The sequence below is a fragment of the Tetrao urogallus genome, assembly GCF_951394365.1.
Source record: "Tetrao urogallus genome assembly, chromosome: 1".
Classification (NCBI taxonomy): Eukaryota; Metazoa; Chordata; class Aves; order Galliformes; family Phasianidae; genus Tetrao; species Tetrao urogallus.
Window position 1 is genome coordinate 21,330,569 of NC_136813.1, and position 72,089 is coordinate 21,402,657.

A 72,089-nucleotide genomic window follows, 5' to 3' on the forward strand; every position below is an offset into this window, starting at 1 on the left:
TTTCTCACCTATCTAGTAATCTAGTGTAGTTCCATTGTAAATACTGGTGAGCTAACTAGCAAAATCTAAATTAACAATTAACCCTTTTCTCAATTTTTCCTTACATGTTTTTTTTATTTCCACATTTGCCTTTACTGCAGAAATGTTTCAATTCTATCTGTTTTATAATTCTTCATTCAACATGTCCTGAGGCTTCCTTTAATAGAACTTGAGATTTTCATAGTTGTTTTCCTTTCCTCCTCTTTTTGCATAATGAATCAGCATTACAATAATGTCAGGTTAGAGCAGCTCTGGAAAATCTGTACATTAAGAAGCAAAGAAAAATGGGAGATTTAGCATTTCATGTTTTTCCTGATTAAAATGTTGTAAGTGGAAAATGTGATGCTACGAAAAAGATAAAAACCTTGTTCCCCTTGCATAATGAACACGTGTGACCCTCTAGCTGGCCAGTTATGGGATGCAGAGCTGCAGCTGGTACTGTCAGCTGGCAGCTACAGGGGAAATCACTGGATCTTGGATTCACTGGATCCTGTAACTTCTAAGAAAATCTCAAAACCAGGATCTATGTGTATTTATGAGAGCTTACTATGCATTCCAACTTCTCATCAATTTGATGTTGAAACAACAAACGTAAATTCAGAAAGCTTCTGTAAGAGAAGACTGTGTTGAATGACACTTTACGTCATTTAAGGTGCTGGTCTACAGCAGGTCATATGCTACAATTATGTATTTAAGCATATTATACTGAGATTAGTTTTCAAATACTAATTAGATAAGTACAATTTTGAACAGAATATCTTGACGTTTGCCTATATGTAACATCAGTTTGGAGTCTCTAGATGAGGAAAAACAAAATTTTTATTGTAGTTTCATGTAGCTTTCAACATCCCAGGAAAGCTGGAAGCTAAGTAAATGCTTGCAAAATTACATATTCTCTTTGTAACACATTGTCAGACTTGGATGCTCTGAATTCCCCAAGACCTCCAGCAACATTTTCCTGCAATGCTCAAAGTCACTTGCAAAGCCTTTGTAAATCCGAAGCATTCAGCTGCTCGAAGTGCCAGCTAGAGAGGAATGAATTCATCTTTTCTTCTGTTTTTTGTTTTTTTGAGATAAACTGATTGAATTCACAGATACAGCAGACGCATACACTGCACACAGAATCAGGGCACTGAGTTTACGAAATGGCTGCTGTCCTCCCCTGATAAAAAACTGTTATTATCTCTATTTGCCAGGACTTTTTTACCATTTTGAGGTGAAAATTACTTTCAGTTTCCTGACAGTTTTACATATCATTTTGTCTTTGAGTCTTTTGACATCTGAAGTTGTTTTTAAAAGCACATGGAAGACATTCATTGCTTCCTTTAACACACCTCACTGAAATTTTTGTCAATAAGAGGGGACCTGCTATTTGCACTGTGACCCTGTCTTGTTTGCAGTTATGTCATCTTACCATCTAAGAATGTAACTGCCCTAATTTTAGCTTTGTGTTTGAGTAATATTAATACTTTCGAGACTTTAAGGTAAAAACTGAAGAATTGCATAGATTTTGGTTTGATTGCCATTACTTTGAAACATCATCTTAGCAATATTAGTACTTGCTGGAACAGGCTGTTCAGGGAGGTGATGGAGTCGCTGTTCCTGGGGGTGTTCAAGAAATGTGGAGTTTAGGCTCTGAAGGACATGGCTTAGTGAGCACAGTGGGGATGGGCTGACAGTTGGACTTGGTGATTTTAGGAATCTTCCCTACCTTAATGATTCTATGGTTCTATGAATTATCAGCACTTCCTCAAGTGTGGTGGTGTTGCAGTGCTCAAAGCCACAGGCGCGCATCTGGTCCTGGTTCTGATACTCCCCAGCCACCTATTGAAGAGATCTGTTGTAGATTTGTTAATGTTTGGGAAATTATCACTAACTGTTGAAGGGGGCGGAATCCCCTGCTGGTAGAACACCAGCTGTTGTATGAATGACATCAGAAATACAGGGAATGTGTTGGAAACAACTATATACTCAGATTGGAACTTTGGCAAATACCTGAGTATACCATGAAAATAAAACAAGCACATGCAGTATTTCTTCCTAAAATACTCCCAGCTTCCAACTATTTTCAGATCCAAAAACCTCCTTACATTGCTCTTGTTTCTGTGGTTATCAATCCTCCAGCTTTGCCTCCGTGGAATTGTTCTTTCTTTGAATCCACATGACCTGCTGTTTTCCTCAGCAACCTGAAGCAAAGAGTTTAGAGATGTTTGATAAAAAATTCCCTGCACAACTCTCACCTAATGATGGCAGAGAAACAGACAGCATTTCCAGTTACTGTCATCCATAACAGCTACAGAACCTTTTAGAACTGGAGTATTGTACATGATTTCAAGTACTGCCATCCCATTGGTGATTGTGCACTAAAAATGATGCTGCTTCTACAAGGCATCACACATTTGATGCTTCACCAGCATTTCAAAAAAGTAGAGGATTTTACAGATAGTTTTCTACTTCTTTTTTCACTATACATCATCTTCCATTGCTCTGGCAGGCTTCCCTTCACTACATGCTTCCTCTCTGCAAAAAGGAATGTGTGAAGTGCATATTTAATTTGAAAAAGCCAAAATACACGACACATCCAGCTCAAGTGTGTTGCCACTTCAATTTGTCGTTTCTCTGTGTTTCTATGTTTTTTTGTAGCATCCGTAAATTTGATGTGAGGCACAGATGTGCTAAATCTGACTTTTCCTTGCCAGCCAAAGCATCACTACAATATTTGTGCCTTAAATTTCATCCTTTACACAATCTATTTCTTCTGTTTCTACCAAGCTGCAAATTCTTTATGCAGCTTTTGCCTTTTCCAGACTCAGTCACAAACAAGCAGTGCCCTTCACTGCCAGCCATATTGTCATAGAATATCTCCATTTGGAAGGGATCTGTAAGGATCACTGAATCCAACTCCTGGCTCCACAGCACCACCCCAAATCCAATCCCAATGCCTGAGAGCGCCGTCCAAACGCTCCCCGAGCTCCAGCACTGGGGCCGTGCCCACAGCCCTGGGCAGCTGTTCCATGCCCACCGCCCTCTGGCGCAGACCCTTTCCCTCACCCCCCGCCGCCCTCCCCTGACGCAGCTCCATGCCGTTCCCTGTCGCTGTCACACAGAGCAGAGCTCAGCGCTGCCTCTCAGCCTTCTCTACTCTGAGCTGAACAAACCAGGGGCCTCCGCTGTTCTTCATGCATCTTCCATTTTGTCCCCATCCTTGATGGGACCCTGTCTCCTCCTAACTGATTTCAGAGCAGAAGTTCTTGAGATAACCAACACGCTTCAGAAAATAATTGTTTAAGACAGAACACAAACCAAACAACTGCATGTGCTTGTGGCCAGGCTTCTCTGTAAGAATTGTATGGCTATTTTGTAAGTCCTATGAACTGTCCCAAAGTCAGAGAACTCACAGCTTCAAAGCCCCTGGTCATCTTTCCAGAACATGGCCAACCCAGTGTTCAGCTGACCTGGACACCTCAGAGCACAATGATCCTCAGCCAGACAGGATCAGCCTCACATGACCACATGTGCAAGACATAGATGGAGGTCCTGACTTGGCTCACTCACTCCCTGATATTCAGCACAAGCAGAAACATAATGGTTTAATGGTGATAGGAGAGAGGGGAATGGCTTTAAACTAAAAGAGGGGAGATTTATGTTGGATATCAGGGGAAAATTCTTTACTCAGAGGGCAGTGAGGCACTGGCGCAAGCTGCCCAGAGAGGTTGTGGGTGCCCCATCTCTGGAGGTACCCAAGACCAGGCTGGATGGGGCCCTGGGCAGCCTGAGCTGGTGGGTGGAATCCTGCTGATGTCAGGGGGCTGGAACTCAATGATCATTAATATTCCTTCAATCTAAGCCACCCTATGCTTCTATAATTCTACGATATATGAAAACAACAGTAAAGTCAAATTTAATCTGTGCTTTCCAGAAGTCTTTGCAGGTATATTTTGTCTCAAAAGACCTATAACTTGTTATTTCCAGGAAAATATGCTAAGCCATCTCATCAAAAACATTCTTTTATGAAATTTTTGGGAAAAAGATGTGAGGATTAGTCACAAGTCAGAATATGACTCCAAAAACATTTGGAAACTGCTGTAAGCTAACAGAAGTTAACATTCCATAGACAGCTATGTCATTTGTGTGACTTCAGTTGTCTACAGTACTGCCATGCATTATATCTAAGTCACTAGCCTGTACAGCCTACAGTGGAAAATAAGCACTTCTGTCATATTTTGGCTTTGTAGTAGATGCTCCCATAAGGACAAGAACTGTCTTCTTGGATGTGCCTGTTTCTTTTCACCAACCATGAAAGGATTGAGGGATGCTCAGCTTAAATACAGTTGTGCACATTTAACTAGATGAATTCCACCATTATTTTTCAGCTTCAGTTCATGACGTGACATTAATCTCTTGTGGCAGTCATTCCCAAACAAAAGGGCCATGACAGTGCATCTTGATCTGACTGATAGCTTTGCCACACATGTACAGCAGGAGCAGCAAGGTATGCTGCCACAGATGAGGCAGCATCTGGTTATTCTTCTTGTTTGAAGAATAACCAGAAAGTATTTCTTTTACATTTACACAGCATCTTTTTTCTTAGTTATCTACATTACCATAAATAAATCTATAGAAGGCTCTTTATAGAACAACAAAGAGCAAGGACAATAAATGTTATCTAAAATAGCATAGCAAAGTGCAGCAGTTGGAATAAAGCATAGATGAGTGTATAAAACTGATGCTGCACTGATGTAAAATTTGCAGGGCACCTTGAGCTAAAGAGGGCATCTGAGAGCCCAAATACTGACCTCCCTTCTCCAGCCATGGCTCCAGCTCCCTTCTATCCCATCAATACTGCATCCCAAGAACTCCCAGCCTCCCTGTGCTCGCTGCCAGCGACATATAATGATGATCTCCATGCAACTTTGGAGAGATTCATTTTTCTTCCAGCAAAGGCATGTAACAGAGAACAGCCAGGACACTACTGCAATGGAATCACATTATTGAAGTGATGGTAACACTAGGATGATTAAATGTTTGAAAAGTACATGACACATTGCAAAATGTGCCAATTCGATAGTAATAGATCTTCAGTGTGTATTAAAAATGAAGTACTTCTGAGGGTCATAGTACACGTTTAAAGGTTTTAAAAGTGTTGCTTAAAAGGCTTTTATATTGGTGTTTTAATGATAAGCTTTTTTATTTAATTTAGATTTGGGCTTAGACCAAAAACCCCGCATCCAATGTTGCATGCCTTAAATTTGAATCTATTTGATACTGGAGCTCAGTGGCTCTCTGGCCATCTATATCCAGGAGTCCAAGCTAATGAAAGATAGCTTTGGCTGTACTGTAGTGGTCTATTTATGTTTAATAACTCCTAAGATGATATTAATAGTGTTCTTTTACTGTGTAACCAAGTACTTCTAAGCAGAGACCAATTGTCTGAGCTATCCTACCTGGAGTGCATATTCACCAGAGAACCATGTCAGTGCAAAAGTTTCTTTAAGTTCATCAAAATTTGTAAGTCTGGATTGCTCCAGATTGTACCAAAGATGACATTCAGGCTGCCCAGAGAGGTTGTGGATGCCCTGTCCCTAGAAGTGTTCAAGGCCAATTGGTTGGGGCCCTGGGCAGCCTGGTCTAGTATTAAATGTGGAGGTTGGTGGCCTTGCATGTGGCAGGGGGCTTGGAGATTCATGATCCTTGAGGGCCCTTCCAACCCAGGCCATTCTGTGATTCTGTGACATTCTTGTGCTTTATATTCATTCAACCTTCAATCTCAGACAACTGAGTGCTAACAAAGCTTCTGTTGATGTTAATGGGAGTCTGCATTGTATTATGGCTATTTTTGAAATCCTGGCTCTCAAAATATCATAAAACAAGTAGAGATGGCAAAACTAGAGCTTGCTAACCACACAAACTGAGGAAATAGGCCTTATGTTCTTCACTTGGGAATGGATTGGGTTAAATCACAACACTGTTCTGGGCCCATGATGTGAGTTGGCACCATCAGTGCCTGATATGAATGGTGGAGGTGAGGCTGCAGCAGGACTGAAGATCAGCAGGGAAGGAGGAGAACAAGGCTCATGCCTTGCTGAGATACGATTCCCATAGGTCAAGATGCTGGGTCTGCAGGATGCAAAGATACTTTCTAAAATAGAGTATGTTAAAATGTAACTGCCTTGATGTTTAGCATTTGAATGTAATTACATAATTATATTTTCACCCCATTAAACGTTTCTGTATTTTGATATTAGTCCTTGTGACAGAAAATCAAATACAAACATGTTGATCTGCCTCATAAAAGGGTTATCTGCAAAGGGCTAATCATCTGCAGTGGTATCTGCTAGAATATTGAGGATATTTGTTAGGTATATGAATCTAAGACCTAGCAAAAAAATCAGGAAAGACTTCATGAAATACAAACTTGCTCTTTTCTGTCTTTTTCCACATATTTCTTCAAATTTGAGTGTGGTTAAGCTGTAGCATATCTTAAACCAATGTGCCAAGAGTTGACAGTGGCACTTGGGCCCACTGCTTCTGTTGTCAAAGACAGCAAGCAAATACTGAGCGTAATGGCAAAGTAATAAAGCCCATGCTATGGGAAGCACTGTGACAATTAAAGGAAATCTGCTGTAGGTGACTATACACATTCGTTTAGGATGTCCTTTAGGATAGAGCTAGAGTCAGCTGCACTGTGGAAAGGAAAAGCACCAGAGACAACGCTGCAATGGCACAATCACTTCTGGTGAAGTGATTCACAACTGTAGTGAAGGGAGGAATGAGATCCAGTCCCTTTTCTGTAAATAATTACAAAATTTCATTGTATTTGGCATATACACCATTTCTCAATACATGTAGCCGTATGGAAAGTTTGCTGAATCTGTGATGTTTCGTTACTTAGTTCATCTGTGGGCAGGAGTACAGTTTGACACAAATGCTGAATTTCTTAGAAGGTTCCATTTTCATTAATTTTCATTCTTCAACCATCTAGCAGTTTGGGTTGTAACATGGCAGAAAACTCATTCAAATTGCAGAAGACTACTAATACTGTAGGAGAAGATAGGTTTTATTTCTCACATGTAAAGGAGAGAATGAATTTCTATTGTAAGCAAGAAGAATGATTATACTGGTATAAATCTGGTATAAATCTGTAGAACTTATCAACAGATTTCTGGCATCAACAGACTGTGGTATACACAGTGATCTGAGGGTGGTGGCAAGCAACTGAGATTTGCTCTTGGAAGAAGTTTAGTAGAAAGTTCAAATTTCTCTGCTAAACAAGTCAGAGCCATTTTCCTCTATATGATCCACTCATAAACAGTCTCATTTTATTTTACTTTCTTTTTTTTCCCCCACTTTGTACTCTCAATAGCACCTGGTAAACACTGCATAATATGACTGCAGAAACTTCTCCACAAGTCTAAGCATAGGACCATTGCTTAGTACCATCCCCCCATCCTTTCCTCTGAATACCAGACCAAGAATGGAACATAAAATTGTTCCAATGCTTTTGATTATGTTCTCTATTTCCTTTTTTTAAAAAAAAACTTTTTTTTTTCCAATGTAAAAGCTGGAAATTGCTGGTTATTATATTGCAGACTGTTTTCTGCATGTACTTTATCTGCTACCAATGGAAGAAAATAAAAACAAATAACAGAAGAAAAGACTCAGAGTCATTTCAAGTGATGAGCCTTGTTTAAACAACACATTTTGTGTTGCAACCATTTCTTTGTCCCTTGTGGAAAAATGCAATTTTTTTTCTTCAAGGTGGTGCGTCCAATGTGTTGCAGGGAAGATAGAGTTTAAGCTGGAAAGGAACAGCAAATCCCAGGTTAAGAGTACAGCATTTCCTTCTGCTAGCCAGCAGGTCAGGAGTTGTTCAGGTAGGTGGAAGAACTCAAGAGGCTCACATCTGCTGCAAGATCCAAGTCTCAGTTCTTACACCACGTTGAATACAGTGCAACTTATTTAATTGAGTTTAGTCTATCTACTGAAGGAGTTTAACACTAAAGTAACATCTGGCCAATTTTATATGTTTTATGGCTCTCAAAACGCAGCTCAGACAGCGCCAACTACAACTTCAAAGCCTTCTCACCTTATGCTGAGCCTGAACTCATGTTTTGCCATTAGTCAACTTCTTTAAACTGAGAATTTATCTGAAGACCACAAATTTATGCTTTCTTTACAATGAGCAAAAGTCACATTCCTCTGCACCTAACCAGCAAAACAAACAAAAACTCACAGAATAAATTGCATTTGGAGGAAAGCCAGGCAGAGAAAAAAAACTACGAAAACTGGTTGATGTCACAGTCAGTGCTCCCTTCACAGATTTGTGCTGTCAGCCATCATGCTCCACAGCTGCAGCCTGGGAGTCTGTGTAATTCTCATCAGTTTGGGGAGTGCTCTCCCCTTGATGTCCCTGCTGTATAGGCAAGAGTTTAGCCACAGTGGCCATTGCTTTGCACGTAAAGGAAGACCTCTCAGTTTACCATCTTAATGTTATCAGAAGACCATCTGACTTTCAGTTTCATTTTAGATTTGCAAAGGATAAACCAAAACCAAGAAGGGCTATCGCTGGCGTACCAGTGAGCTGGCATTTGGATCAGTGCATACTAATATAGATCAAGCAGTTGAGCATCTGGGTTTTTATTGAGTCAACTCTTGGCAACAAATGCTTCCCAATCTCAGCAGGACATGCTGTCTCACCACACTCAGATTCCACTGCAGTCCTCTTCTACCCAAAAATTGAAGCAGCTGTCTTAGCATAGGCTGAAACCTCAACACTGTAATGGTAAAAAAGGTTTTATGGACATACAGAGAGCGAGAGCAGTTTGCCTCCTTAACAGACTTAATGACATGTCAATTTGATGCCTGTGAGTCTCTAACTGAGTCTCAGTGGTGAAGAAAGGGAGTCAAGCAAGTTAGAAAGTAATGGAAATGGGGCAGTACCAAACTGGTGGGAGATTTAAAGAGAGCTGGTGTGGTTTGTTCAATTAATCTGCAGTAATTTATTGCAGTAGTCCTGTTGAGGGGAAGTTATAAAGACTACTGAAATTGGCAAAAGATTTGCTGTCAGGGTAATTTTTGTCAGGATCTGGTCCATGGCAAACAGAAAGAGATCAGCAAATAATGATAGCAAAAAGAAATATTGTGTACATACTGGTATTGACCTCCACCACAGCTTATCATGCTTGCTGTGCCTCTGGCATTTGCTCATCAATGCTCTCTGTTGGCAAAAACAGAGTATTGATCACTCATTACCATGGAACTTTGCAGAAAATCTAATTGGTACAAAGTGCAGCACATCACTGTGTTTGAAACTGTGGAAAACAGTGAGAGAACAAAAGGAATAAAAAGATTTTTGTCGTTCATACCTAGAATAAGAAGTTTCTCTGCAGTGTTCTTATAGTCATAAAAACATAAAACTCACCCAACTGTAAAAACAAACAGAAAATAAGTAAGAAAAAAGAAAAAGAGAAGTGAGAAGGAGAGAGGCTGCAACAGTCACTGCTCCCTTGTCCCTGTTAAGCAAAAAAAGGCTCACTGGCAGGTGTGTATTCAAGAAACACGTTACTGTTTTTATTTCAGTAGAATGGTGAATTGTCATAACCCTAAAGGTAGGAAACAATTGCTATTTGGACAATGCTGAGCCAAAAGCTTCCTGTAGAGCTGCACACTGTGAAAGTACCACAAGCCCAAAACAAAAATAATCAAGATCTCATTATGGTTAACCTATAGTTATTTTGCATACTGCACTGCCCTGAGAGTATGAAGACTTCCAGAATAGCTTACAGCTGTGCTGATTGAAGATCTTTCTATCCATCTTCGACGGAGTGATTTTTCTGGATGTTCAAAATCCGATGAACTGAAAATCTATGTTAAATATCATCTCTCTCTCTCTTTTTTTTTTTTCTTTTTTTTTTTTTCATTTAGAAGCAGGCTTGTGTGTGCAGCTTGTGAATGTAGTGCTGATGGATTTCTCTGCATCAAATCCCAGCAGAGCACTCTCAGGGTCTCCTGAATGCATCTGAAAGGAATCCGAACAGAAGCATGGAAAATCCCACTGCATTCTTCCTGATGTGGGAGAGAGATCCTCCCAGACAAGATCACTGGCAAAAGTGATCAGTAGCTCAATGTCTGGATGGAGATCAGCGATGAGTGGTGTCCCTCAGGAGTCAGTACTGAAGCAGGTGCTCTTCAGGATCTTCATCAGTGACACCGACTGTGGGATTGAGTGCACCCTCAGCAAGTCTGTGGATGACACCAAGTTGTAGGGTGCAGTCAACACACCCGAGGGATGGGCTGCCATCCTGAAGGACCTGACCAGGCTGAGCAGTGGGCCCAGGTGAACCTCATGAGGTTCAACAAATCCAAGAATTTGGATTTGGAAAAATGCAAGATTTCACACCTGGGTGAAGGCAACATCCACTACCAATGAAAGCAGGGGGATGAAAGGACTGAGAGCAGCCCTGCCAAAAGGGAATAGTAGGGCAGTGATGATTTGCTAAGACAGCAAAGACATCTCTGGCATGCTCTGCATGCTTTTTGTAAAACTCCAGTCAAGGAGTTGCCTATCAGTGGGGGCTTTCTTGGTTTTCTTATTTTTGCTTTAAAAGAACAACAAGAAATCTGCAGTCTGACTCTTGTGTCCCTTAAGTCTTCCCTGTTTTGTTTTTTTTTTTTATAATTGTCTCTAATAGCTATTGCTTTTTATGATATTTTCTACTTCTTCATATACTCACAAATCATAGAATGGCTTAAGACTGGAAGGGATCTTAAAGCCCACCCTGCCCAACCTCCTGCCATGGGCTGGCTGCTACACACCAGCTCAGGCTGCCCATGGCTCCATCCAACTTGGCTTTGTGCACCTCTGGAGGTGGGGCATCCACAGCTTCTCTGCAACCTGCATCTTTGAAAACAACAGGAAAGCAAGGCTTCATTTTTCTTTTTCTCAAAGTTTTGAGTGGTCAACTCCTCCTTTCTGCAGTCAGACAGACTGCTCAGGCTGTTTGTATTAAGTTCTGTGGAGCTCACACTGCTCATAAGGTTTGAGCACGCTTGCAGCTCACCTCCCCCTTCCCATCTCACACCATTTTTTTCATGGGATGCTCCACTGATGGACTGCCACACAAACAGATGAAAAATGCCCTGGGCAAAACATTTTCCTCTGCCTTGCTTTGTAAAATGCACAGAGTGTTGCTGAATGATTAGGAGAAGCAGTAAGTATTACTGCTGGAGTGCAACTTTAGGACACAGACTATGGTCACTGCCATTCAGTCCATGTATATTACTTATCTGATAGGTGAACAGGATTTGTCCATCAAACCGTTGAGATTTGGTCTTACTCCCACTGAAATAAATTCTGGTATTGATGTCAAACAGTGCAGGATCAGGTTCTTCAGGCTGGAAAGCATTGAATAGCACTGTGTTTGAGCTGAATGATCTACTCATTTATGAAACTCAGTAAGCAAATACTCTATAAAAATAAAAAGTATGAGAGCTCAGTCCTACAAAGATTTAAGTGTCTTGGTTTTGAACCAACAAAGTGTACTTAGCTTTAAGCAGGTGCTTATTCCCCAGGGTATTCCTATGTACTTTAAGTTAAATAAATGCTGAAGTGCTTTACTGGATCAAGGCCATATTGTTTTCAGCATCTTTTAGAGCTCAGTTCTTATGTAACACTTCTTCTCTGAGTTCACAAAGTTCTTTACAAAGTAAAGTGTTAAAATCAGCTCCTCAAAATAATATGAAGTCCTGTCATGGTGTAGAAAACGATACTCCTCCCCTGGGTGGGTACAAAGTTCCTACCTGCCATTAAAGCTCCTCACCTCTTAAATAAGTGACAGAAAGAAAGACCTATTTTTGTTCCATATACTAAAAGATGCCCTTCCTCAGTAAACAGAAATGAAGGGGTCAGGTGAGAAGGGCAGGCTTCAAAGTTAGCTCCAGTGATGGAAGTCTCTAGCTATATGGGCTTTGTTGTGTGTTTTGTTTGCATGCAGAGGAATGTGAATTATTTCTTTAAATGAGAAGAATTAAAACTGCTACTGAGATTAACTATAGATCACTTATAATAGAGGCAGTAAATTATCTCAAGAAAAATAGCAAGCAAATGCATGAAAGAAGAGCTCCTTTCCTGATTCTGCACTAACAGCAATAATGTGTGCTTATACTACACATATATCACACACTAAAGAATGTTGCATCTCACACTAAATAGTGACACTGCAGCAACATTAAAGCTCTTTTTGCAAGCAGTGCACATATACATTAAGAATTTGGATATATTTTAGAAGGTTCTACAGCACATAGGTGCAAGAAATACAAAAAAGAAAATAAATGTTTATCACTGCTCTTTCAGGGAGGGAATCAAATATTTACTCTGGTAGGCAGTGATAGAACAAGGGGGAATGGTTTTAAGCTCAAGGAGGGAGGGTTTAGATTGAATATGAGGGGGAATTTCTTTCCAGAGAGAGTGGTGAGGTGCTGGAACAGGCTGCCCGGGGAGGTTGTGGATGCCCTGTTCCTGAAGATGTTCAAAACCAGTTTGGATGGAGCACAATCTGGTCTAGTAGCAGATGTGGATGTTGGCAGCCCTGCCTGTGGCAGGGGGTTGGAACCTGACAACCCTTGGGGTCCCTTCCAACACAAGCTACTCTATGATTCTATGATTCCTAAGCCCATCCATCACTTCAGTTTCTGGGCTTCTGAAGTTTTGGGTCCACCCGAACAGTCCATTTTGACACTTTTTGAGCCTTCACGATTTTAAGAACTAGTGTCAATACTTACCCAAAGGAACACGCATGCTAAATCTCACTCCTTCAGTTAAGCATCGTTGGAAGGAGCTCCATTACATCAGACGTGGCTCTGTGAATGGGATTAATTACGGACATCTGTTTTGTTGTTAGCTACAGCTAAGCTCATTGTTAACCTTCTTAATGGACAGAACTGAGAGAAACAGAACCTTTTGGGATGGCAGATCTCCCTCTTCCTCAAGCATCTGATGTCTCAGAACAGAGTCACTGACAGCACCAAGTGACCACAAAATCCCTGTGCTCTTCCTCTGCCTGGAGCATGGCTGAGGCTGATACTGTCTCTGAAAATTGTCTATGTTGAATCTGAGTGTATCTCTACTGAGCATGAGAAAGAGCCCTTCCCCCTCTCAAAATTTTTTTGCTCTACTTTTGCAGTTCAGCGGGGTTTTTCTCACTGCCCTGATTCACTTTGCAGAGCAGTTCAGGTGTACTGTAAATTGATTCATTTGATGGGACATAAATCTCTTCACACTCCATGCACACCTACCATTGAGAGACACACAGAGGTCTTTGAGGCAGTGACTGCCCCTTCTGTCATCTTGCAAGCACATGTGCACTGGGAATGATTAATCCAGGGAGCTAAACTAACACTTGTCCAGAATAAACCCATACACTGCATTCCATAGGGATGATGGGCCTCTGACCCAACTCTTCAACCTCTTGACAGCCTGAATTCGTAAGTAATGTAGAGAGAAGGGATGTAATGTAGAGGGGAGGGATGATCATTCAGGATTTTACTGGTGTCTCACCACAGTTCTGCACTGTGTGATCAGCCTCAACCAGAGGTACCTGGGGGTATTTCCCAGCTCTCATGTCCTACCCATCACTCACTTTGACTCCAAGTGGTTACTTGATGTATATATTCGTTTTGGCAGCTCACTTCAGTCTGTTGTCAGTCCTGGATCTCGTTCAGATAGATTTCAATCTTATCTGGACCAGTACAGTACACTCCTATGCCTCCCACAGGATTTGAGAAACTAAGACACACTGTAATCAGCACCGTCATCAGTAGTAATCGTTCATCAATATCCTAACTTAGTGAAAGAACAGTGAACACCTATCTCAATTAGTTGGAGAGTGCTCTGAAATCAAGAAGTCCTACAATGAGGATGAAAAGTACCAAATGTAGAAATGCTAAATTGAGAATAACTGGCAAAGTTTGTATACTGCAGGAGAATAAATTAGTTTATATATGTAGATGTTTCAGTGGATCACAATGACTTAACAGACTTAATGTGCTGCTGGGGACTGAGGGGGAAATGAAGTTCTGGGTTTCCAGAATGCCTTCACTGTATGTATTGTATGGAATTGGTCCCATGTCAGCTGTAAAGTGCTGCTCAGTTCAGGTCACCACACCTGGGGTAGGTATGGAGTATTTGGAGAACACCCAAAAGATGCTGAGGAGTCCAAAGCCTAGAAATTATGGAATAAGAAATACATAATATTAAAATATATATTCCATATTAGAAAAATAGAAAAAATAAAAGCAAAATCCAAAGAGGTGGGATTGTGTAGCCTATTAAGGAATGGATTAAGCAAGTTTTTGTAGAGGTTGCAGTAAAAAACAGTGTATCTGGTTATTTACTGCATCTATCAAAGCCAGAAGAAAAAAAATGAACTTAATTTTCAGGAATAGAGGTGTTAGGCAGATATCAGAAAAGCCTTTCTTTTTTGAAGACTAGCAGAGAAGGAAAGGGTATAAGGCTTTAATAGGCATCAAATAAGGTAATAAAATCCCAAGCCTGGGTAGTTTTGGCTTTTCTCTTTTTAGCCAACTGTTTTCTCGCAGAAGAGATGCAAGATTGCCTGAATATCTGAACATACAAAATGTTCGTTTTAGTTCTTCCACTGCACATTTCTGAGTTTTCTGTGATTGATAAAGCAATGGTAATTAAAGAACTAGCTCTGTGCTACAGTCTGCCAGATGGATCGAGTGCTAAATCTCATTCCCTCTGGTGTTCTTTTCTCAGCAATGCAGAACTTCAGCAAGAACTGACCCAGTTTACACGGTGTGCTTTTGACCATTAGAAGGTGAATACATCTTTAATCATTCACTATTAAATTCTACCAACATAATTCCAACTGCTCAATTTAAGTAAGACAGCATTTTTAGTTTGTCTTTTTAACATCTCTGATGTTAATTTCAAAAACAGGACCATTTTTGTGATGCCTCTGGTGTCAGTAAAATGAGCTCCCTTCGACATTACATTACTGCTTTGCAGTGGCTGCTGATGTTTCTCTTCTCTCCTCTCTCTTTGCCATCTGCTGTCACTCATCTCCACTATGAGGGATTTGTGCCTCCTCAGCTGCCAGGTGGTTTATTACCATACCTCTGGAAGTTGTCTGATAAAAATTGATCATTTTTAATATTGGAGTTAGAGCACAGCTACACAAAGCAATCAGAGCAGCCAGCAGAGAGTTTTGGTGGGAAAGGATTTATTTGCACTGCAAGTGCAGATCTCACAGCCATTGCTTTAGCCTCTGGTAAAAGAGAGTGGCAGCTATCAGTGACAATTTTTTCCTTAGCATTCATTTTTTCCACAAAATGTGCATTGTTCAGGTTCTCTTTTCTCAACTGCCAGATAATTTTAACTCTAGTTCAGTATATCAGTTGCTGGTAAAATAATTCATTGCAAGCAATTACACGTTAAGATTTACATTCACATTTCACTGACAGGATGGGGATCTACAGACACAGCGCAGTGCATGGTGACTGATGTGCAAAACGACAACCAATGCCATTAGCCCCGTGTTGGCCTTCTCTCCTGCATTTAGACTTAAGTACATTTCAGAAAAGAATGTCATTGCCTGTCGCATACTTTATGAATGTGTCATACTGCTTCAACACAGCACCATTCGGGATGGAAGATGACTTTATGCTGGGAAATGAGTCAATTTTGGGGGGGATCATGAAATGTAGACATGGATTACTTGACAGAACGTCTGTGCTGACATCACATCTACAGAATGTGACATATTTTGATGTCTCTGATAAATCATGGAGTACTCATCTTTTTTTCCTTGCTCTTTTATGGGAATACTCATTGAGCAGTGCAGCTTTGGGATCTGAAGGTGAACTGTAGTGAGCAGAACTGAACTGAGAGTCATCTCAAGTATATGAGAAAAGAGAAGGAGGGACAGAAGTCTAGAATATGCTTTTATGGGAAGGGGTGAAAACATCCTGACTGTGCTGGCTCTGACAATGTCACTGCTCCTCTTCCTCCTTCAGCAGGATATTAAAAAAGAAAGCCTTGCTCAGTTCAGTGTGGGATAGGTTCTAGTTCTCTCTCTACAGGGTATCAGAAGTCTGGTAAACAGAGATGACTCCATGCATGTCAAAAAAGATTCACACACTGGAAGGGGTTGAAAAGTTTCTCTGCATATCTTTTGGAATATACATTCTAATCACTTTCGCTTTGAGTGTGAATTAATGAGCTCCGTGTATTAGGATCTGGAAATCCTCCCCAAGAGGAGCCCACATTTCCACAAAACATGTATAAATATTAAGTATAGGTGTTTGTATTTCACTGTGGAAGAGCGAAAATTAAATGTTATGTGTTTCCCAAACCTTTGCTTCCTTGAGAAGAACCAGAGAAATTTCTTCAACAAGTGTCTAATAGATTCTGTATATAGATTCTAATATAAATTCTGTGAAGTTTTATATCCAGAAGGAACCAATATCCCTCAGCAGAGATATCACTGCAATATGTCAGCTGAAGCTCTGGGTAGACATGCAGGCTGAAGAAACCGAAAACTCCTTAAAGCAAAATAATACAATTCTCACTTGAATCATTCACAAACTTTGTGTCAATTACCTGCTGTGTTAATTTGGTAATGAATTCAACCTATTCATTAAATCTTAATTGCAAACTCAATTTAGCCCTTGCAGTGTTGTGTCTTTAATTTGTCTTCTTCAGTAGCTTATTTGTTTACTCAGGCTTTTTATTAAAGTCTGGGGAAAATGAAGTCAACCCCGCTTATGTTGATTTAGTCAAGTCACGATGAGGATCATAAACACTGAAGGTGCAGTTAGAAACATCCTGCTCATTAGGTTCTGCTTTCAAAATGAAATGCAAGTTCCTGAGAGCTTCTTTGTAATTCTTAAAAATAAAGCAACTCTCATTACCACAGACAGTGTAAAATATTTTTGTCAATGTTTGCCCAGGAGCTGGCAGGGCTCATTAAGAGGATTTTAAACAAGGTATGCAGGGGGAAGGGATAAAACCAAGCCTGCTGGAGATGAGCCAAGGGGATTGACAACAGGACTGGGGGCAGAGGGCTCAGCTGAAGTGCACCTACACCAATGCACTGTCGATCTGCCTGAGGGTAGCATGGCTGTACAGAGGGATCTGGACAGGCTGGATAGCTGAGCTGAAGCCAGTGAGGTGAAATTCAACAAGACCAAGTGCCGGGTCCTGCACTTCCATCATGACAATCCTAGGCAGCACTACAGGCTTGGGTCAGAGTGGGTGGAAGTCTGCATAGAGGAAACAGACCCAGGAGTATTGGTCAACGCTGGGCTGAACATGAGCCAGCACTGTGTCCAGGTGTCCAAGAAGGCCAATGGCATTTTGGCTTCTGTCAGAAATAGTGTTGCCAGCAGGAGCACGGAAGTGATTGGAGTGATGGCACTGGTGGACAAAGGGAAAGTGACTGATGTCATTCACCTGAACTTGAGCAAGGCCTTTAACATGGTCCTCCACAACATCCTTATCTCCAAATTGGAGACGTGGATTTGATGAGTGAACCATCCAGAGGATAAGGAATCTGTTGGAAGGCCACAGGCAGAGGGTGGTGATTAATGATTCTATATCTAGATGGAGATCAGTAATGAATGGCATCCTCCAGAGATCTGTCTTGGGACTGGTGCTCTTTAACATCTTTATCAATGACATTGAAGACGGAATTGAGTGCATCCTCAGCAAGTTTGCTGATGACACCAAGCTGACTGGTGTGGTTGACACAATGGAAAGAAGAGATACCATTCAGAGGGACATCAAAAGACTTGAAAGGTTGGCCCTGGGTGAACCTGATGAGGTTCAACACAGCAAAGTGCAAGATTTTGCACTTGGCCAGAGGAATCCCAGGCATCCATACAGACTGGGAAGAGCAGTCCTTGAGAGCAGCCTTGCAGAGAGGTACCTGGTGGTCCTGGTGGATGAAAAACTTAATATGAGCCAGCAGCATGTTCTTGCAACTCAGAAAGCAAATCCTGGGCTCCATCAGAAGAGGGGTGGCCAGCAGGGACAGGGAGGTGATTGTCCCCCTCTACTCTGCTCTTGTGAGGCCCCATCTGGAGTGCTGTGTTCAGGTCTGGAGCCCCCAGTACAAGAAAGACAGAGAGCTGTTGGAGAGGGTCCAGAGGAGGGCCACGAAGATGATCAGGGGACTGGAGCACCTCCCCTATGAAGACAGGCTGAGGGAGCTGGGCTTGTTCAGCCTGGAGAAAAGAAGGCTGTGGGGTGACCTCATTGCAGCCTTTCAATACCTAAAGGGAGCCTACAAACAGGAGGGGAATCAACTCTTTGAGAGGTAGATAATAGCAGGACAAGGAAAAATGGTTTTAAGCTGAAGGAGGGAAGATTTAGGTTGGATATCAGGGGGAAGTTCTTTACTATGAGAGTGGTGAGGTGCTGGAACAGGCGGCCCAGAGAGGTTGTGGATGCCCTGTCCCTGGAGGTGCTCAAGGCCAGATTGGATGGGGCCCTGGGCAGCCTGATCTAGTATTAAACATGGAGGTTGGTGGCCCTGCCTTTGGTGGGGGAGGGAGGCAGTTGGAGCTTGATGATGTTCAGTCTGGAGAAGAGGAGGCTCGGGGGAGACCTTATCAATCTCTACAACTGCCTGAAGTGAGGGAGTGGTGGGGTGGGGGTTGGCCTCTTGTCCCATGTAACTATTGGGGGGTTGGACTCGATGATCTCTGGAGGTCCCTTACAACCCCTACAATTCTGTGATTCTGTGATTCAATAAGACTAGAGGGAACGGCCTCAAATTGTACCAGGGGAGATTCAGGTTGGACATTAGGAAAAACTTCTCTGAGAGAATGGCCAGGTGCTGGACCAGGCTGCCCAGGGAGGTGGTGGAGTCACCATCCCTGGAGCTGTTCAGTAAATGTTTAGATGTTGTACTAAGGGAAATGATTTAGTGGGAAATATTGCTAATAGGTGGACAGTTGGACTGGATGATCTTAGATGCCTTTTCTAACCATGGTGGTTCTATGATTCTATGATTCATTTTCATTTTGTAGTGCCAGGGGGCTTTGTGAGTTACGCAGTTTCTCACCAGCTTCAGCTGTTTTCAGATAAACATATTTTTAAAACATTTAAGAGGACACCTTTATAGATGATCACATTTTAAATCTAAGAACGTGGCTCTATTGTGTGAAATCCCTCAGTAATTCTTTGAATATTCCTTTGAGATGATGTCACCAGTGTTCAGACTTATTACCATATTTTATAAAAATATTCTCTCATCTGTTATTTCAATTGTATTTCACTTCTTTAACTCACAAAATCTGTTTTTAATTTTTCATGTCTCCGTCTATTTCAATGAATGTTAGCAGTAATGCATGCAGATTTCTTTACTACTTTAATAACATCCTTATTTTTAACTTTCATCAATACCATTTCAGCAGCTAATCAGGTATCTTACACAATACTTGGAGGGGAAATACTCTGATTCATATAATATTAAACCAAACACAGCAATTGGAAAATAAAAAAGGAAGTTTCATTGTAGCAATTCAGCCAGGCAATAAAAGATCGCTTTTCCATGTGCAGTGAACACTACTTTCCTTATATTTGGAATGCACTTTACCTTGGCACAGTAATGTAAAGCGTCTTTTAATTTACTGTAAGCACTATTCTCTGACTCTCTGAGTTGTTCTTTTCTGGCTTCTTTTATGACATTTGCACAGCATAATGCACTGAGCATGGCACAAACCTTTAGAGGCAACTGCTCAGAGCAGGAGATACATGGCATACATAACATTTTCCTTCCTTAACAATCAGAGTGGTGTCCAAACAGGTCTATCAGAGCACAAGCACATCTTTCTGCATCACCTGCAAGTACCCATTGGTGTTACCCAGCAAGTAACTGGGCTTCAGATCTGATAGCTCTCTGGCTGTCAGTACGCCTACATATATCGAAGCATCCACTACTTTACAGGCTTTGTCAAACAAAGCAGGTTGACAAGCAGATCCCCAAACAAGAGCTACATCTATGGCAGGCCAGGAAACCCACTCACAGGCACCTCTGGCTCAGCACAGCAAAGTATGTTTGCTGTGTGGCAAGGCAACCTCATTCTTAAGTGAGCACAGGAGACGCTCACAGTGGCTTTTATAAGAAGACTTTTACAAGACAGTGCTCTCAGATATAGGATTTGGATTTTGGGTGGTTCTGTGGGGAGCAAGGACTTGGACTCGATGATCCTTGTTGGTCCTTTCCAACTTGGGATATTCCATGGCTCTATGATTCTACGATTCTACCTTCCCTGGTGAAAGCTCACCTTCAGGTCAGCTTGGCATTCAGGAGAAACCTCATCTTCCTGGAACAGACTGCTAACACAGCAATTAATTAAAAAACAGAGGATCTAGTGGGGCCTGTGAATATTCATAATTAATTAACAGCTTTGCTACCTGCCTTAGTGTCTCCAGAGAAACCAAGTTAGCACTGCATACACTGCATACACCACATACACTGCAGCCCAGGCAGCCAGAGGGGCAGGACAGTGGGAAAATGTGGGCACAGAGAGGGTCTCCCCAACTGCTCCACCCCTGAATCTGGCCATGGCCATGGCCTGACTGAGTGCTCCAGGCCCCATGCACACAGCAATGATCTCCCCACACTAAGAAAATAAGAGAAATTAAAGATGAGGGAATAGAATGCTTTTCCCTAGCATATTGTGTGCAGGTGCTGGAGCAGCCACATTTCATACACGGTGCTATTACAGTACAGTTCTTGGCTGTTCCTTTCCAGTAACAAATTGTCTCTGAGCATCACTGCATGATCATTCCAGAAGGAACCAAACAGATGGGTTACACCAGGGCTTTTTCTCAGAGTTTGGCTTTTGGCTGAAGTGTGATGAAGCTGGCATCTTATCTCAACATTTTTTTGTGTGATCAATGTACATACTAATGCCTGTGAAAGAAAAGGCATCACATAATGCCATGGAAAAATTAGCAGACCCCCCTTTCAATTCTCCAGCATCCCAGAATCACTTCTTGGAAAAACGATGCTGAAGGAATATGCAGCTGTATTCTGTTGGCTGTATCATGTTCAAGAAGATTTTATAGCACTCAGTGTTATACTTGAGTAAATTTCATGTCTCTTAAAAAAAAAAAAAAGAAAAAAAGGAAAAAGAAGAAACCATCGAACTCAGGACTTCCATTTATATTCATTTTCTTTTGATAATAACCCATACAAAGTCACTTGAGATGTCATTCTTTAATGGACCCTGTCTTTACCCAAATGAAACCTCAATTTTCCTGAAATCCCAGTTCTCCTTGGAATTTATAGAATCATGGAATGCTTTCGGTTGGAAGGGACATTTAAGATCACCTAGTTCCAACCACCATGCTATAGGCAGGGATACCTTCCTCTAGACCAGATTGCTCTGGCCTTGAGTGCTTTACTGGATGTGAATGCTTGGGGAGTTCCTAGATTCACTCAATAGAAATTGAATCAAGAACTAAATAACTCAAGTCTAAATATTTCGTGTCGCGTATCTGTGAACAGCAGGAGGTCCTGGTGCCCTGCTCACCCCGGCCTTGGCTACTTTGCCTGCCTGCACTTGAACATGCTGACCCCAGTTGGCTGAAATGGGCAGTTTCAAACCATGCTGTCTCTAAAGACAACCACGCCAGCAACATCCATAGCTGGCTGTCCTTCTCCTGCTGAGCTGAAGTCTTGAGATGTTTACTAATGGAGCTAAGGGAAGGCTGACAACAGCCATTTGAATCGTTCACAGTGGAAAGCACAGTGTTTCTATTTCTCCTTTTTTTTTTTTAACCAGATGACAGCTCTAATTCCTCAAGCTCTAGCTTTCCACAATCCTGGTGAATATTTATGCATCTGCCTGTTACAAACACTGCTGAAAAGATCTCCATTTGATACTGAATACTCAGGTCAGGATTATCACAAAAATCATGGAGGATTCATTATCTCTCTCTCAGCAGGAGCAGCATCATTACTTTATACATTTATGGGCATGCAGATGCACTGATACCAGACAAATAATCTTTTTAATAAACCAGTGTTCAACACTTGATATTACTCAGAAGCTTAAAGGAGCTCACTGCAGCCAAAGGCACAGGTGTGGCACAGGCGGTGGCAGCAGCCTGGCCATCACCTCTCACTTGGCAGGGCTGTCCCACCATCCCCTGTCTGCTGCATGCAACAGCCCCCCACATTTGCTATCCCATTAAACAGGAAAACAATGCAGTGAAAACACAGAGAAGAGAAGCAGGTTTTCAAACATGCCACCATCATCACCACCTACAAGATAAGAGAGATAGATGATGGCCTTTCCCATGGCATATCACAGGTCTCTCTTGTTGGATGGGACAGTGTAGGTGGCAACTGAAAATCAGACCTTCTTCTGTCACCAGTGGCAGAAGACACAATGGCATGAAAGCCGTAGTATCCTTCTCATTCCTTATATACCAATGCTGTGGAACAACAGGAAGCTTCACTGCTGAAAATTAGAGGCAGCTGATGATCTATCAAAGCATTTCCACAGAGCAGAAGTCTTCAAGTTAGTCTTCCATGAGATACTCACCATGTCCTCAGAAACACACATACACACACTGATTATAAACACGTACACCAGGCCTGCTGAGAACCCCAGGCTTACAATACATCTTAGAAAATATTGGACTTTTTACTGGATGAGTTGAGTTACAGTTGGCAAGAGAGCAGTTGAAAGCCATGAAACAAATTTGCATCTCCTTTCAATTATGGTTTTCAGACACAGAAGTGGCAAGAACCAGTACATTATTTTCAGTCAAATATAAAGAAGAAGCTGGCAGCAACATAGCACTGAACTGTAGATCAAATCAACAGCTTGATGAAATGTTGATATACTGCTGTAAGCAGTGGTCTTGCTATTAGCAATATCTCTGAACTCCAAATAATTCCTTTTGCACTGGGTACATGCCACCCTGTTCATCATCTGGAAGATCCAAGTGTGCTTTGTGAGGTGCTGGAGCCTACCAGTGCCTCATGGACTTGCCAATCTGGCCTACTGGTGATCAGTTATTTGAGCACATTCCTCACATCTCAGAAAAAATGCTGCTCCCTATACGATTCTCCTGAAAATGATGAATGGGAATTAAAATATTCTCTCTCAGAAATATCTGAGATATTTCTGAAATATCTGATACAAATGCACCATTCTCATCAATGTTTTATTCTTCTTTTCCATTTACTTAAAGCAGAGCTATACCTTGGGTTATAAACAACTTATGTTGCAAAAACACAGCTACAATTGGACAGAGCAAACAAATAGAATTAAGGGGACATTATTCAGGCTACTGTAAAGCATCAAAATGAAACACTGACTCTACCTACAAGTTGAAAGGGTTATTAAAATGGTAAACCATGACAATTATCATCTCACAGCCTGCCATGAGCCAGTCTTATATGACGTAAGCAAGAAAAGCACCTTATGACACCACCCTGTAATGTCTCTTATTCTAGAAGACTGAGCTGATGGTGCATTCATCAGCTCATAAAGCTCCATGGGATTAATCTTGCTGGGTAGGATTTTAACTACAAGTAAAACATGTTTTCTTCTAAAATTTTACAATCACCTGGGACAAAAATCATGAGGCTTTGCCTGCAAGTCTACTACCATATTGAAAGTACTGAGGGGGAAAAAACACTGGTGAAATGAGCCTGGTGAAACTGGAGAAAAATGTCAGATAAATCATAGGTGTCAAAAATTGCTTGAAGTGAACTGTAGAAAAGAGTATTGAATATCTGGTGCTAAAACCCATTTATTTGTTTCATCCAAAGAGAAGAGCTGCGTAACCAAATGGCAAAAAAAAATCTTCAGTAGGGTCAGAAAAAAAGACTGAAGGAAATATGGCAATTATTGGTATTTTCCAATAGAAGGAGAAGGAGTGGATGTCACATCAGTTCAGTTCTCTCCAATAGGTGATGATGCTGGAACCTGAAGGCACTGCAGGACCATTCCAAGGCTCCATTCCAAGTAAAAAATTTTCTCCTGGAGCCAGATATATCAGTTAAATGTACTGCAAAGGTATACAAAATTATGTATTAATGTTAGAGAAATGTGCCAATCTTACATCATTTTAAATGCAGTATACTATAGGTACAGGAGAAGATCTTCCACACATCCATGGTATCTCTTCCAGGAAGAAAAAGTTTCCATTAAGAAACTCATAAATGTATAACATGGGGCAGAAAAACATTAACTTTCCAGAGTAATTAGAGTAAAGGGTAATGATCTCTGGGAAAATGCCATTTTAGAATCGTGAACTGGGAACTGGGAGTGGCCTCTAAAGGCCACCTGCTCCATCCCCCCTGCAGAGAGCAGAGACACCTACAGCTCCATCAGGTGCTCAGAGCCCCATCCAGCCTGACCTTGAGTGTCTCCAGGGATGGGGCATCCACCTCTTGGGCAACCTGTGCCAGTGCCTCACCACCCTGATTCTAAAAAACTTATATACATTCTAAATCTCCCCTCTTTCAGTTTGAAACCATTTCCCCTTATGTTATCACAACACATCTCACTAAAGATTCTGTCCCCTTCTTTCTTACAGCCCCCTCTAGGTATACTGAAAGGCTGCTGGTCTCCCTAGCTGAAGATCTCCCTGGTGCCTTCAGAAGTCGTTCTTGAAGACAATTAAGTGACTGCATTTAGCTCAACACTACACTATATTTAATAACATGTTTCAGTTTGTGGATGCTTGCTGGTTTTGCAATTAAAAACAAACAGAATGACATCTTTGCTTTGTAATCCCAACTGCAGTGTAACAACAGCAAACTGGAGATCTTCATCTCCTTATAAAGATAACTTCATCTGAAAAGAAACCCCTACTATATCCAAAAGGTACTCTATCAGAAAAGGCTTGTGAATGTAGTAGAATGTGCTTCTTTGAGAAAAGAGTTTTTTCATAGAAACTCTGATTCAATACTAATATGCATTTGGAGGTCTTTCTTTTCAATAAATTTTCCAAAATTAAGGCTTCTCAGTTCCTACACAATTTCATTTTTTAATAAAGAATTGTTTTCTTACGCTTCATAATTCCCGAAGCATCGCAGAAAAGTGAATAAATGGTTAATTGGTTTATGAATGGCAATTTTTAAGCTTGTGAGGTCTGCAATGAAATCCCTTTTTTTTTTTTTTTTTTTTTTTCTAATAATGCAAAGTGAAATCAAATTAAAAAATGGAAATGGTAAATACATCACTGAAAGACAAGAAATCGTAACAAAATATGCCACTGTTAGGACTGGAAAATAAGTATCAGTGATTACATTATTTGTTCCACAGACACTCTACTATGAAGCAAATGTATAGGATTTTTATGCACTTAGTTTTATTAAATATTCTGTTTAAAATATCTATTTTAAGATTGCTATTTTTTATCACTGAAAGAAATTGTACTCCTATGAGATTTTTATGTTAACAGAAACTTGATTTTATTATGCTTCCAACATTCACTGTAAGACAAGGTGCTTAATAAATACCATGTAATTAGCCACCTTCTGATTACATACACTAATATATTGCTTTCATTGCCATAAATCTGAATACCAGAAACAGAATTTGCAAGTAGGTAACTATAAAAGTCCCCCTTGCTATCATCTCTATTTACACACCATGAAATTAATCTTAATTTCATAGAACCACAGAATAGCCAAGATTGGAAAAGACCTCATGATTTCACCCAGCCTAGCTGCCAACATATCACCAATATTTCCCACTAACCCACGTCCATCAGTGCAATGTCTGAACACTACTTGAACACCTCCAGGGATGATGACTCCACCAACTCCTTGGGCAGCCCATTCCAGTACCTGACCACTCTTTTGGAGAAGAAATTTTTCCTAACATCCAACCTGAACCTTCCCTGGTGCAACTTGAGGCCTTTTCCTCTCATCCTATCACCAGTTACACGAGACAAGAGGCCAACCCCCCACCTCACCCCACCCTCCCTTCAGGCAGATGTAAAGAGCAATAAGGTCTCCCCTGAGCCTTCTCTTCCCTGTACTGAACAATCCTAGCTCCCTCAGCCACTCCCCATAAGACTTGTGCTCCAGACCCTTCATTAGACTGTTAAGACTATTGGAAAAAAAAAAACAGTAATATTTCCCTTTTAATTCTTTCAGATTGTTTTTTCCCTGGCTAAAAAGCAGACAAACAAATGGCTGCATAACTAATAATTCGCCATTTCTCATCTGCTTCCCGTAAATGGAAGACCAGCAGGACTGGAGCAGTTTTGCATTGGACTGGAGAATGGCCAAGTCCAATACAGAGTGAATGACTGATGTGTATATGGCAGTATAGCAACTTTGGGAATGTCGTAGGATGCAGTGACATTTGGGAAGCCCACATCTGCAGAACATTTTGAAGTAAGCAGCTGTGCTATAAAATTGGTATCTAGTAGAGGCTGTGTAGGTAGGTATGCTAAAATTCCTAGACCATATATGAGTTTACTCTAAAAGAGCGGTAAATATCACTAGATTACAAACACTGCTGGCATTTGAATGCTGGTTAACCTTCAAAAAGTGCCCTTAGCATGCAGAGTGAATCAATCGACCCTGCTTAGAAAGGTGGTATCTTACTGCCCTCTAACGGCTGGCGTTACGCTGCTCCTTCTTACGGTACCGTTCCCCCAAAGCTCCCTCCAGCAGCTGCTGGGACATCAGATGCAGGCGCCAAAAGGCAATCTCGCATGCCAGGAGCTCCGGATCGTAACTGTGCAGCAGCCGGAGCGTCCTGGGGAAACAGAGCTGGATACTGTGAGGGAGCGAAGCTTTGCGAATCAGAGCCCTTCTTTGTCTTTAAGGCTAATTAACCAGCTGTCCGAAACATCACTGATTGAAACGTGAAACCCATCAGTGTGAATTGATAAGAAGCTCAGGAGAACTGGTGTGATTATCAGAACAGGCCAACTGTGCTTTCTGACCTTTAGATCACCATCTATTATAAATGTGATAATCAGTCATTTTCAAGTGCCACACAACTACTGGGCATAAATCACAGTGTGACTCAGTTTTGAGACAGGAAAAGACTCACCTGGTGAGGGTGCCGTTCACTTCAAAGTAGGAAGCCGGGGGTGTGTTCCTCTGTGGACCACAATGGATGAAGTGACTGTCACTGCAGTGAATACTGCAACTTTAAAGTAAGCATGTTGTAGATTGATGTGAAAACCGAAAGAGCAAGTTCCAATTTTTGCAGATTTCCTAAATTTCACAAGCAGACAGTATCTAATTTGCCCAGTTATTTTAACCTTAGCTCCCGTTCAGGCTGTTACATGGACGTTCATGTTGGACAATCCACATCATTTTTTAAATTTTACAGAATCACAGAATCCTTAAGGTTGGAAATGACCACTAAGATCACCTACTCCAACCATCAGCCCATCCCCACCATGCCCATTAACCACATCCCTCAGTGTCACATCTCCATGTTCCTGGAGCATCTCAAGGAATGGTGACTCCGTCACCACCCTTGGCAAGTTCTTGCAGTGCATCCAACATCTCTTTAACCTGTGGTTTGAACATACAGAGTTGGCTTTTGCAGGGAAATTTTGATGTAAAAACACATCTTTCTTTCTCTAGGTACAGAAAACGTTGGTGAAAAAGAATTGTTAAGAAACCTTAGATGTGTGTGCATTCTTTTTTATACTTCAGTGTGTGTCTGAATTGAAACAAGATCCAGAAATGTGAGAATTTGTCTTTCCATTTCCAATCTTTACATTGTTAATCCTGTGCACTTTCGATTCATTTTACTTACTTGATTATTTTTCATCTCTTTCCTTCTAAGCAATGCTGAAATAACAAGAGCTGAGCTCCATCTAAGCCCCTATCAATGATATTTCGGTGATTCTGAAACTAAGAAAAGTGACAAGAGGATCAAAAGAAGTCTGTTGTCACCTGAAGTATGCCTTAATTATGTGTTACAGCAGCTCCAAGACATTTTAGTTCAACAAGGAGCTCCCACAAAAATGATTTTAGCCTGTGCTGAAAGCTGTGGGGCTGTCTTCCATTCGCAGAGAATGCGAGGATTTTTCTGCTTTACATAAAACTGTTCTTCCAACTGCAGTAACTAAGCTAACAAATCTTGTTTGCAATATTAGGTTTGCAATCAGTGTATAGGCTTCTGTTAAAGCACCTTGAATATCAGCAGCATGCTTGAGAACAGTGCTGGTGCTGCATGAACCTGGCTGATCCTCAGTGATGTGCAATATAGTCCAATTGATTTGTGCCACCCAGTAATTTGTGATGAGAAATGGGAAACCTGCTAGTAACTAGAGCAGGAGCAACTCCACCACAGGCAGGAATCTGAAGATGGGATTTTATCACCTGTGATAAAAGGACGGCTTTTATGGTGTCATCACTTTGAAAGCGTAGCTCCCACCTTCATCTGTAGCTATACATCAGCCAAAGTGCTGTCTGCAGAGCAGTGAATCAGGAGTCCTGGCAGAGTGCTCTGCACAGTGCTGCTGCTCTGCTGAGAGCAGATGCGGTGCCCAACAGATGACAATGCTGAGCCTGAGCATTACTGAACTGTGTGGCAGAAGCAGCAGCATCTGTCAGAGCAGCAAACACCATGCCTGATGAAGGAGCAGATTAAGATAAGTTACGAGTAATGTAGAGACTCAAAGAGAAAGATGAAGGAGCAAGTGCCTTCTGTGTGGGAAGTAGCTGGTGTCTTGTCTGCAAGAGCTATAAGCTAAGTGCTGAGAGGGAAGAGGCTTGAGATGTGTATTCAGCTCCACCACTCACAGGACGGTGCAGCTTTGCTTCTCTTGAGGGGTCAGGGACACACTCAGTCTTTTAGAAAGAGAAAGTAGGGCAGCAATGCAAATAGTGGAAAAATACTTTGCAACAGTCCTTTTGTCAGTCACAGGAGCAAAGCTTTTTCCAGTCCAGACTTTGTAATATCCTGACACATGAAAGATTGGCTAAAAAAATTACCAACATTTGCATCAGTAAGTTTCAGTAAAACCAGCAAATTATCAGAGTCTAATTGCAGCATTCAAGATGCTGACATACAAAAAATGTGTAGCTGTGTCAGTCTAAGCTACCTATTTTTATTAACACACTGGAGCCCAGCAAGAGCCTTCAGAAAAACCAATCCACAACTCTTCCTCCATATTTCAAAAAATATAGAAGCATAGAATCATAGAATTGCTCAGGTTGGACTATACACTTACAGTCATTTAGCTAAAACATTCATATGTTAAAGATCACTGCTTAGTTGTATTTCTGCTCTTTCTGTATGTGCTGATATTGTGTAGCACCTAACTATCCATTGGTTTTAAGGAATTGAATTGCCCCACTTTGTTTTTTTCATTTCTCTCTGACATTTTAACCATGTATTTCATTTTCATCTTGTATATCATACATACATATGTAAAGGTCTTGTATGTCTAAGTTCAGCATTGGCTGCCTTTGCAAGGTGGAGCCATGACACTTCCTTCAGTTCAGCTTAGATTATAATCCAATTTGCTGTGCCAGATTTGAACTTCACTTCTTGGAGAATTCACTACTCCGAGAATGAATGAAAATATAGAACTGCTGTGTGATGCTTTACTTTGTTCTATTTTGTTCTATTTATTCTGCTTTTTTTTTTCCTCCTCCCCATCCCCAGGTTTTAGCATTCTTTTGTTCAGGTTTTGTTGGTCATAAAATCTCACTAAAATTTTGTGGAAAGGAAAACAAGCTTTTGCAAATGCTTCATAGCTGTAATGGAATAATATAGCAGATTTCCTGCATATGTTCCGCAGAAATCCAGTCATTTGTTCATGTGTGATGTGTGCCAGTATAGGAAACAAAAACAATTATCTTGCTTTTGGCATCTTGTCTAAATGAGTGATTTGCATGACAATAAGTTTAACTCCATTTTTGTAAAAATAAATCAATAAATCCCCGAAGTTAAGTGATAAATCTGAGACCACAATTTTCAGATTCATACCAAAATTTGAGTTGTGAATTTCTCCAAGCTTTTGCTGTAATGGTATCCATAGGTTTTCTCACAAACTGCATCTATCTGATGTGTGAGTGGACACTTCTCTTTTGCCTGGCTGCCTTCATCGTGGGATGCAGCTTTACACACGCTCCTGGTGAACATTCTCTCTCCACATGAGAGTTTTTCCCCAGGCCAGGAGCACTGAAATACCACTGCCCTGTCCACCCATTGCCATTTTCTGGCATTCATGTCCTAGTTTTCATTAAAAGTTGATTAATAATTTATAGTAGAGCTGACAAATGTTAACACTTCTTGTAGGAGTAACAGTGGCTGGGCAAATGTCTTTGCTTTGGTTTATGGAAAGCCTTATTTTCAGGATTTATCAGAAGAATGCTATAATTGCTGCTCTTTCCATTTCACTGCCATTCTGACTTAATCCTAACTGCGCTGTAACACCCTTATTAGTATCCTTAAACTATTTTAATTTCTAAGACTTCACTGCATACATATATTTATTGTAATTATAGAGATATCTGGAATTTTAGATGAGGTCAGGGAATGACTTCAGCTTCCCAGAGCTTTGTTGTGTGCCCAGCAGAGCAGAGCGAATCTGTGCAAAGCATACTTGTTGGTGCCAGGTTGCAGATTTGCCTACATGTAGGAAAAGGGTAATAAATTTTTTTTTTTTTTTTTTAAATAGCATTGAAAATTAAATACATATGGAACAAAAGAAGAAAGGTGGTTTTGGGGTTGTTTTTCTTTTTCTTTTTCTTTTTCTTTTTCTTTTTCTTTTTCTTTTTCTTTTTCTTTTTCTTTTTCTTTTTCTTTTTCTTTTTCTTTTTCTTTTTCTTTTTCTTTTTCTTTTTCTTTTTCTTTTTCTTTTTCTTTTTCTTTTTCTTTTTCTTTTTCTTTTTCTTTTTCTTTTTCTTTTTCTTTTTTTTTGTGTGTGTGTGTGAAAAATATGCATTTTAAAATACTGAGGTGATTTACATTAAAGCCTTATAAAATATTTACAATATTTTTTCTTGCCTACTGATGAAGAGTAGTAAACCCCAAAGCCCATTTCAGTCCAAGTATTACAGCTCCAAGACAGTTCTTCAGATGGACGGTCAAGGGGATTAGCCAAAAAAGCTTCAATCCCAGCAAGAACAGCATCATGGCAAGAAAGAAGGGAGTTCAGATGCTGTATTCCTTCTGGTTCACACTAGAAACAAAGCATCCCATTTCTCAGTCAAGTGTGGCAACTTCAACAAATCCTCATTCTCCACTGGAAACAGTTGTGCTGGCAATTCCTCAGAGATTCTTATTTGTATGTATATCTACATATTTATATACATGTTAAACACATGCTGTCTTTCAGTTAAACCCTGTAGCTGGCACCATACTTACGGAGAACAGGATTTTAAATTTTATTTTTTGTGGGTATTGTAAGACTTTTATAAAGGGCATTCTCTCAGTAATTCCTTTTCCCAGGCTTCCATGAGTACCGAAAAGGTTGTGGCTGCATGGAAACAACTAGAATACAACCATTAAGTATAGGCTCTGCTGCTCTCCAGCATGACTCTGAGAAACGAGAAGATGCCAAAACACACTTTACGTAGTGCTATACTATCAAGTGTAGAATAGGTCAACCCACTACAGACATTTACATGTTGATTTTCTAGCGTGTAGTGAATGCTGTGAGTGTTGCTACAGAGCCCTCTTCAAGGTGGATTTCTGCTCAGGGACATGATTTAGCAGGGGGTTGTCAGAGTTAGGGTAGGATGGTTAGGTCGTGGTTGGACTTGATCTTTAAGATCTTTTCCAACCTGAGCTGTTCTGTGATTCTGGGACTCTGTGATTCACATGACAGAGTATTTATGAACAGTGTAAATTAGTCATGTAATACAGGTTATATGAGCTGGACACAGGCTGTGTTTACTGCTCTCCCCTATAGAGTTTGGGTGTGAGCTGAAAGGTGGATTTTGCTCTGTGCACGTTACAATTAGGCAAGTTGAATGCTGCTTGGGTTTGTCATTCCTATTGCTTGAAGTCTGTTGGCCCCAGGACACTCACTGAAGATCATTGGTTGCACAGCCAGCACTGGGATGATGGGCACTACCAAATATTGCTGAAGTTACCAAAGCAGGAATTTCAGCATTATTGCTTCTTAATGACTCACAGCTCCCTTTTTTAGCTTGCCAGCTCCAGGTTTACAGGTTGTAAAAATGTGAGTCTAAGTACTTGTTAATATGGAACATTCTCAAAGATCCATCTGGATGAACAGAATACTTAAAAGCCAGTCCTAAAGCTGAGTAATGAAGTTTGCTGGCTTTCAGTGTGTTCAAGTGGCCAAGTATTTCTACATTCCAGAAACCGAGGTGAGGACTCTCTTCTCTCAGCTCACCCTGGGAGGGCATTGCAGCTTCAGTTGGGATTTACACAAAGAGTATGGATGACAAAGAAGCTGAGGTTACCAGGCTTCTCAGTCACCCGAAGTAATGCACCCAGTGTAACACAATGTAATGCAGTGCACCCAAAGACCTTTTCAGGCCCTGATCTTGTGCTATGTAATGCATAGAAATCTGTTTTTTCTCTCTGGCACAGAAAACTAAGTGAGCCCAAAGTCTGCCTAATAAATCTTATTTGATGATGAAATTGAACCTTACTGTTTTAATAGGTTAAATAACACATATTTTATTTTTTTTCCCTCTCTTTCTATTTTCGTGTCAAGCTACCATGGAAACAAAACTCAAAGTTGGGCAATTATAATGGCAAGTTCTACTGTGCAGTTAATCCCCTAATAGACCATTGGTACATTTTTTCAAGCTGGGTGGTGTCCTCTGTGTTCTTTATATAGAAAGATGGCCTTTTAATAGGAATTTGACTTGGAGACCGTTCAATACTGGTTCTTCCAAGTTCCTCTAGGAACTAATTTGCCCTTCAGGAAGTTATGAATAAGGGAGACATACAGATATATTAAATTTTGAGATAGAATGACTTGTGTCCTTTTTTAATTTGGCTGTTAATAACAACAAAGCCCTGTATGTGGCATCTCCCTTGGATAAATTCTTTTAGGATTAAAGCTAGTAGGTATAAGAAAACAGAGGCAGCTCAAGGGTAAAGAATTCATATGACAGACATTAAATAAATCCTGAAAAAAACACCTGTAAATGCACAACATTTGAGCTTAGCTCTTATTTTTGACTGGACAGTGTTCGCCTTTTCTTGGAGAGTTGCTAATGACAACTCAAACTGCCTTCCATCCAGAAGTTGGCAGCCTTCAAGAACAACTGTCATGGGACAGTACTGTCTAATCTGAGGAGTGGGCAGAGCATTAGAATCAGTTTTACATAAATAAAATAAAAAATCATCTAATTTTCAGCAGAGATGCACCACCAGGTTCAAGGCGTATCACTATAAGGGTGTCGACAAGGGATGACTAGAGGTTGTAGAGTCTCATTCTGTGGAGATATTCAAGACATGTCTGGAGGTCTACCCGTGCAATCTAATGTAGGGTACCTGCTTTAGCAGGGGGTTAGACTCTGATTCTGTTGAGGTCCATTCCAACCCCTGCAATTCTGTGATTCTGTGTGATTCTGTGACTAATGATTGTTCATGTTTCAGAAAATTCATAATAGCATATCTGTCACATGCACCTGTATTGGCTTTTCTCCCCATCCTCCAGTGCTTTATACTTTATACCTTCTACTTTATATGCCATGATATTCCATTCCAAAAGCATACTCAAGAAATGGAAAATGAGGCACCATGGAGATAGAGACATGCTGAATAGTCTCAAAGGAATCATTAGAAAGTTCTGCTCTGTTGGAAAACATTGAATCTGACTTCAGTGGTGTTACACCAAGCATTAACTTAGCAGTGTGTTTAAAATGGCAGACAGGGATGTGGGGGATAATGAAACATCTGCAATTCAAAGTTAATAATTCATGATAGTCCTGGCTTTTTTATCTTTTCTATAGCAGATTTTTACAACACAATTGCATTTGGACTATATCAAGGAAAATATTCTTTGGACAATATAGACTTCAGAAATTGTGAGTGCAATATTGGCCTAATTTTGCCTTTTTATATCACTGATTGCTTCTTGGGCATCACAAAGCAAGCATCTTTCAATTATGGGAAATTGCATCTAAGCTCGAAGTGTTCAGTCTCATTCAAACATAATTCAGCATATTGCAGCAGCTTGAGGAAGAACCTAGAAGTGTGCAGTCTGTGCATTTTAACTCCTACTATGATTCTAATTAAACTTTGGGGCAAAGACAAATCACTGAACTTCTTTCTCTATTATTATCCACCCATTAAAAACTTAGTTCAGCATTTGAACCAGATAGTGCTTCATGTAGTTAATCTTCACAAAGCATATTGACCGTAGTTTTCATATGCAACTGTTTAGGTGGTATTTCTCAAAATCACAGAATCATAGAATGGTTTGGGTTGGAAGGGACCTTTAAGACCATCTAGTTCCAACCCCCTGCTATAGGCAGGGACACCTCCCTCTAGACCAGGTTGCTCACAGCCCCATTCAACCTGGCCTTGAATGCCTGCAGGGAGGGGGCATTCATAACCTCCATGGGCAATCTGTTCCAGTGAATCACTCCTTCCAACAGCTGATAAAGTCTCAGTGCCTTCAAAAATCAGTCTAATCTTCCAGACTCCTACAGGTATTGACATTTTGATAAATCAGTGCATAATAATAAAAAGCATTGCATCTGGTTTGGTTTGAGAAGAATGTGTATAAGATTTAGGCAAAAGCAGAATGTCTATTGCATCATGGCGAACCTTATCCACCCCTGTGCGTGCAAAGCTCTTCATAAAAGCAGATTTTTAATGCTTTGCCCAGCATCGCTCCACAGATGAAATAGTAAAAAGCATTAAGTCAGATGCTCAAATGCTACTCCCTCACACTAGCAGACGGCCTTTTTTGCGATAACAACCCTAAAATACTTTCAGTCAGCATTTTAAAATCAAATGTTGCTTGTCACAGTTGTTTATCCTTCTGGTTTCTCTTATCACATCTGAAAGTTTTCAGCTTCCCCACTTTAAAATTTGTCTAACGTTTTTTAGACAGTATTACTTTTGTTTCAGTGTTAAACTCTTTGTGCAGAGGTATCTCAGTCATAACTGTGTCACTGTACCTCTGAAACCTGTGATATTCAGAGATCTAAACAAATTGAAATGGCTGCTCCAAATTCTTTTCTTTTCCTAAGGTTTCAAGCATATTCTTCATGAAATTAAAGACCATTCTTGAAGTTGTGAAGCTGTTTAGGAGTGTACCTCTTTTCTCTGAATTCTTACAGGAAACTCATGACCGAAACTGAAAATTCTTGAATACAACATGTAGAAACCCAGCTTCTCCTTTCAGAAAACTGAAAGATTATCTAGGTGGTTAAAGAATTTGCCATGCATATACCACTGTGCTGACTATAACAGAAATTCCAGTTCAGACAGAGCTTATTGTACGTAGGAAGGAGACATGATGTCCTATAAGCTCTTTCAAGTAAACCAGCACCAGAGAGGTATTATTTCAGTTTCTTAGAAAATATAGCAGCTGTTTTTAATGGCATCCAGGAAAATAAGTCACTTGATTTCGCTGGAGGAAAATGAAGATTTTGCTACTAACTCCTCGGCTCAGGGCAGAGAAAATGAAAAACTTTGTGTCTTTCAGGAGCCAATGACTCAGCTGTCCCAGCCATGCTCCTGGTAAGCAGCTGCTGCCACCACAGCTGGCTCTGGCAGCCTGCAGATGGGGTTCCATTGAGCTAACACTAAGGCAATGGACAGGGCAGGAACCAAAATATCTCCCCATACCTACCAGCTCCACACAGAAGGATTTGAGGAAGTCCAGAGCACATGAGGAAAACCTACATTATCAGTACTGAGAATGGAAATCATTTAATAGACACATGGTTTTTTGAGTTGGTCAGTTCAGCACATTTCTCAGTCAGCCAATGCATCTACTGTTCGTAAGTAAAATCTGTCTATAAGCTACTATAAAAAAAACACCTGTAGATGCTGTGTCATCTTACTGTCAGTTTTTTTCCCCTGTAGTTTCTGTAAACTCTACATTTGCATTAAATTTTAAAGTAACGTAGCTAATCTAATCTTGGATTCTTCTCAAAAGTTAACATTTGCATATCTTTCTTACACTTAAATATTTTCTTATAAAGCATGATAAAATATCTTGTTTTCTAACCATGTTTTGATTTATGATGATCAATGCTAAGCAATTCATTTGAGACCCTTCCCAAGAAGATCTGTAGTTAAATGCCTCTTATTAACTGTGTGCACAAGTAAATTATGCTAAAGTTTCCTTTGATAAATATATATATTTTTTTCTGTGAAGAATAACAAACATCATTTGTTTATTGTTAGACTAAGCCACTTCTAAAGGTGTGGCATTCTAAAATAGATGAGTAGAGCCTTGCCAAAGTTAAACTAATTGTGACTCAAATGACTAACTGAAAAATATCACCGTCCTCTGCCAGTATAAAACTTTAGAGCTGCTTCTTGTTCTCATGAGTTTAGCAAAATTCTGTATTTCACTACAAGTATTCCAATGCAAATGAAAACAGTATCCATGAACACATGCTTAACCTGAGCATTACAGAATCTTTAGACATCTATTGCAATTAAGTGTAGACTCTCCACCTAGTGGTCTCTGTTTACTCTGGTACACAGACTGCAAGTAACAAATTTCAATGCATTTGCCTATTATTGCTGAAATGGTTGGGTCATAAATAGAAATGAAGGCACAACAAAGACAAGTGTGTAATTTGTTTGATATTTACATTCATACTCAGTACTAGCTAAGAAATAGGGGCTAATTTTGGAAGAAACAAATAAAAGAAGGCCAAAACATAAGACCATCTCAGATTTTAAACCTTCTGAAAAATCATTCCACAATTCATGAATTATGCTTTCTTCTTGCTGCTTAGGGATTTTGAAGGCAATCATACTTAGGCTTTAACTTATACCACCTTCCTGAGATGCGATGCACTCACTGTATTGTAAGTGAAATATATAGAAAAATAAAGCAATAAAAACCTTTTGAATATGTGTGACTCGTGGCCCTGAACACAGCATCTGTCTCCGTTTATAAAGCCCAATGAGGACAGTCATGCTTTTGTCAAAGAGGCATTCTTTACAATTAATCAAATTACTGTAAGCACAGTCACGTGGAACATTTTGGCATTTGTCACGACATCACTTATTTCATCAAGCAGAATAAGATATAAGCATACTGTATCATTTCTGCCCTGTGACCAGCTCATGAGTACCATGATGCTTTATAAACTACACGAAGCCCAGGGACTTGGGTCTGAACACAGAGTAGGCACAATGCAGTGTGCCTGTATCTATTCCTCCTTCAAACAGGGCAGTCTCCATGCAGGGAATGAGAAAAATAATTGTTGCTGTTAAAATTAAGTAATCGAAATTAAATAAACCTAAATTTGAATATGCAACTTTTCTGCCAGGACAGCAAATCTCAGAGTCTTCAATCAAATGAAATTCCATATTGCTCTCTTAGTTAGTAATCTGCTTGTTTATAATCAATTCTAAGGTCAGTTTTACTTAACTAACTCCTCAGCCTTGAGTGGTTTTCTTTTGCAGTGACTTCATTAACACACCTTGCTACAGATTGTAAACATTATATAGGGATCTGCGTAACTTAGAATTATAGAATCATAGAATCACAAGGTTGGAAAGGACCTACAAGATCATCTAGTCCAACTGTCCTCCCATTACCACTGCTACCACAAGATACTAAACCATAAAATTCCAACATACCTAGAAAAAGAAAAAGCCATGTAGTCACACAGAGACATGAAGTTAGCACTGTGTTTTGAATTAAATCATTACATACTTTGTCTGTTACATATTCCCCTCTACAGGTTTCTTCATGGAAACAACATTCAATTGGTGCCAGCAAATATCTTTTCCTCATTGAAAGATTTGGGGGAATTTTGAGTTGTTTGAAGTCCAATTTTAAATGATGAGTGTGAGCTGTTGCATGTCTGTCATTTGAGAGTGCACTGATCCCTTCCTTCTAAAGGTGGGCCAGGAAGCCATCCAGAATCACAGGCTGGAGGGCAGCAGGAGGGAGCTGCAGCTGTTAGTGCCTTGGGTAGCACTGTAGGGAGTGGGGAGTGGGAAACTTACACCTGTGATTCTGGAACCTACAGGATTTTACAGCTAGCATAATTCACAACATACAGCTAGAAAGCAAGATCTCCCTGTGTCTTTCAGAAGGAGCCATTGATTCCCTCAAGGAATAGAGAGCCTCGATAAATTGGAGGGCTGAGGGATCACCCAGTCATCACCAACTTTATGAAATTCAACAAGAACAAATGCTGACTCTCTCCTTTCAGCAGTGATTAAGTTCATAGATTATAGAGAGATGTGCAGGCAACCAGGTTACCAAATTAGATACCTCAGCAGAACTAGGCATGATGAATCAGAGCTAAGATGCTCCATGTTCAGAAGTTTAGGAACATTTGTGCCAAACATCAGTGCCTGTTGCAGCTGGCTTCAAAGTGACTTACGGATAAACCTAGAGCGAAGAAGTATTGGATAAACTGAAGGCATGATACAAGATAATTTTACTGCTATGAGAATTTTAAGTAAGATAGCATGCCTCTTCACTTACAAAAAGGAGAAAATATGTGTGCTTGAGGTCTTAATTGTTCTTGTTCTCCCTCTTGAGAAGATCTGTCCAGCAATAGGATAACGGAATTACCACCTCACATTCTAAAGACTTGAGGTATTTGCTGAAGATGTAAGTTATAAACAAGATTTCCTAATTTAATGTTAAAATGTAAGCATTTAGTTTGCCTTTTTTTTCTGAAATAAAGCTAGAAATAGTTTCTATGCCTTTTAGCAATAAGGAACATTTTGAAAGTCCTTGGCAGCTTCAGTCATTATAAGTAAACACTGAAATATTTTACTAACATTTTAAACTAAATAATATCCTTTCTTTCTAGGAGAAATATTCATCAGTTGCAAAGAATTGATTGTCATTCAGTGAGATGCTGAGTGTACTTTTATTTTCTATTCCTACAGGAGTACTCAATACTCCAAGGTGGCAGGACAAAATACATGAGTTATAGCCATTCAGTTTGCTCAGTTTTTACTGATCTTCATAAAAGACAAGGCAGGGAGCAAACAGGCATAAATAAAGAACAAAGTACGTAGCAAGCACAGTGAGGTTATCTGGGCAGATAACGACATAAGTAAATGGTAAAGAAGTATTTTAGAACTACTATAAATCTTTGTGTGTTAGTAAAATACTTCACTGGTATACTTCAGACACGTTTTTTTTTGTTTTGTTTAGTTTTTTTTTAATTAAGTATTTTACACTGAGCTTGATCCTGGAATTTTTCTTTTTTCTTCTTTAATTTGCAAAAATTCACCTTCACCTAAAAGTAATTCTAATTTTATTGGATTCAGGGTTGAAAAGCAAGAGTATAATACCTTTTTAAAACTGTCAATCTGTGATGTATGACTTTTTCTTCAAACGCTGTCCAAAACAAGAAAAAAATGTTATTTTTAGATAGCTGAGCTTCAATTCCCTCTATTTTTCTGTCAAGCAGAAGGAATATGCCCTGAATTAATTTGAAAGATTAATCTGAATAGCTTTCCTGCAACTCATTGTTTGATAATTTTCTCTCACCACACAGTCAAAAACACTGTGTTAAGTGTCCAAGGGTAGCGGGGTGAGTAACGTGTAAAGACTTTGCAGTAAACTTTAGGAGATAATTCAGGAGACCGGTGCTTTTTGACATCTCCTCTGTCTTTTTTCCTGTCCTCCAGATGTCACTGTTCAAAATCTTTGGTCTTTCATAGTCACTTTGTCAAATTTCTCTGCCCACATGGATGTCTCAGATACCACAGGACATTTCAAATACTACTAGATGGTGTATTACTCTGGAGAGCAGTTAAATCCAAAAGCTGGGGTGAGATAAACCATTTTCCAGATTCTATTGACTGTAGTTACCTCTGGCCTGTTCAGTTATTCCCATGTAGGACTCTGGTGCCATTGGAGACATCCTTGGACACCCATCCCAGCTGCTCATCACCTGCTACTCCAGGAGGCTGCAGGACTCTTGCACACACGTCTCTACCAGCTGCCTCCAGGGCACATTAAAAGTTTTGTTGGTTATCTGTGTCAGTCATGAGGCAGCTGCACCAGAATAACTTCCTTTGGGATTCTTTTTGAGGTGCATTACAGCCTTTGTTTCCATTATTATTCAAAGATTTAAATGCAGTGGGTATAACTTACTATCAATATTCCAGTCCATAAGCAACCACAGGAGAAAGACAGTAATCATAAGACAGGACACTGTTTTGAAATATGGATGGAGACGTGTTCTGCTGCTATATAAGCCTTGACCAGCTGGCAAAAGTATGGTTATATCAATTTGAAAGCACATTAACTGTGATAGATGTGTTACTGCCAGTGTAATAGTACCACCTGCCTGCCTGTCAAAAGCGACTGCCTGATCTGCATTTTCAACTCAGAACACAGTACAGGAACAAAGAATGTAAGACAGACATAATGTCACTCCCCCTAAAATCTGACTGGGTTAGAATTCACCAGAACAAAGTAATCTCAGTACCCATTCATTTTTCCAGAAGCCTTGCTGACAGGATGACAGGCATTTTACTTTATGGGATAGACAGTATATCATCCAAAAACAAAACAAAAAAACCCCGGAGTTTTTAAAGTTTAAGTCTTGTAAAAAATATGCTGCAGAGCTTGGGCCAGAACAAGAACCAAACAAGCTCTCAGACTAATTCTCAAATAAAATTTGAAATACTTGTCAAAAAGAAGTTACCTGTGGCTTCCTAAAGGTAAATCAAATGATACATCAGTCTCTCTAGCTGCAGGAACAGAAGGGATGATTTCACTCACCCCCTTATCACAGAATCATAGAATCATAGAATGGCCTGGGTTGAAAAGGACCTCAAAGATCATCTAGTTTCAACCCCCTGCTATGTGCAGAGTCACCAACCACCAGACCAGGCTGCCCAGAGCCACATCCAGCCTGGCCTTGAATGCCTCCAGGGATGGGGCATCCACAGCCTCCTTGGGCAACCTGTTCCAGTGCGTCACCACCCTCTATGTGAAAAACTTCCTCTTGATTCCTAACCTAAACCTCCCCTGTCTCAGTTTAAAACCATTCCCCCTTGTCCTATCACTGTCCACCCTCTGCTGCTGCCCCTCCTGTTTATATGCTCCTTTCAAATACTGGAAGGATATGTTCTGTATCTTGAGGCAGGAACTTCTGCAAACAGCTACTACATTTGGAAATACAGGAATTCCTGATCCTGGATTAGGTGCCAAAGTCATGCCTGCCCTAGGACCAAAGCTCTGGAGTTTACAGTTTGGGGTGCAATCTTCTCCTATAACTGATACAAGTGCTTTTATTGCCTTCTTGGTAGAGCCAAGGTTGTAAGTCCTTATTAGACACAACACGCACGGCCACAACTGTCACGAATTCCTTGCAGTTCTCTTTCTCATACCTTCCACAGTTGCCTTATTCCTTCTTCTGCTGGTGCTTTCAAAGTCACACTTTCTTTTCCCATCCTATCAGGTTAATACATTTTTTCAAGCAATATTTGGAATCCTTCAAAGGGGAGGTTTGTGTATATTACTTACAGTAGCTGCATATAAAAAATCTAAACCCACAAGATTTTCACTGCTCGTGTTATTCCTCAGCTGGCCATAGCTCCCTCCCATTACTCTGGATTTCTCATCAAAAGCTTGCAGGTCAAGGTTATCCTTATACTGGAGGGGAATTCCTGTTTCCCTAAGAAAAAGCTGAGAGAATTATACATTTTGCCTCCTTGAGTTATTCTTCCCCTCCAGATTCTTACAGCAACTGCTGCCTTTTATCTCTGCTTATTAATGTTTCCAGGTCTCAGACTCCTTTGTTGGTCAGAAGGCCCTTTGGCCAAGGTTTATAATGGTAAGGGTTTAAATTGCTCTGCTGTGCACAGCTAAGCTCAGCACCTAAGTCAAAAATCTGTATGTGCAAGTCACTTCTTGTGTTTCCCTTAATGGAAGGAAGCGCATTCATTCCTGCTGAATGGACTAACTACAAAGGCAGTCCAGGCTAAATGCATATACCTACAACATAATCTTCCAGTAAAAACCTCCATGTGATGAACAATAGTAGGATGAATATAGTCCAGATTTTATCATAAAATAGCTTCTTTAAGACCTAAGATTTAAGAAAACACTTGTTTGTGTAACTCTTTATTTCTTAACTACTATATTGCATATAATTAATTTACAGCTCACAACATTTGCATATTTTACAGAGATCTGGAAATGATTGGGATTACAACTATAAATGCAAGAATGTTCCAGCATATGAACCTCTCCAACAAAATTTAAGAAGGAATATATATATATATATATATATATTTTTTTTTTTCATACAAAAATGTCCTAAACCATCCCAGGCTGTTTTTCCCATTGCACCTCAACTGGGAACCCATTGTCTGGAAAAAGTACATTGTGTTTCATTGTTTTACACAGAGAAAGGAAATATGCTTCCCATTTAGTTCCCTCATTTCTAGAGTTTATCACGTCATTTCTTTTTCTACCTCTACCACTTCTTTCTTTTCTGGCTGAAATGGAATAACTGAAACTGGTTACTTACTTTGGGGTTCCTATAGACTTAAATTTAGGAGGCAGAAGCAGAATAGATCATCCAAGTGCATAAAAATTGGGAACTAAATTAGAAAACAGAAAAGTAATAAATAGCCTCTGAACTACAGTCACTCAGTTGAAGCAAAGGGCTTTCACAGTGGCACACTTTCACAGATAATGCCAGCTAGGATATACACTGAAATTACTCATTTTCTTAAATATATAAAATGTCTTTCTTGGTGAGAAATCTTCATATGTCATTGCTCATATATGTCACAATTCTTACATATTAGAGTTTTACTTGCAGTGGTATCCTTCATATTCTTATATTTGATGTTCTGTTTTATTATTCACAGTATCATTTCACAAATAATATAAGTTCTTGAATTACAGATAAATATAAAAACTAGATTTGAATTTTGATATTTTTGTTTATCTTTTAGTGCTGAGTCACAATGCAGTTGTTCTTCAATGTATTAAGAAGCATCTGTGGACAGCTTTAGCTTTATACATTATTATATCCAGGACTCAGAAAATATTCAAATATATTTTTAAACCATCCAGAAGTCAGTGAGCTGTACAGATGTATTTCAAAACAACCACGTTCTTGCAGGCCTTATTTTGTTTCTTTGGCCTTCTTTATGAAAGCATTGCCTCTGAAACAGAAAAATATATGAATAATGGTCAAGGAACTGGAACATTTTGGAATTACTATAACGAGATATTTAGAAGTTCTTTACCAAATTTAACTCATTCCACAGACATTCCAAAAGGCATTAATGCAGGCAAAATCCTTCTGCCAAGAAATAATAACAAATTTTCTGAAGCACTTCAGCATGAAGGACGCCTACCTGCACACTGACACAAAACTGAGACTAGCAAAGTCTGCTTTTTCACCAAAAAGGAAGATTCCTGAAAACAAAAAATGTATCAAGTCTGAGAATTCCTTCAAATATGGGTAAAGGGCAACACCCTAACAGTGTATGGCAGTGGCCTAAGGGGAACCAGAGGTGTTTGTAACTACTGCCTCCAGGGTAAGCATTTCAGCTGGGACCAAAAGGGCATAAGCTACTATGAGGCACCTCCTTTTGCGTTGTAAGTATGTATGTATTCATAAGTAAGTATGTAAGTACTTGTAATACAATGATGAGATTAATATATTAATACAGTTACATATTAAAGTGATGTAAGTATATTCAATATAGTTTTGTATACTCTACACGATATATTACATATAACATCACATACATCCCAGTAATTTCAGTTTGCATTCCAGGTATAAGCATATGTGAATATGCTAGTGTCAAAACACTTTGTTAAACTATGCATTATCTCTTTTTATACTATTTTCTGATATTCTTCATAGATCACTCCCAAAGAAATGCTATTTAATTCCATGGAAGCTACAACAGATACCAACAGCACAATAATACTATATCATAATGAAAATTCTCACCTATTAAGCACCATTTTTCAACACAATCACCACCATTAGCTCTGCATTTTGACCAGCAATGAACACATCATCCTGCATTCATAAAAATCTGCACCAGCAGATGTGACCCATTTGATGTCACCACTGCCAAAATGCACCATTCACCACCTCACTGTGCTTACATCTATTGCTGGGTCCCCATAAATGTTCAGCAAGCATCAGTGAATGTCAATGGATGCCATTTTTTCTGCATAGAGGAATTCAGTGACACACCTTTGCTTCATACACACTTCCACTTCAGACACCATTCTGTCAGACTGTCCCAAAGCTGCCATCTGTCACACTGCAACAAAATGGTGTACAATATTGGTGGGAAAGTTCACAGAATCATAGAATAGCCAGAGTTGGAAGGGATCTCAAGGATTATGAAGCTGCAACCCCCTGCCACATGCAGGGCCACCAACCTCCCCATTTAATACCAGACCAGGCTGCCCAGGGCCCCATCCAACCTGGCCTTGAACACCTCCAGGGATGGGGCATCCACAACCTCTCTGGGCAGCCTGTTCCAGCACCTCACCACTCTCATAGTAAGGAACTTCCCCCTGACATCCAACATATATCCTCCCTTAACTTAAAACCATTTCCCCATGTCCTGCTGTTATCTACCCTTTCAAAGAGTTGACTGCCCTCCTATTTGACAGAATCAATTCAATCTTCTCCTGCCATGCCAACATCTGCCTCTGATGTTGTGGGCCAAGAGAATAAAATAAGAGGTACTGACTTCAGAGTAGCTCTCATAAATGAAAGCAAGCGTCAGAAAATAACTATGACCGTTTAGTTCCTTTGTTATATATTCAAAATGTGTACAAAAAACCTATGAATCTTAAATATCCTACTTTATTAACTACTGCTATTCATTTTGCATTGCGGATAATGGACAGGCTGACTAGTTATACTACTTACGGTCTGATTTATTCAGTAATCATCTACTGTCCTTTTTTTGGCACCGGAACTGATAAGTGCTTCTATTATTTATGAATTGTACATTACACAATTCCAAACAATTGCACTGTATCTTGTCCAGCAGTCATTCCCAAATTAAGAACCCTTGAGCCAACAGAAATGTGGGACCAAACTGACTCTTTCTGTTGCCAAGTCTGCATCCTTGCAAGCTTATGGTGCAATAGGGTGATACTGTTTCCTGATGATTAACCCCTTAAAACACATGGAACCTATTATTTCTTGTCACCTCTTTGTTCAAGCTTTTCAAGGCTATAAACTTTCCTTTCTGACCTCATGTTACTTCAAACAGGAAAGATTTTATCTTGCCTGACTTAAGATGTTTACAGTGCAGATGTCTATGAACTAGTAATCACATTGAACTCTCATTACAGTCAATGGATTGTGCAACTTATCTAATTCTAAGAAAGACATCAAAAGTAGGCATAATGAATCATGCCCCCAAAGTATCAGGAGATGTCATTAACTATAAAGACAGCCAACGTATGACTGGCTTGTATCATCACTTTCTTAAATGGCTGAAGTCAAGTAAAATGAACACACCTTGCTAGCAGGTGCATACTGGGGATGTGTTAAATTAGAAGGGTTGAATTCTAGGCAAGATATCAGAAATAATCTGTGTACTTATTACAAAGTGTTGTGTGTATACAACGTCGTGCTATAGACCCGTGTGGTCTTCCACACTCTTCTGGGAACACTTCCAGCTTGTTTCTGGCTGAAACTCAGCCATGGCTGTATCTGTACCCAGAGCAGTGCTGAAACACCGCAGCCACCTCTCTCCAGGGCTGGATGCCTTCAGTCAAACTTGGCCATTGCAGGGATTGAACATCCTGCTGTCTGCAGAACCAACATTCTGACTACAGCCAGGGAAACAGACTCAACATGGTTGGAAGCCCAGCTAGGCAATGATTCTACTCTTATAGCCTAATACCAGTTTCCACTCTTTTGTGACCAGGGGGCTTATCGGCTGTATCACACGAATTCTGATACTGCCAACATACGATTGAATTCATATATGTAGAGAAATTAAACTTGAAAAGAACAGAATAAAAACATCAGCCTGAAGTATGTAAGAACTGGGTACACTCAGTTTCTGAGCATTCAATCACAACAATAGCTAGGAATTATTCAAAATGCTGCCAAACATTCTCCTCCCTGACCTGCATTTGATGGGCATGTGGGTCGTTTTGCCAGCACATACACATTTAACAGATCTTTCTTGTTTTATCTCTCAATTTCAAGAATGAGGAAAAGCTGCACTCTGAAAGATAAAAAAATGTAGTTTATTTAGAATTTCACAGAGCACTGAGTAAAAAAAAAAAAAGGCAATATATATGTCAAATCAGATCAGTATAGTGGCTTCCCATTAACCAAATTATCATGTGATGCTTTTCAACAAATTTACTTTGTTTTGATCCGTATTTCCAGGCAAAAGCCCATTTCAGGTGCTGGGATCTGGACAGAAACAGAGCCTTCCAATAGCTCTCAGCTATTTGGTGTACTCCAATACACAGACTTGCCATCTGATGAATTTTTTAAAGTCTTGCTATGAAACACTGCACAGTGTTGTTAACAGCCAAGTTGCACAGCTTGCTCTGCACATGTTCTCCCATCAGAAATTTGGGATGGATATTTATACAGAACTCTCTCAGTCTGAAATGAACATACGCTTCAGAGTGGTTTGTCACTTTGCTGAGGAATATTTTGTTCTTTCATTGCTGTGCAAGAGTCCTGCAGGCACTTTCTGTTTCAGATTTATTGCAGTTTTCCAACACGTGATCAGATCGCAGTGGAATCACGAGCCCTCCCGTACTGTGCATTAACTGTGTTTCTATAGTAACTTCTTGCAACTTGCTCTCATCTCTCTGTGTAACAGATGGGAACACAAGGTATGCGAGCAGGCTGTGTGATAGCTGACAATATTGAAAAGCCATTCCTAACGTGAAAATTATAAGAAAGTAATAGAGGAGAATCAGACAGAGGAGTGGTGGGAGAAAGGGGAGTGAGGAGCTACCATTTCTGTAGCACTTGAATCAAAACAATATTTCCCCACAGGTGTAAACCTACATACCTTCATCATCATAGTGTTTTCACATGCCAGCACTTTTTGCTCCATTTAAACAAACCGTCAGACAGAAGTGAGGAATCGCGTTCACAGGGTTGTTGCCGTTGCCAATCAATACCTTTTTTTTCTAGTATTCACTGATGCCACCTGCTGGATTCCTGTCTTTGTCATTAAAATCCTCTCCTCATTCCAGGTGGAAAATGTAGGTAAAGTTGTGTAAGAGTGTAATTTATTTCGGTAAAAATTCAATTTAAAGCAAACAGATTCTGCCAGGGGAATTCTAGCTAATCAAGGGTGAAAAGGAATTATTACAAAAAATGTTTGATTTTTTTTCCAGGTTCAGAAATTGAGCTTTAGAATATATACATACAAACTTAAATCCATGTGTCCATGACAGCCAGAATACGTTACTCAGAAAAGAGGTTTTATTCAGCTACAGTTTCAAAATCCAGTATGTATGAATGCAGTATGTATGCAATATGTATGAATAACTCCACAAATCCATCACTGACCAGGCTCTCCTCTACCTGTCCCTGGAGGGCACACACAGCTCTCCATCACCCGTTATACACAGACCTGCTGACTTTGCAGCTGCTAGCTTATAATGCTGTAATGTTATAGATGGGCTGAGGTTAATGGGATGAGGTTCAACAAAACCAAGTGTCAGGTCCTGCACTGCGGCCACAACAACCCCAGGCAGTGCTACAGGCTTGGGGCAGAGTGGTTGGAAGACTGTGTAGAGGAAACAGATCTGTTGGTATTGATTGATGCTTGGCTGAAAATGAGCCAGCAGTGTGCCCGGGTGGCCAAGAAAGCCAATGGCATCCTGGCTTGTATCAGAAATAGTGTTGCCAGCAGGACAGGGAAGTGAGACAGGGAAGTGATCACCCCTCTGTACTCAGCACTGGTGAGGTCACACCTCGAATGCTGCATTCAGTTTTGGGCCCCTCATTACAAGAAAGACATTGAGGACTTGGAGAGTGTTCAGAGAATGATAAAGAAGATGTGAAGGGTCTGAAGCACAGATTTTATGAGGAGTGGCTGAGAGCTGGGATTGTTTAGCCCTGAAGAAGGCTCATGGAGCCTTATTGCTCTCTATAACTACCTGAAGGGAGGTTGTGGTGAGGTGGGGGTCAGCCTCTTCTCCCATGTAACTAGCAATAAAATGAGAGGGAATGGCCTCAAGTTGCACCAGAAGAGATTCAGATTGGACATTAGGAAACAATTCTTCTTGGAAAGAGTGGTCCAACACTAGAATGGGCTGCCCAGCGAGGTGGTTGAGTCCCTGGAGGTGTTCAAGAAATGTTTAGATGTTGTACTGAGGGACATGGTTTAGTGGGAGATATTGCTGATTGGCGGACAGTTGGACTGGATGATCTTAGAGGTCTTTTCCAACCTTGGTGATTCTATGAAGGCCTCCTCTGCTTTCCCATTATAATTCTAGCACACTGATGCCTTATGCTTATAAAAAGTTGGATGAACAGTTTCCCACAATGGCTTTTCTCAATGCTTTTATCATAAGACCAGTTTAGCTTCATTGGTGACATTGAATTCTATATGCATAGCCAGGAGAAAAGAGATTACACAAATTGTTAAACATAAAACATGGCCATAATTGTTGTACAGCTACACCTAGAATGGGATTCAGGATGGTGAGGCTCAGAACCTTCTAGGCAAGTGACATCACTCCTCTGTACTACTTCAGTTTCTCCCTTGCAAAATAAGAGTTATAGTGCTTTTGTAAGGCATTTTGAAACATGAGGTTGATTTCATACCATGTTTTATTGAAGGGAACTCAGATTTATATTAAATACTTTTATAAAGAGAGATGGGCTTCAGCTTCACGTTCAGAGCTTTTATTAAAGATAGATAGAAAGAAACTCTCCGGTGAAAAGTTCTTTTTTTCCTTCACCTCGTCAAAACCCACAGTGAGCCCAATGAGAACAGAATGAGCAGTGCTGAATTCAAACCGCTTTCTGTAAAAAGAACACCATGATAGAATTAACCAAAAATTAGATAAAGTGACATTAAATTTAAAAAAACAGGACATAAAGTTAAAATGATGTAAAGATATGCTTGCTTCTTAAGTATTCCTAAAAAAGTGCATAGTAAGAGTCACACAATTTTTCCTAGGTCACTTTCTGGATAGTGACATTTATTCTACCAATAAACAGTGCCTTGAGCACCATTCCCTATACTATCACAAGTAGTTTCTTTGACAAGAAATTAAAGCAGTCATTGGACAGTTGTTGAAGGAGACCAGTTTTCAGAAACAATGAAAAGCCTTGGCCACTTCACTTATGAGGACAAACAATTCCCTCATCCTCATTTCATTCCCTCATCATCATTAAGTTTGGACTTTTAAAAATATAATTCCCAAGAACAGTGCTAACTTTCTTCATATCGTATATTCTTCATACCCTATATTAGTTTAAGGCAAAGGACCATTCCAGAGCATTTGTCCCTTTTGGACTATACTACCAATTTCAGAATACATCCTTGTGGAGAATTAATTATCACAAGGTCTGACGTTCATTGGGGGAGAAGGCCAGAACATTCTGTGCAACACGTATGTCTATATTAATCTTGCAAGATTTAAATAATATGGGCGCTCTGCAGAGTGGTGAATGTCTCTTTGTGCACATAAAGTCACTACTCAAAACTGCAAGACTCAAATAGTGTTATTACAATTTTTTAAGGCACTAAAAGTTAAGTGAGCTTCCTGTGTAAGCAACAGAGTACAGACTGAAATCAGAATTAAATAATGAAGCTCTCAGTGCAATCGTTGAAAGCAGTCAATTCAGTTTTCATTGCATCAGATTTTATGAAGCATAGGCATACTGGCAGCATGGGTGAGCACATGTTTGGGGGAGTATTTATGGGACTTAAGCAGTTGTAAGGAAGAACAATTCACCTTTATTATCTGTGTTTTCATAACCAACTCAGTTATATTTTGATTTCATTGCTGCCTACCTGTTATAAATAGAAGAATCAAGCCTTCAGAAAAGGTGAAAAGCAAAACCTACAGCAAACTTTAAAAAATATATATTTACTAAATAAAGGCCCCAAAATATTTTAGAAGCTCCAAATTATACATCTTACTGAAGTGCTATCAAACAGGAGTTTGAAAAAATAAGGAAGATCCAGAAAGGGAGAGAAAAACAAAAACCCCACCTAAGTGTGTGGGCTCAACAATGAAAATAAGGAAAAGCCTGAAGAATTAATATTTGTCAGCTGAGATGAAGAGACTGAATATATGCTTCAGGCCCACCCAGACTGTGAAATAAAATGCAGAAATTGAACCATCCCAAAGACAGGAGGTGAAGGCAAATAATAAGGCCACTGTACTTCAGCAGTGAGTTAACTGCAAGGTTTTGACCCACATGTTCACGTAACACAGATTTCAGTATGGTATTCTGTATGAAAAATCAAAATTGGCATTCAGGTATCAGAAGATCTCTCAGTTAGTGGCGTAGTTGATCCACTTTCCAGTACTGCACAACTCACTGGGGGGGTTGGTGTAATTTGCTAGAGCCTGCCTTGCTTAATCTGAACAGTCTCCAGAGCCTCCTGAGTTCAGCATGTACCTGGTAATGGCAGAGCAGGAGTCCAGGGGCATAACAGATACAGCAGCTTGCTGGTTCATGTTTGGATAAAACGTAAAAAGGGAGAGGTACCTAAAGCATCTTCACGGCTCTTCCCTGGACATGCTTCAGTTATTTCCAAGCCTCTTGTGCTGGGGAGTCCAGACATGGGTCCAGCATTCCAGATGTGTCTCACCTCCTTGACCTACTGGTAACACTCTTCCTAATCAACCCCTTCTCCCCATTTTGTTTGTTTGTATATATTAAGCATGATGCAGTGATGGAGAATTAGGGTGGAATGTCATGGTTTTGTGATTTTTGGTTTTCGGTATTCCACATCATAACATCACGTGGGGCACCGGGAGTTTAACTGTTAATGCTCAAGTTCTGGGTACCCGTTCAGAAGAGAAGAAGAACTACATTCCCCAGGGGACTTTGCTGTCACAGGGAGGAGATACAACTCCTGGCAAGGTCACCTGACGCGCTCTTTTTTGTCCTCTCTTCTTCATCGGCTCTCCTCCCGTCTCCCTGCTGCTCAACTGGACTGCGCATCTCACCTCAGTGTTATGGTGAGGCCTATCCACCTTTCAGACATTCTCTCTCATTATATGTGATTTATTACCTTCAATTCTAATTATATTGTATTATAGTGTGTTATCTTGCATTCTGATACTATATTTAGTAAATTAGTTTGTTTCTCCTCAGATTGTTGCCGCTGTTTTTAATTATTTTGGGGTCCCCTGTTCCCTTTTTCTGGGGGCGCGGATTTTGCGAAATCCCTCTGCCCTGCTGGTCATGGAACTGGGCCGAACCAGTCCATAAACTGTTGACAGTTTGGAAATGGCTTCCACGATTATTTGCTCCATCAGCTTCTCAAGGAGCAAGGTGAAGCTGACTGACCTATGGTTCCCAAAATCCTCTTTCTTAACCTTCCTGAAGATAGGAGTGACATCTGCCTTTTTTTCAGCGCACAGGAGCATCCTCATATAACTTACACATAAAGTAGTGTGGTGGGTTACTAGTATTTGCGGGATTTTTCTCTCATTTGTAATGTAATTCTTAATGTTTCCATAGCTATTTGCTACCTAATAATCTAATACTTAATAAACTAATACCTAATATCCATCTAATTTATCTATTAATTTAAAATAAAGAATAACAGTACAGATAATTGGATGAGAACAAACAGCAGCACTTGAACAAATATCCAACATAAACAACCATCACAAAGAACTGAAAGTTGCCTTTGTACTGTGTTAAACACTTCTGAGATGTTGTCACCAGGATCTGTAGGAAATTAAGCAGAAAAAACATAACAGTTGGCTTTAGAACATAATTTTCTGACAGAACACAGTGATAAATAAAATCATTACTTGTCCCTCACAGTTAGTAAATGATCAATAGCAAATGAATCACTGGAGCAGGAACAGAAGATGAATGGTGAAAATCCCAAGAGCAGTTCAAGTGCCTGCAATGTGGGGAAATTTTTTAAGATTCTGTATTATGAGCCTGATGGTGGCAGAGAACATTCCCCTGTACCCGGCAGAAATGAGTCACTTACCAGCCACTGCTTCAGCACTGGGAATTCTAACAGGAGAAGCTTCTACTCAGAGAAACATCCTTTAAAGTGTAACCTTTTATGTTATCTCCCTGCTCTAAAGAAAAGACAACACAGGTCAGACCTTGCTTGCAGTGAGCTACATCTAGAAGATGAGGTATAATTCTTGCAGAACTGTCAAGCTCTCCTTTTTCCATTTTTTCATTTTTCACTCTATTCAGCATTTATAATGCTTAGTGATTTAGGGGTACATATATAATACCCCTAGGATAGTTCTAAAATACAGTGCATTATTCATTGTTTGGTCACAATCAAAACGCTTAGTTTTCCTTCTCTGAACAAAGCTTGTACATCAGGATACTGCAATATAAGCAAAGGTCCCCTCAGACAACACATAAATAATGGAACAGAAAGTAAAGTTAGTCACCTTCCTGTCTGCATAAACCTATAAAACTTACTTCACGATGATAGATGATGGTGGTGGTCAGTTGAATGTTGAACTATGTCTCTGCATTCAAGAACACAGATGCCTTAAATAAATTATGTATCCAAAGAGAGTCTCTTCATTCTCAAAAAAGCTCCATCAAAACACATTTACGTCTTTGGCTGCCTTCTCTTACTATTCTATTGTTCAAAGACCAATAACATCAATAGTTTTTGAAAGGTCAAACAAGATGATGTGTTCATTAATATAAGTAATATTTCAACTTGTCTGTTATACAGCCTAAAAGGACATGGAAAACAAAGCACAGAAATACCCATTGCATTTAAGCTGAAATGTTGCAATCCTGTTTGTATGCACCAGTTGAAAATTACTCATTAATCTAATATCTTTGTTTATAAGCTGAATCTCACTAATAAAAGCAGAGGTGCAAATAGTGCAATTATCTCCAACATAACATCCCTCTCTCCTAGAAAGTGTTGAAGGGGACACCAAAGCACAAAAACCTGGGAATTCTGCCTGCACCTACAAAAAGAATTTCGGGGTTGGTAACCAACTCTGCAATTCCCGAAGATGGAAAGATAAAGAGTTGAATATGAAGAAGCAAGATGCTCTCCTTTTTCAAGGCTTATTGTCTTTTTTTTTTTTAATGCTCACTGCTGTTTGCTGTCTTTTCTCTACCTTCGTTTTATTCCCATATTACTTTTCAGTTCTGTTTTGTGCACACTAATAATAACATCTTGTAGCTGAAAGAAATGCCTTTTTAGAAGTTGACATTTTAGTTACTTTTGTTTTGCTTTTGCTACCACACATAGAAAGGGACTAGAGAACGACAATAGGGGAACTGGAGAGTGAATAATCTCGTTTGTAAAGGTTCACTAAGCAGCACAGCACAAAGGAATTAGCAAGATGTTCATGGCAGCTCTCCTGTTTGCTACAATAGCTCTTTAATCACTTGTCTCACATGTGAGAGACCTTTACTGCAAGGGAAAAGGTACATCAAGAAAAGAGTTTATTTCTAGTGGAGATATTTTTGCCCTTCACTACAGTACTGTTTAAAATAACAGCCATCTGTATTTTATTTCTACTCAACAGTTAATGCCATACAATCTCAGAGACGACTCCTCCGAGGCTCTCAGACACCTTCACACTGAGTGCCCTGAATGAATCCATGACCTGCAAGGCCCTCAGGCACTAAAAACGTGCCCTTAGGGTTTGCATCATCTGTAAGAAGCCCCTGCTGGCCTTGACCCTAACTCATACTCACCAAGCACCCTGAGACGCCACTAAACTGCTCTAGGCAAAGAGATGCTCCACTGCAGCCTCTTCAGCATCCACACTGAACCCAGTGTTCTCCACAGGATGCATCCGTGAAATTGAAAAAATGGAAAAAGGAGAGCTTGATACTTCCAACAGTTCCTGGAGCTGGGCAAAGGGCCATCTGCCACTCTGCAGCACCAGATGTAACTGAGGAGTCATGCCACCAAACCTGACACAGTCAAAATTTGGGTCAGTCAACCTCCCAGTACCCTGAGAGTATGGCTAAGCGTTATCCAAGGGCTGTTGGGCCAGTAAATTTCTTCCTTAGGAAAGAAGCATATGCAGGATAGCTGTAGGTACCGCCAGTAAAGCTTTAATGTTTTTTGCATCAATCAGCAGCAACTGGTCACACAGCAAGGTCTGGTCACGCTGTACCTACTGAAAGGGTAACAATGCTGTGGCTACAGATCTACAGACCTCATGGTTATTTTGCCATAGTCTGGCTTCTCACCACAGAATTGTGCTTACACAAAACAACAGCTAAGTAGAGATTGGTTGCTGTCTTGTTTTGCAATACAAGCTACAGTAAACGTAAGGCCTTCAGGCATTTATATTATCATAGAATCATAGAATGGCTTAGGTTGGAAGGAACCTTAAAAATCATTTACTTCGAACCACTTTGCACTGGGTAGAATTGTCACTCACTGATTCAGGCTCCCCAAGGCTACATCCCACCCTCTGAGTAAAGAAATTTCCTTTTAACTTCTAATCCAAACCCTCTTCCTTATATTTTAAAGACATTCCCCCTTGTCCAATCACTATCAGACTGTGTAAAAAGTCAGTCTCCCTCCTGTTTATAATTTCCCCTCAAGTACTGGGAAGTCACAATGAGGTCTCTCTGGAGCCTACTCTTCTCCAAGCTAAACAAGCCCCAAATCCTTATCCTTTCTTCACAGAAGAGATGTTCCAGCCTTCTGATCATCTTTGTGACCCTCCTCTGGAGTCTCTCCAGCAACTCCACATCTCTCTTTTACTGGGGGCCCCAGACCTGGATGCAGTACTCCAGGTGGGGCCTCACAAGGGCAGAGCAGACAGGGGCAATCCCCTCCTTCTCCCTGCTGGCTACTCCTCTTTCGATGCAGCCCAGGATACTGCCGGCCTTTTGGGCTGCAAGAGCACACTGCTGGCTCATGTCCAGCTTTTTGTCCACCAGAACATCCAAGTCCTTCCCCACAGGGCTGCTCTCAAGTTCTTCCCCCAGTCTGTACTCATATCTGGGACTGCCCTAACCTAAGTGCAACATCTTGCACTTGGCCTTATTGAATCTTAATAGGTTCATGTGGACATACCAACTGGCCAACCGATTATTTATTCACCAAATACTCCACCCTGCAAAACCATGTCTCTCCAATTTAGAAATAAGGATGTGGTGTGGGACCATGTCAAAGGCCTTGCACAATTCCAGGTAGATTACATCAGTTGCCCTTCCTTTGACCACTGACGCCAGATTTCATTCCAGAAGACCACCAGATTGGTTAGGCATGAGCTACCCTTGGTGAAACCATGCTGGCTGTCCTGGATTGTCTCCTTATCTTACATATGCCTTGACATAGCTTTCAGGAGGATCTGTTCCATGATCTTTTCAGGCACAGAGGTGAGGCTCACCGGCCTGTAAGTCCCCAGGTCCTCCTTTCTTCCTTAAAAATTGAGTGATGTTTCCCTTTTTCCAGTCAGCAGGGACTTCATCTGAGAGCCACAACTTTTCAAATATGATGGAGCTCAACAATTACATCATCCAGCTCACTTAGGACCCTGGAATGCATATCATCCAGCCCCATAGACTTATACACATAACAATATCAATATCAAGAGAAAAGAAAAAATTAAACTGTATGAAAACAGTGACTTTTAAAATAGTATATACTGATGGACCAACAGATAAATTAGGTTCAAAAGAATTATCAAACACTGGACTTACCTGGATCTACTGTTATGGCAGAAGTGTTAATACTATAAATCTAACAAACCAACTGTATATAACCCTTCGGGACTAAACTCTCTTTTCACCTTACCACTCTTTTCACCCTACCATCCTTTTCACCCCCTTTTTGCTGCTGAGAGGTTTTTGTTAAGGTAAAGTGTACTTTTTCAGCCCATGCACATGTTCTCTGATACTTCTGTTACAAAAAAAAAGAAAAAAAAAAAAAAAAGAAAACAAAAGAAAACAAAAGAAAAAGAAAATTCAGAGGGAAAGAGTTTACCAGCTTCATTTTAGGATGTTGCGTGGTCCATGATGAAATATTTTCCCAGATAAAAAGAATGAGTTTGGACCTCTCTCTTCTATGTATTTCTCTTGATCTGTAGATCTGAAACCCAACACTAATGGTTTTGTAGCACAGTTTTTCTCTCAAGTATTCCTGTGTATTTATTCAAGACACATGGAAACAGACTAAAAAAAAAAACAACCTTTCTTTCACCTTAAAAAAACAGTGAAATGCAAATAGTAAATAAGCAGCCATGGGTAAATAAGTTTCTTTCAGTTTTAAGATTTTAATCCTGCAGTTGTAATAGAGCAAGCAGGGAGTTTTTATAAAGTATGAGGTTTTATTGACAGTGTTTGTTCGAAAGCAGATATACATAGCTATTTTTTCATCTATTTTTTCATCAATATTCATAATGACATTTTGTAATGACCAGATAGCTAACAGAATCCTGCAAATCCTCCATGTATGTGTACATGATCTGGCTTCTAGTAAAGCACAGCTCTGAATTCATGCTTCATATCAGAAGACTTAATATAAAAGTTACGAAAAGACTGTCAGACAAGTTTCAAAAAGCATACTGGCTTCCTCTCAAAATGGCTCAGAAAGCTGCATCTTTTGGCATTATTTTTCATGTTAACTTAGTAAGCATATGTAAGCTTTTTTTTTTTCCCCCTGGGATACATACTGCTTTTGAAAAACTATGTAATTATTATTATCCTAATTTATTAATCTATTCATCAAAGAAGTTTTTAAAATTTTGTTGCCTAAATCTTTTTCTCAGTCACTGTGGGTGGGCAAATCAAATTCTATAGAAAAGTAGAGTCAAAACTGGGTCAGAATGTTTTGTGCACCAGCATCTTGGTAACTTAAAGGAATATGGTTTCAGAAAATGGAAATCAAGTAGAAATAAAATGGGAAATAAAGTATTTGTGGAGCACCTCTCCTAAAAAGACAGGGTGAGGGAGCTGGGCTTGTTCCATCTGGAGAAGACAAGACTCTGGGAAGACCTCCCTGTGGCATTCCAGTACTTGAAGCTCACAAGCAGGAGGGAGACAGACTTTTTACACATGTAGATAGTGACAGGACAAGGGGAAAGAGTTTTAAACTAAAGGAGGGGAGATTTAGATTGGATGTTTAGGGGAAGTTTTTCATTGAGAGTGCAGTGAAGTGCTGGCACAAGCTGCCAAGAGAAGCTGTGAATCTCCCACCCCTGGAGGTGCTCAAGGCCGGATTGGATGAGGTCCTGGGCAGCTGAGCTGGTGGGAGGTGCCCTTGCCCACAGCAGAAGGTTGGAACTGGGTGGGCTTTAAAGTGCCTTCTAGTCCAAGCCATCCTATGGTTCTGTGATTCCATGATTCTGTGATTCTATGACTTTTAGTAGTAGTATTCCAGGATTAAAAAAAAACAAACACAAAACTGACCTAAAACAAAAGCACTGGTAAATGTAGCTATCTAGAGTTCAGCTTTGATCTATCTATACTTTCTGGTACCACTGAATGAAATCCCTCAGAATTGACTCATCTTCGATTTTTCTGAGAACACTAAATTGAGCCTATTTATGTTCAGGCCTTAATGGAGTGTATTTACCTTTGGACCTCAGCATGAAAAAAAAGCCAGATTTTTGTAACGCCAGGATCCTCAAACAACATATGAGATGTATTTGCATAAGTTCCACTTGCAATTAGAAAGATTAATGAATAAAACAGAGTAGAGTGTCTCATTACTGATCCACTATACTATTTCACAGATTTCAGTGCCCAGAGGTACTGTACTGCATGACATGGTGTGCTGCCTTGTTTTAAAAATCAATTTTGTTATGCACAGAAAACCTGTGTTTAGGTTTTCAGTCTTTGTTCTGAAATATCTGCTCAGTGGGATACTTTAGTGCTTGCCTTGGCACTTCAGTAGAGAAGAGTCACCCACATGAAGATGTCCCATTAGGCAACAAGGCAACCAATATGGAAGTCAAGTGACAAGTAATTGCAAGTACACTGTGACAGAAAGCAGCATGCCAAATACTCAGGCTGGCATAAGAACTGATATCTCAGGATTTTGCTAATCCTACAGTGATCACACAAACTACAACTAAATGCACAACCTTCCTGGCTCCTTGAGGGATGCTCAGTTCAAGGGGTATAAAGAAACCAGTACCTAAAATAACCTAGAATAAACAAACTCAAAGGATCAGAATTGCTAGTAGTATATTTGTCTGTTTGCAGAAGCATTTGTCATTATCATTGAGACAGATGGTATAAATTTGGAATTAAATTATATGTTAGAGGATTCCAGTTGGATATTAGGAAAAATTCTTTCTCAGAAAGAGGGGTGAGGCAGTGGCACAGGCTGCTCAGGGAGGTGGTGAAGTCACTGTCCCTGAAGGTGTTCAAGAAACATGGAGATGTGAAAATGGGGGACATGGTTAGTGGGCAGGGTGGGGATGGGCTGGCAGTCGGACTATATGACCTTAGAAGTCTTTTCTAACTTTAATGATTCTATAATTCTATAATGATCATCTCTGAAGTACTGTCTGAATTTATGCATCGATTCTGTATCAGTCATATTGACAAGAATCTGAAATAATGCTTCTGAATTTAATGAAACAACTTCGAATTTTCAGTCATGCTAAAGAAATCTTACCCTAGATTTAAATACTTGCTTTTAAGGGCGTTAGTCAAGAAAAAAAGAAACAGTGCACTACTTCATACAAAATTCCTTGTGCTAAAGATTCAGACCTTTCCTTCTGCACCCTTTCTTTCCTAAAGCAGATGCATATTAAACTAGAAAGTCTCCTTAAAACAGAGAGAGAAGAGAAATGAAACAATTCCTATAAAGTGCAGAGCAAACTCCCAAGGAGATGAAATACAAAAAGAGCATTGGGACTTCTTAAAGCCTGAAAAGACATACCAGAGGAACTGTGCCAAGTACATTCCTGCCAGAAAGGGGCAAGTCAGCTGTGTAAACATAGGCACCTAGAGCCATTCAAGAAGTGCCAGTACTGTGTAGGCATCTCTGATGGTCCCTGCCCATACCTACAGCTCCATGCAGATGTTACAGCTATGACTGCACTCTTTGAAGGGCACCAAGAGCCTGTGCTGGAGCAGCTAAGTCCCACCCAAAGCATCTGCCATGAAATAAAGGATAGTTCTGATTTCTTCTTCAAGCAGGCTTTGGAATGAAAAGTAGCTTTTGCTAAATATTGATTTTATCCCCTAAATTAAGCATTTTAAGCAAGGTGCCCTATCTCCTTTTCAAAAGATCTAATTACTCCTTAATCTATTTAAGCATGCTTAAGCAAGTTTTTAGGTCAATATTTTCAGCCAACAGTACAAAAAACTATGCCTCTTACTACAAAGTTTGTACTGCAGTACAACAATAGCCTTTCATAACAAACAGTTTCAACATAGCATAGTGAAACACTTAAACATTAATGTAAGCATCAGAGAACATAAGATTATGGCCCTGCACATCACCTGATGACTTCAGGTTTAGTATTAAATGACATCAGAAAGGTAGCCTAGAAACTTCTGTGGTATGTTTGAATTAAGAAGAAAGGCATATTTGTGAGGATCTCTAAACCCGGGCATCCAGAAAACTTGTACTCTTCTCTTAACCTGTTTATGGAAGTTGTTTATCGTGTTTATAGCACTGCCTGCTGATTTGGGACCGCTTCATCCTGGTGCAGCTCCTACTAGCAAAAGTGAGGTCTGCTGCTCTCCATTTTATTCTGACAGGTGTTGTGTAAGGAGACAATTCACGTGCAGCAGAGGGATGCAGAGGAGCAGGAGGAGGTAGAATGAAGGAGACTGTGGAATTAATTTTCCACCCACATAAAAGCAAAGGCTATAGCAGTTGTTGAAGCAGCCTCTATTATTTACTGTCTTTCACCTCCCTTCCGGCCCAGAGAACTACAGAGTGCAAAGAGAATTTTGTGCTCTGTATAACTGCTCAGCACCACCACAGTTGGCTAAAAGGGCTGAAAAGGTACAGGGTTGTGTACATGCACGTGCCCCGATATACGCCATCAGTGTATTTCAAATGAAATCAGTACCTAGTCTGCCTGCTTTTTGCTACTTCTCCAACTTCTGCTATTCGTCCAATTAATTTACTGGGATATGTGTTTTGCCTTCCTGCTTATTGCTTCACTAGTCAGTACACTGGCAAAACAGTTTCATCATTTGTAATAAATGGAAAAAACTCTGTAAGCAATGGGACAGTTGCTTAAGACACCTAGATTATAAGCACAGGCATGAAAGCAGGGTCTAATTATTTCTGTTTTCTTGTACAGTTCGTACAACTGTCATGATGTTTCAGCAGCAAAGCTAACTATTCTTACATGAGCAGAAGACACACACTAAACTTTTCTTCCACTCTTTCCAAAGCCATCCATACCTCAGCATGTCACCTATATTTTTGGCTAAAATCATTAATTCATTAATGAAGACCTCGTCTACTTCAGAAAAATTCAGATTCCACAGATCTAATACCTCTGGAAACCAAGTAGTATTACACTGCAAAATGTGAGGAGGGTCTTTTATTTGCAATTCGATTGATTGTGCAGTAATATAACGCCAGCCCTAGCATTGCTGTGACATGAGAACGTCTGATAGGAGGCATAACGTTCAGAGATTGTGGCTGTTTCTAAGAGTTTCAAAGCCCGTGTGTTAACTCATGCCAGCCTTATTGCCATTCACAAGAGTCTGCAGGTGAGCTTGGGAGGTTTTAGTTCTAAAACTCAGGTCTCTGTTCTCTCAAAAATCTTACCAAGTGAGAACGTGTTATATTTATGTGTCATTATCTTATTCATGCTGCCACACACAAATCCAAGCAAGCAAACTAAAGTTAGATTCCCTTATGTCTTGTTCCAGGCACTAGTGTCACTTACCAATGCAGATCAGGGCATGCAGATGAAGCTGGTGTGGTGTGTATTTAGTGAGTGACACCGTATTCATTATGCTCCTTGAAATGTTCCAATGCAAGGAACATCATTTCAGTGCTTAGTCTAGTATTGTAATTCCTGTTAAACAACTGTAATTAATTCATTAAGGTTTATTTCCCAATCCCCGATTCACAACTGCTCTGAATCAAATCGTGCTATTAGAGAAAGTTATTTGCACTAGGGGTCAGAAAACACCACCTTCTGCAACCCCTTTCTACTGGCAAACATGGCAAGAAGGCATAGAGAACTGAACACTTGAGTCCCTTAGAGGGGACAACCAATTGCAGTATTGTTCAGAATTTGGCAACCAATTCCTACCTTTTGGTTCCCCTGCCCCAAAAATCAGTGCAATAGATGCAATTGCACAGTGAGCAGAGCTTGTGAAAAGCATCTGAAGGATGTTTGCTCCCTTCATGATGAATGTGAGTGCCTCAAGACAGCTTCTTCCTCTAAAAGCTGGTTAAGGTCATTATCAAAAAGCATTTCCTCCATCATTCTCCCAAAGAGGAGTCTTCAAATGGAGTGTTTCACAGGAGGGATATTGGAGCCACCAAACTCATCACAGAATTGTGGAATTGGTTGGGTTGGAAGGGATCTCAAAGATCACATAGTTCCAAACCCCCGCTGCGGGGGCTGAAACCTTTCCTTGCTTCCAACAGATGCTGAGCACAGCTCCATCATCACCTTTCAATTCAGTTTGTTCACTCTGAACCCAACTAATAGAAGACAGCAGGAGTGAGTTCACAAAACTGATGAGTTAGCAGCAGTTAAAGGTCTCTCTGCAAAGCAAATGCAGAGATCCTTTCCAGCTACAGGAAATAAAGCTGAGACTGTATTCGAGAATGCAATTTCTATGCATATCCATGATCCTGGATTTCAATGAAGGAAAATGGGATTTTCTTGCATTGCCTCAAATAAAAATAAAAGGGCAAACTCTATCTAACATAAAATGATGTCATTTTAGATATTTTCATGTTACTTAAAAATAGTTCTTAATGTTAGGAGAGAAAGGAAGTATCGGCTCTTCAGAATAACAACTTCCTCTTTTATTCTTCTGTAAATGTAGCAGTTGCTGAGGTAGAAAAAGGAGTTTGCAATATCACATCTTTGACAGAACTTGTTGCAAGTATTTTGAGCACAGAGAACAGACCTTTGAGTATTACCAAAGCGTACATGAATGCAGTGCAATAGCCAAAGAGCACCTGTTCTCTGTGTACTTTGAAAAATTAGGGAAGAGTCCAGCAGTAAGGTGCATAGTGCCTTCTCTTTGTCACCATTCTGATTCACTCAATCATTTTGAAATTTTCTAAAAATTTCTGTTGTCCTTCATTGCCAACATGCCATTAACTGGAGAAGAGGAAGGAAGAAGAAAAGCTGGGAGCTTCAAGACATGTTAGCTTCTGGGACAGCCACTCTTTCAAAAGACACCATAACAATACGCTGCTGTTTATTGTACCCAAATGCCCGACTATGAAAACAATTTTCTATTAACTTCATTGAACTGACAAATTATCAGTTGCAACTTTGACTGACTGCTTTTTTCAGACATTCATTTCAACCATGTTTCCTTGTTTCCTTGGAAACAGAAAAGAAGAAAGGAACACAAAGTGCCGTATTCTAAAACTCTTTCTACATCCATTTAAAAGTTATGCTATAACATCTCTGTTATTGCGGCTTCTGAATATCTGTTAAATCATAAAAAAAGCCATTTAAAAGCCAAAAGATGCAGAGATAAAATGTTAAAGAAAACACCTTTATAATCTGAAATACACTGAGCCTTAGAGAGAGCTCCCACACAAGCAGTGTGATCTCTAAAAGGTTGCAGACTATTCTATTAAATGACAGCCCTGCTCCCAGCCCTTCAGCCAGCATGCACGCCTCATGACTAATCACTTCGGGCTGGAAATTCAACCTCCACTACCCTTGTAAGGACAGAGGCATTCTAATTTGTTTGCAAAGGACTTAAGTATCATTATTCATTATTATGAAGATCTGCCACTGTCATTAGGTAAATAATAGAAAACAGTGCCAGGAGAGTTCAGCTGGTCAGTTCTCTTCCCCTTCCACGCAGTGACCTTGCACAGATCTCAGTTTCCACACTCCTGTCTCCTTCAGAATTTCCTTCAACTTTCCACTTCATACCCTCTAGTTCTGTCTCATATTCAGCCAACGAATACTTTTTCCCAGTATCTCCCATAATACCTTCTTTATCTTCCTTCCTTCCTTCTCCTTCAACATATTTTTATTCATTTTCCATACTTTCTTCTTCTTAACCCATCCACCTGCCTTCGTCCTATCACTTCAATACCCTTTCAGACCTCAGCCTCCTGTTTCCGATTTTCGTTCAGTGTCCCACAATTCTGCACTTCTTGTTCTTCAGCAATGTTTTTCTTAATTCCATGTTCTTTCATGAAGAGTATATCCAAATGCCACATATTCCTTCATCACCACTCAACCTTTCAACACCACAGTCCTGCTAAATCACTTTTTCTCCTTCGGTTAGCATTGCACTTCTTTTTAGCAGCTTTTTCTAGCAAACTTTTGATCCCATTTAAGAAATTACTGAATTCTTCAGTAGCTGAAATTTTAAGATAATCACATCTCTTTTTATTATAAGATACTCCTTGTATTCATAAAAATAGTTGTGTTTTATGGTCAAGATGGCATAAAAAGCTGGATAATGCCCATCTGCATTTCAAAAATGTGATTTCTGATTTCAGTGAACAATGAAAATGATGATACCTGAAATAAGATCATCCTACCTCCATCCTCAATCGTTTTAAGGTACAAATTAGAGCAAAACTCGCCAACACCCAGCTATACCCTTCCTAAATCTTGTCAGACATTCTTGGTGTGAAAATCTTATCATAGTAAAAATCTCATCATGTTTGAGAGACAGTTGAGATGCAGTTAATGCTGGCCTTTTTCCAGTTGCTGTCTAACATAATGCAACTTGATAGTCAGTTCCCTGTTTCCCTGTTATCGCTCTAGGATTTGTCAGATATAAAATACTGGACAGAGCAGGTTTCAGTCTCTTTCTAAAAATGTCGAGTATTTCAAAGAGCAACGCACACATTAAGCAGTAGGTTGGGAGAGCCCCACCTTCCACACCCAAAAGACTGATGGGATGAAGTTGTATTCTATGGGTAGCCACCCGTTATCAATAGCAACTTCTACAAACAATAAAAAAATAACAGACTTAGCCTCATCTGTGGCTTTAAGAGAAATCCTAGTCAAATGTTATTACAAATCTAGTTGCCCTGAGGAGACAGGGGCTCACCAAATCCTTTCTAAGACACAATTTCCCCTATGTTCCTCTTTTGTCCTCAAAGGGTAGCAATTTTCTCCCAGCATGCACTATCAGCAATTACAATCAGTCCTGTAGTGGCAAAGTTGTGTAGCATTTAGTGTAGGGTTAGTGTATTCCAGGGAATCAGCCAGCATTTATCTTGCTCAGCATATTGGTCACTCTTGGGGATGAATTTTGTGTGTATAACCTTTAAATCCTGGGAATCCAGTGCCTTTTGAAAGTTGCAATGTAGAGATTTGATTGGGTTTCTCCATGCAGACTTACAATCCCAGCAAATTTTGCAAGATGCTTTCCAAGAGCCTTGTGGCAACCTACAAGATAATGCAGCTTGGAAGGGTGTTGTAGGTGCTATACACAAGGACATCTCCTTTGCTGTGTCTCCTTGGAATATCCTTGTGTTTCTGCTAATTGTACCTTATCTTCATTAATTAATTTTTATAAAGGTCAACTTCTAAAATGATGAAGCTGATTTTTCTAATAAAGTAAACCCTGAGACGCAGATGAGATGTTTCCTGATCAAAACAATTGACTTTCTATGAAGCTGGCTATCTGAGGAATACTGGTGCTCAGACAGAAATATCTACCTGCAGTTTTCCTATGGAACATCACAGATGAGATTTCAGGGGAGGCAGAAGCACTGAATTAGACACTAGCTGCTGTAAAAAAACAGTCTCTCACCTCCTAACACTGAACACATACTAACTTTGAGTACACAACCTCCACAGGAAACATACGATAAGGTTTTTAACTGTTCTGACATTGACACAAAATACTTAAGAACTTGTGTTGTAGAACAAGAGGCACAGGAATACAGGTGAAGTCCAACTACCCCATTCTCCCCAGAGCATCTGATCTGTGTGGCAGTGATGTACAGCACAGATGCTGTATAGATGATGTCTAGGCAACTCTTTCATTAACCTGTGATACCCTGATAGATATGCCCTTGTTGGATAAAGGAGTCTTGTTCATAATTACTCTCCTAGATGTGTTTTAATTTAAAAACTAACTGGTATGAGTTACATTAATATATGTTTTATGTCATACAACTATTTATTTGCCACTGATGTGTCTAACTATAATGTAGCATGTGGTTTATAATAGATGCAGAACCATAATTAACACGTTGTATAGGGTCTACCATCACCATAGTCCTTACTAGAATCCTACAATGGTTTGGGTTGGAAGAGACTTTAAGACCATCTAGTTCCAATCCCCTGCCATGAACAGACCCAAAGCCCATGTAGCCTGACTTTCAACACCTCCAAGAATGGGCCAAAGTCCTCTCTCCTGATCCTGACCTATAAACTCTGAAGCACTGTCATCCACTGACCCCTCAGAAGAGCTCTTCACGTGGATGGCAGCTCTCACTCCTCATCTTCCATCCAGTTTTAGCTGGGAATTCTAAGTGGTGCAGGACGTAAGTGATTATTTTGTTATTCTGTCCTGTTGTCTGCCAGCGTGTGCTCACAACTTCTGAAACTTTTCTGCTTAACAAGTAAAATGGAAAACCAGGGTGAAAGTCTGAAAGGCATTACATCCTTTGAGATGTCACAAGAAACCAGAGAGATGTAGATGAGGCATTCCAATTAGCCGCACCACTAATTAATGTCATCACTAATCTCACAGTTTTACTTCAGCTTGTTATTAATTTGGAAAGATTAATGACACACGCAGTCAGACCAGCCACTCAGCATGCACACAGCTCAGCTGCACACAGCTCAGCGCACAGACGCTCAGCTGACACGCACACACGAGAGAAAACCTACAGGTGAGCGGCAAGAGTGAGAGCTGAAAGGTAGAAGGACAAGGAGAGAAGGTATGTTCACCCCTAGGAAGCCAAGTGCAGCTGCAGTATCGTTCAAGGAGCAATTTGCTTCTCACCAGGTTGCTTTTTTTCAAGCCATTTTCCTAAAGATGAGTAGAAGTTGGTATTTTTCCTGGTACCTCATCTCACGAGCATTTTATTTCCCAAGCCAACACCTTCACCATTAAACAAGGACAACCTCCACACGACTTGTATCTTGTGTCCCCACACAAAACACGGACTGTTTCAAGCCTTTACAGGCTGGCTGCGTTCAGACACACCATCACCCTGCCGTTATCTGACACTGCAGGCTCAAGAATTCATCTTTTCACCGTTTCTCGCTGGCTCCACGCTTGGCAGCAAAGGAGCGCCGCTTATCAGGGCGCCTCTCAGAAGCTCCCTTCTGAATACCGAGCAGCAATTACCGCGCGCTTCTCCTTTTTCTGCTTTCTGATTTCATTTAACCCCTGAAACACACATCCCCGCGAAGATTTCGGTTTAAGAACTCTTTATCACAGGATTCACCGCTCAAACCCCCGATGTTTTCATTCACAGTTGCGTACAGAAGCCCCACACACCGGGGGCGGGCTCAGCCCCACAGCGCGGGCACTCAGCCACCCCTCTCCCACCTCGGAGCTCCGCGCGAGCGATACAACCAAGCCGTCCCCACCGCCGCCTCGCTCCCAGCCCAGCCCTAGCGATGCCTCTCCCGGCACGGCCCGGCGGGGAGGAGCCGCCCGCCCCGCCCAGCGCAGGGATCTCCGGGCGGGTCCACACTGAGCAGGACCGCCCGCATCCGCCTCTTGGTTTTCCCCTTCCCCGCCCGGCGGCGGCAGGACCCAGGTGGGAGAGGGGCGGCGCCAAGCGCACTGAGGGAGGGCTGGGCTGACTGCGGGCTGCGGCTGCCGACCGCGAGGGAGGGGTTGGGCGGAGGAGGCCGGGCTCAACTTTGACAGGAGCGAGCGAGGGAGGGAAGGAGGGCAGGAAGGCGCCGCTGCCGGGGCTGCGTTCGCCGTGCGCAGGTGAGCGCGCGAGCGGGCGGCGGGTGCGCGTCCCATCCGCGTGCGGGAGGGCGGCGTACGGTGCGGTGCGGTGCCGTGCCCCGCTGGTAGAGGAGGGGCGGCGGCGGCGGGGTACGATCTCCGGCTCCGCTTCGGCTCTGCGCGGCGACTCTCCATCCCGGCCCGGGAGAAAGTTTGGGGGCTGCTGGCGGCGCGGCGAGGGTCCGCCTTCCCCTCGGCTCCCCGTGCGTCCTGCGGGCTCGCCCACCCTGCGGCAGCCGCCTCCTTTATTGTCTCCCCGGGCCGATCGGAGACAAAAGCCTCTCGGCCGCCGCCCCACCTGCCGCCCCTCGGCCCGTGCGGGGCCGCCGGAGGCGGGGACGTCGTGTGAGGGACAGACAGTGCGCCGCTCCGCGCCGGCAAACTTATTTTTAGCTGTGCCTGCCGTCTTGGTGTGCTTAAAAATAGCTTCATGTTTATTGAAGGAGTGGGAAATAACGTGATTCGGGAGGCCTGGGTGGGTTTGGGGTGGTTTGTTGTTTTTGTTTTTTTTTCCCCTGTGCTCGTTATTAAATAGCGCCTTTTTGGGTGAGGTGCTGGTCCAGGTGTCCTGTGCCGTCTTTCTGAAGGACTGGGCTATTTGCCTACAAAAATAGCAACACCACGTGTTCGACTGTTTGCCTTTTTTCTTTTCTTCTTTTAAGGCCAATACTTGTGTTTCAAGAAAAAAAAAAATCGATAGGATGAGTCTATAAGCACGGTCCAGTTAATATCCACAGGTACGCACTGATGCTTTTACTTCTTGCACGTTTAGGGAGAGTTTTTCTTAAGGTCACACCTAAAGCATGGGGGTGGAGGTGCTCATCACTGTGTCGTCTTCCATGGCCGTGTCTTCAGGCTGAGGGGCAAGATGTCAGCCATGTGTATACTTACACCTGATCATGTAGGTACCTGGTGGCTCTTCCTGTGGGATTACCTGAGAGATTTTGATCTGTAGTTTTCTTCTGTACTGTCACTTCTGTTTAGAAGATTTGCAGCGTGTTTGTGGTGCAGGTAGGAGTGATAACTGGCAGTGTTGTTCGTTATTTTGTACATTAACCCTTTGATTTTGTTTTAGCCATTGTGTTTCAGCTGATCCTTGTGACAAAACCATTAGCTATATCAAGCCAAACAGTCGTGTTTGTTTATACCATTTTTGCTGATGATCTCATCGTGATTTCTCAGAAAGGAGAAGTTGTTTTTCTTTGTTTTAAAGCCACTGTAAGTATACAGGAGACATCCTAGAGTGTAAATGAGAAAGGAAATGTGTATATCCAATAGGGGAAGGGATTTTAGGAAAGAAGCTTGTAATCCTAGGATCATGGAGTATTTCAGGTTGGAAAAACCTCTGGATGTCATCTATCCAGCCCCTCACTCACAGCAGACCCGTCTGGATCAGGTTGCTCAGCCATTGCCCTGATGAGTTTTGAGCATCTCTAGGGATGGAAATTCCATCTTCCCACTGGCTGTAGTGGTGCTGGCTTTTGACCACACTTACGATGAATTTTTCTTTATCTAGTAGCAATTTCCCATCTTGCAGTTTGTTTCTTTCCTCTTGCTCTGTCTCTGGCACCTTGTGTGCATCCATCTGTGGTTGACCATAGCCATATGCTGTGTTGTCCTGGGAGCTAGCAGACAACAGTAATGTTTTGGACCAACGTGCTGATAGTTTCATGGCATCATACTAAGTATTATTGCTACATTTCATACTCATGAATTGGATATTTATTCTTTCCAAATCTGTGCTTAACATTCCCTATTTATTTGAATGTGGTTAATAGCAGATTAGTAAATTAATTTAATATTCATAAAGTGAACACCTTAACATCCTTAAAGACTATTTGTTGTTTTCTTTTTTTAAAATCAAATTAGCATCTCAGTTCATCCATCTGTCTTTGCCCAGTTGTGTTTGCTTACCTGAATTTGAGACACTTTTCTCCCACTCTTCCTAGAGTCCTTCTATCCTTGACAGTGCCCTAAAGCTTACTGGAATGGTGTAAAAGCCCACTCATTTGAATGAAAGGAAAGCTTTCAACTGTAATCTCGACTTACATTTTCTTTGTAAAGGGTTGTGCTTTGAACAATGGAGTACAACCTGTTATTACTAGGAAGTTGCTTTTGTACCATATGGGCATTGTTTAATTCTCTGGAGAAGCCTCGGCTGATATTTATAATGCTGTTATGGGGTAAATGCTGTGTGTATCTTTTTTAATTCAGTAGGGAAAAAAAATGGTTCTAGGCTGTGCAGAACGAAAATCTCCATGCTCTCCATTGTGACACATGACTGCCAAAAGTACTTGTTTCTTAATTTGCATAAATTCTTGGATGTTGCTGGTAATATGTCAAGAGCAGGAGAATGTATTTGTAATGTGATTCATAGTGTGTCACTTCTGGACATGTCTGGGTAACGTTTCAAAACATCAGTATAATTCTGCTTAATAGCAAGTGCTTCTGAATAGCTCATACTTTTCCATTAGAGCCATATCAGATGCTAAAAGCAGTTTGAATGGCTGGCTGCGTTGAATTTGATGATATTTGAAATTGTTTGATAAATTATTTAACTCGTCCTTCCAGATGGCATCTGCCATTTTGTAATGATTGTAACAACTGACAGTTGGGCTCACTGGCTTCTATTAATTCTAGTGAGCTTCTACTTCAGAGAGAAATCAAACCTGTGGAAGTATTATGTTTTGGTTTGTTTTTCTTTTCAGTCTACCCCTGCAGTGCTTATATACATCTTAGATATTCGTGACATGCATAAACATCTTCTGCAAGCTGACTGGATTCTAGATGATATATTTGAGATTTGAATATTTACCAGTACTAATGTTTTAGGGCTTTAAAATTCATGTTTTCTGTTTCAAAAGTGGACCACTTAGTTTGTTTTCCCCAATCTGCGTGGATCTCCTATTAGTGGGTCAATATGATAAAATGAACAAACTCCTTGCACGTTCCTATTCTAGTAAAATGAAGCTTTCAGGGAGCCAGTGCAGACTTTACTTGACTGACAGTATCTGAGAGCGATCTCCATCATTGCCGTGTCGCTTTATCTTGGACTGTTTGATCAAAATTTTGGAAGGGAAGGTCATCGTATGTTTGTATGCAGGAAGGGATAGCAGTGATTTCTATAATCAATTTCAGTCTGAATTTGGATAAGAATATAAAACCAGAATACACTTGTTGGACTCATAAACATTCTGTATATCGTAGTGTGTACAGAAGGCTGTTGCTCTCTAATTTTAGAATTATTGTTACAGGAGAGAACTCCATGATGCGGCTTGTAGTGTTTCAGCTTTGTTGCCTGGAGGACTGAATATAAGAACGACTGTGCTAAATTAAACCTGGGGTCTGTGATGATGACTAACAACAGCTGCTTCAGTGGGAATTGCAAGAACAAAACTGAGATAATTTGCATCTCATACTCAAGGTGAACCTGATGCTATTTACTTTGGAGCTGGCTTAAAAACCACATAGCAAAGTTTAATGTCCTTTTCAGATCTTACTTAAGATTATGATCATTTTGAACATACTTGTTGCTGATGTAAATGACCGATCTGTATCTGTGGCTACTTTGAGGAGTAGCAAGTTTCTGCCAGTTAACTGCTGTCTTATTTGTTTTTGATGCCGTACTTGGACCAAATTCACAGAATGTTTTCCACTAAATTGAATGATTTGTGCTAATGTAACATCTGGGGAAAAAGAGATGCGTCTGCCCACCGCCTTACAGTTGGGGCTGCAGTGCTTCACCAGACTGGGTGTGAAACTGCCTGGCTTCAGGTAACTTGCCTGTGTCAGAGCAAGGTCTGGAACAGAAGCTGCTTCTCAGAGATTCCCATACCATCGGTTTGTTGGATATTCTCAGCTTCTCCTGTAGAATGGATGGTTGATGTTTTATTTTTAATTACTATGAAGTAGAGAGCCTGCCCATGCTTTCTAATTAGGTCTTCTACTTTGGATATGGGTAACTTGTGAAGTTAGTGTTCCAACAGCTGTCCCACTAAGTGTTCAAGTATTATATATACAAACAGGATCAATGAACACATCTAAAATGGCCTGCTAACCTAAGACCTAGCAGAGATGATCTCCTAAGAGATGAGAAATGTTTGTTCAGAAAGAAGAGCAAAAGATTGACTTAAATGCAAAGATCTGGAAGCATTTGAGTTGTAAAATTTGTTTCTGAATAACGGTCAGTTCCAGTACTGGTGTCATCTTGAATGTGGGATATTTATCTCTAACATTTACAGTATTTGCACGCAGCCCTGTGTAAGGATCTGAAAAGCTTACAGTTTGCTGGTGTAATTCTGCAGTACCTTTTACAGGCTTCAGACAGTCTCTGTGCTCCGTCCGAGGGCATGTATTTTTGGTCTCTGAGATTGCAGAGTGCTGTTTGAGACGAGTGTTCCTTTGAATTCTCTGTGAGGTGGGCTGGATGTTTTGTGTTTCCTTTTTCCAGAAAAGAAGTCTGTGAGTTCTGTATGCGTACCAAACTGGCCCAGAAAGGAGCACCGTGGTTCCTGCCCAAGGGTCCACCTCCTGCAGACTAGAAATCAGTAGGCTGCTTAACGTGCTTAACCCACCGTCCTAGTTGGTTGCTGATATTTCTACCAATTTGTCATTAAGACCTGTTTTCCATGGAACACTGAATATTTGCAGCAGGTCTCCTCATTCTGTTCTGCAGCAGCTGTGGCATTTGTGCAGGCA

General features: G+C 40.6%; 1 protein-coding gene across 1 annotated transcript; it reads left to right on the forward strand.

Annotated features, from left to right (window-relative positions):
* Nucleotides 1-17,675: 17,675 nt before the first annotated feature.
* On the forward strand, nucleotides 17,676-49,443 carry RXFP2 (relaxin family peptide receptor 2; the record flags this gene model as incomplete). The annotated part of the gene is given in 12 exon segments (XM_079549289.1): nucleotides 17,676-17,857; nucleotides 30,328-30,401; nucleotides 31,483-31,606; nucleotides 33,975-34,046; nucleotides 35,119-35,190; nucleotides 36,948-36,969; nucleotides 36,973-37,019; nucleotides 37,488-37,543; nucleotides 38,720-38,758; nucleotides 38,761-38,788; nucleotides 47,284-47,401; nucleotides 49,324-49,443. Coding segments are annotated over 12 exon segments (954 nt in total).
* Between the last annotated feature and the right edge of the window lie 22,646 nt (nucleotides 49,444-72,089).